The 72,089-nt window shown below is 42.4% G+C and overlaps 1 protein-coding gene and 1 pseudogene across 1 annotated transcript; both read left to right on the top strand.

The window, feature by feature from the left end:
- Positions 1-18,840: 18,840 nt before the first annotated feature.
- On the top strand, positions 18,841-19,539 carry LOC147447429 (uncharacterized; annotated as a pseudogene).
- Positions 19,540-36,988: 17,449 nt separating this feature from the next.
- CDC48C (cell division cycle 48C) lies at positions 36,989-67,309 on the top strand. Its single transcript, XM_086523230.1, has 10 exons — positions 36,989-38,290; positions 38,397-39,103; positions 39,320-39,472; positions 39,543-39,659; positions 65,121-65,225; positions 65,358-65,423; positions 65,497-65,561; positions 66,152-66,353; positions 66,420-66,566; positions 66,650-67,309. The coding sequence occupies exons 1-10, from the start codon at positions 37,018-37,020 to the stop codon at positions 66,731-66,733; spliced, it is 2,919 nt and encodes a 972-aa protein (XP_086379356.1). The 5' UTR covers positions 36,989-37,017; the 3' UTR covers positions 66,734-67,309.
- Positions 67,310-72,089: the final 4,780 nt, after the last annotated feature.

Below are 72,089 nucleotides of genomic sequence, written 5' to 3'. Positions count from 1 at the left end.
GTTGAGTCTTCTGTGAAAGGAGACTGTGTTGCTGATGTTGATGCAGAATGGGCTTTTAGCGCAGAGTGCACTTACAATCCTACTGTCCATGATGCATGCTTGTCAGTTGTTGCAAATTCACATGTGTGGTATTTTGACAATGGTGCTACAAAGCACATTACCTCACATCGTGAATTGTTTACCTCTCTCGAGTCTGTCCCTCATGGGAATTCAGTCACTTGTGCCAACAACGCCTCTCATCCAGTTCAAGGAGTTGGAAAGATTGTGCTCACTGCTGCTAATGGCAGTTCCTTCACACTTGTTGATGCACTTTATGTACCTAGGATAAAAAAGAATCTCTTGTCTGTATCCGCACTTGCTAGACTTGGACTTGTAGTCAAATTTGTGGATGACAGATATACAGTTCATGATTTCAGTTTTCGTGATGAAATTGTTGCATCTGGGCTTTTGTGTCGTGGGCTGTATAAGCTCACTTTGTATGACAAGTGTGGACAAAATTTTGCAAATGCTGCAGATTCAAGGTCTATTTCAGATGCAAAACTTTGGCATGCACGTTTTGGTCATCTTAATTTTGCAAGTTTGCTACGTTTGCAGAAATCTGATATGGTTGCTTCTTTGCCGCCTCTTGAAGCACCTGTCAAACATGTTTGTGAAGGCTGTATTTTGGGTAAGATGCAGCGTTCTAAGTTTCCAAAGGATGGTTCAGTTCGGGCCACATGCAGGTTGCAGCTTGTGCATAGTGATGTTTGTGGGCCCATGCAAACTCCGTCCTTGGGCAATTACCTGTACTTCGGGACTTTCATTGATGATTACTCCAGGCATGCATGGGTATTTCTACTTAAAGCGAAGTCCGAAGTTTTTATGTGCTTCAAACAATTTCTGGCTATGGTTGAAAATGTCTCGAAATGTACTATGGGCACCCTCCGTTCCGATCGAGAGGGGGAGTATATGTCTCATGAATTTAATGCATTTCTGGCTAGTAGTGGGATAAAACACCAATGTACAGTGCCTTATACACCTCAGCAAAATGGTGTTGCTAAGAGAAAAAACAAGTCACTAACGGAAATGGCACGATGTATGGTCAAAAGTCAAGCTTTGCCGCATTCTTTTTGGCTTGAGGCCATTATGTGTGCCACTTATGTACTTAACAGGTGTCCTACGAAAGCTTTGCAGTCTATTACTCCATATGAAGCATGGCATGATAGAAAACCTTCTATTGAGCACATGCGTGTTTTTGGCTGTTTGGCATATGCTTTGGTGCCACAAGTGCAGCGCAAAAAACTAGATGATAAGGCTGTCAAATGTATTTTTGTTGGTTATAGTTCTGAAAGCAAAGGTTACAGGTTGTATCATCCGCAAACAAAACGTATTCTGGTTTCTCGGGATGTAGTGTTTGTGGAAGATTCTGTTCAGCCCTTGTTGTCATGTACTAGAGACAGTAATGTAAGCTCACAGCACATTTATGACACTTTGTTGCCTCTTTTCAGTGGTGAAAATACGAATGTAAGTTCCAATGAGGCAAATGTACAGCCTATGGGGGTTTTTGAAAATGTTTTAGATCAGCCTATTACTGATGCAGATGTACATGATGTACTTGATGAGGAAAGGGCTGAAAATGAGCAGGCTAGAGGTATGCCAAAATGGCCGGTGCACACTTTGCGTGATAGTAAATTGGATGCACCTTTGTCTAGTGGTACTTGTTCAGGCTCTCGCCATGCATCTTATGCATCAGATTGTTATGATTTATCTAGCTTACATGATGTTGAGGAGCCTCTGACTTTTGATGAAGCACAAAATTCAGAAAATTGGATGGCTGCCATGCAATCAGAATATGATGCACTTATAGAAAATGACACGTGGACTTTATGTGATTTGCCTCCTGGCAAAAAGGCCATTGGTACGAAGTGGGTTTACAAGTTGAAACGCAAGACGGATGGTGAGATCGATCGCCATAAGGCTCGACTTGTTGCAAAGGGTTATGCACAGCAAAAAGGCATAGATTATGAAGAGACTTTTGCTCCCACTTGTCGTATGACTACTGTGCATTTTCTATGTGCATTGGTAGCTCATTTTGGTTGGGATGTACATCAATCAGACATTGTTACTGCTTTCTTGAATGGTGACATATTTGAGGAAGTTTATGTAACGCAGCCTCGCGGTTTTGTCATAAAAGGACAAGAGGACAAAGTGTGCAAATGTAACAAGGCTTTGTATGGGTTGAAGCAATCTCCTCGTGCTTGGTATGAGAAAGATGACACTCATTTGGTCAAACAAAGCCTTCGTAACAGTCCAACAGAAAGCACATTGTATGTAAAGCGTGAGGGTGATGTACTTCTCATTGTGGTTCTTTATGTTGATGATTTGCTGATCACTGGACCAAATGAGAGACATATTGCTGAATTTAAGGCTGATTTGAATGCTACTTTCAAGATGAAAGATTTGGGGCTATTGCATCATTACTTGGGTATACAGTTTAAGCAGTGTGATGGTGGTATTTCTTTGTGTCAGAAAAGTTACATAGAAACATTTCTATGTAAGTTTGGACTTGAGGATTGCAAACCTATTGCCACTCCCATGGAAATAGGTTTGAAGTTGAGTCTAGATGATGCTGGCAATCCTTCTGATGTCACTCTTTACCAAACTGTTGTTGGCTGCCTCATTTATGTATGCAACACGAGGCCAGATATTCAGTTTGCAGTCTCACAGGTCAGCAGATTTATGCATAGCCCAGGGTCTAAGAATTTGCAGGCTGTCAAGAGAATTTTTCGCTACCTCAGTGGCACTTTACATCTTGGCTTGTTTTATCCCAAGGGGGGATCATTGCCGCTAGACTTACATGCTTTTTCGGACTCAGATTGGGCTGGTTGTTTTGACACACGAGTGTCCACAAGTAGTTTTTGTTTCATGCTTGGCAGTTCATGTATATCATGGTTGAGCAAGAAGTAACCTACTGTGGCCACTTCGAGTTGTGGGGCGGAGTACAGGGCAGTCTTCACAGCTATGGTTGAGTGTGTATGGCTCAGACGCCTTATGGCTAATTTGGGTGTTGGACAGGACACTGCCAACACTATCTACACTGACAGTCAGAGCGCATTGGCAGTTGCGAGGAACACAGTTTTTCATGCTCGCACAAAGTACATTGAGGTGCATTACCACTATGTCAGGGAGAGACTCCCAGCAGGAGAGATCAGCTTGGCTTATGTGCCAACACAAGACAACCTTGCAGATCTTTTCACAAAGGCATTGTCTCGTGAGAAGCTTGAAGCTTTCCGCAAAGCTTTGGGCTTACTCCCCTTTGTGGACTGATCCTGTCCTCAGGGCATGGCACTTCCCTTTACTCATGTGCCAGCTCTCGTTCACCGCATCACTCCAGGGGGGATTTGTTACCATATACATGTGGTAGTGATGTGTGTGAACACACTAGGACCGTCGGGGCATTTTTTCCCTCTTTAGGAGGTTTTTTCCCCCGTGCATTGTATATACGCCCATCACTCTAGGGCTATCTATCTTTCCATTGCACACTAAATAACACACTCTCTATTGTGTGCCTTGAGCTTCCTTCGTCTTCTCCAAGCTGTGTGTGTTTCTCTGCAACCCTAATTCCAACATCTACATCCACCAGTGTGATCGTGTGCGTTGTAGAGTATGTTTGTAATCATGATTTTGCTTGTGACTCCTTTGATTAGCATCATTGTGGCTAGGATTTTTTCTATATTCTTTGTCGTTGTCATAGTCTCCTTGTCTTAGGTACCTTTTCATGGTGACCCAGATCTTTATTGTCAGCTCTTGCTAGATCCTAACAAATGTCATGTCGCGTGCACTCTTATTCTTACTAAATTGCAAGAAACTTATGACCTAGTAACCCTCTATCTCGCAAAAAATCATAAATTTCATGTAATTTTGGATTTGGTTCTTTAGCAATGAAAGTTTGAAATAACTCAACATCTTGGCTCATCCATTATTAGAAAGAGGCTAGGATTTAGGGGGGCCTCTTAATTTTTCCATGAGATCATGTAAGTGATTAACATTTTGACAAATAGGAGCATGCCATGTGTGCAAGAATGGTAGGGTGTGTAAGAGGGGTTAAAGAATGCAATTTTCTCCCCAAAAATAGTGGACAACTTTTTTATTTTTGGCCTTCCATTATTCCACGCAATTTTGATTTGAGAAGAGATTGTAGATCTGAACAATCTACACACCAATATCTTTCCACAAATATGTTACATAATATGGTTTTACCTGCTAGATTTTAAGCTACATTTTGAGGAGAATATTTGAATTCAAATAAACTAGCTATTTTGCCTATTCAAATTCAAAAGTTATCTTTTGATTGCTTTCTTAATATTAAAGATTTGACACCCTTATATTGCCAATAAAAAGGCCCTCCTAGATCCCATTCTTTTGCTTTTAATGACAATAATGAGATGTCAAAACTCTGATTGACGATATACCACTTACAGCCTACTTCACATGCTACACACTAGCTTTCAAATCCTTGGCATATCCTCGAAGCAATAATCTCAATGCGAATTCTTCCCCCATGACTTCAAAGTGCAAGCGTATGTGATGCTTTTGTGAGGGCACCACATTTAACATAGGTATCGACCAATACACTACCATGAATGACATCTTCCTCCAACAACCAACCCCTGACTAGAAATCACGTCGTGAATTCTCGCAATCAAGGCATTCCAAGTGATGATATTCCAGATAGAAAACCCATCAAGAACTTTATGTGCTTTCATAAACTCATCACATATGGCATTCATACCAACCCAAATACTGCCAAGCATAATTTTTGGGTTACACTTTGACCCAATCAATGCTAGGTATTAGCAAATCAAACCCCTATTAAGCTTGATCCAATTTCTTGACACACATCCTGAGGTGGTCCAAACACCAGCATAACCAGCCCCCGAAAATTATTGTATTGGCCATATATTCTATCATAAAATCTAATATCTAACCAACCCAAATGATTTTCTCATATTAATTGATCATTTAATATGGGAGAATAAACGTGAACAAGGGTTAGAATATAGACATGTGCTTATGGATCTATCTCAACACGGTGCCAAGGTTAAAAGGGGTCCAAATGAGAGATGGTATGTTAAAGAGCAATGCTACCTAATAGAACTTAAAGACCGTAGGGTTAGCTTCATTAAAGACCTCCAAAAGTTAGTGTTCAAAAGTCCTTTGATCTTAGGCAAGATAGGGCTGACCTTGAGGTGGGAATCCTACCCAAGCATGAGGTGCTTGTTAGCTTGCTAAGTGTTAGTGGGAACCTTACCCAAAAGCTTGAGGTGTTTCTCACATGCTTAAATGACTAAATTTCTTGAAGTATTTAATTCAAACATAACTCTCAAGAGGCATCAATGTTTCCATGATTGATTGACTAAGTCCTTGAAGTATTCTATTCAACCAAATGACTTAATAAGCATAAAAGACACATGTTCAAATGATCCTCCACATGTGGCCCTCATGTGTGTTTGAATGCTATTGGATAGGTTTTAAAGGGGTTCAATGAGAATTTAGATACATAAAAATAAATAATTAAGTTCTTTCTCTCAAAGAGGAAAAAGAGGACACATGTCCAAATGAAATAATAAAATATTATGAGAGAGAGAGAGAGAGGTGGACCAAGCATGAGAGGGGGTACACTCTCCCACACACACACACATTCTCTCATTGTGTGGAGTGTAAAATGCAAGAGCTCCATCTCCTTCTCCAAGCTTGTTGAGAAGTGGAGAGCCTACACCAACACTCATGGCCATGGAATGCAAATCCAACCAAGAGCCATGCTTCAATGCTTAAGCTTGTCATCTTCTTCATCTTCATTACTATGCTATTATGATATGCTAAGCAAGAAGAGTGATGATAAGTGAGAAACTATTTCTTTCTCCTATGGATGATTCTTCTTCCTCTTCCCTACCCTCATTCCTCGCTAGCTCTCTCCACCTTCGAAGGTGTTTGAGGCCTTGGGACTGAGGCTTGGGATAGTTAATGCTTTTTGCAAAGTTTATGTTAAGTTGTGATGCATGAAGGTTTCCATCTTCATAGCATCACCAAGGTCACAAGGAACACAAAGATTGTATTGTAACAAGTCTCTCTTGATGGGAGAATCTATAATACAAATGTCTTTTGGAGGGGGCTCCAAGTAAATCCGGTCCTCAACTATTGTTATGTTCTCTAATACTACCTCTCTCTTGCAAAAGTATTGTTCATGCCAAGTTAATTAAGTACTATGTTTATGTTGCTACCATCAATTAATTTCACCCTCCATATTCTCAAAGTAATCTCACAAAAATGCTCACTCTAATTCTCTTAATTCCTCTATTCTCAAAGTTCATAAGCCATTTCCATTACATTGGTATCAGATTATTTGGTTTCTCTTTTCTTGCTTAAGAAGAGAGGTCCTTAAGTAGCCTATTAATGGTTGATTTTGTTCATTATATTAGGGTAAGTGGGATTGGGATCTATTATCAATTTTGTTGAACCCACTATGTGGGATATGGTGCACACTTTGGAAGCTTTGGTCTTAATAATGGAGTCTTTTTAAACTTGCCTACGGCTTTACCATTATTGAGTCATAAGAAGTCTAAAAGGAGCTATCCCTCGACAATTCTGCTATGTTAGACCCATCCCACTACTCTCTACAATTAACCAATTCGAGCCGTGGGTGTAGATACTTAAGTGCTTATTTTCAAAGGCTAAGAGGAGTAGCAACTAAGTCTTTGAGTTGCCAAAGAATACACTAAGTAAACACGTAAGTATAATTAGCATGGCTGACAATAACCAAGAGAGTAGAATGAACATTGATAACTTTGATTTTGCCCATGAAGGTGCTAATGATGATGCCCCCATGTTTATCCATTATCTTGTTACTAAGTTGCATCAAGCTATGGGCAACCCTACTTTGAAAGCCGAAGTTACTCAGCAACTTCATACTTATGGGATTTCCCTTTCTCTCCAAGAGGAGAGAGAGCTTAGGAAGCCTCTTGATGAGACCCCCAAAAGAAGACTCTCTCCCATACGAGAGGAAGAATCCAAAGAACAAGAAAGTAATGAATCCCTAAGTTCCTCTGAAGATGTGGCTCCACAAAGACGGGGGTCTAGACGATCGCCAACTCCTCCCATGAGGAAACGGTCAACAAATAGTCCTTCTTCTCGTCACTCCAGAAGGGAAGAGAGGAAAGAAAAGGAAGAAAAGGTCAAGAAAGAGGTCACCCTCTTCTCCTTCTTCTTCACCTTCCTTCTCTCCCGACGAAAGCTATGGATATTCTCCTAGAGAATACAAGAGGGGAGGACATTGCAAATCATACCCTGCATGGCGAAGATCACAAAAGCTCAAGAAGTTCAAAGAGGGAGGAAAGAGTATCTCTTTTCTCACCTATGATGGCACCTTTGGTGCCACCGACAAATTATTGGCCTTCATCCAACAATTTGATGTGGCCTTTGGAGACAAGGGCTTCACGGAGTCCTCCAAGCTACACCATGTAGCTATGCACTTCCAAAAATTGCCTTCGTGGCAACGGTGAAGCCCCAAAGACATGGAAAACTCTACGAGTTTCCATCATGAAGCAATTCCTTGCAAGTGATGCAAAGGACAAAGTACTTACCGAATGGCGCAGTTTGAAGCTTCTCTCACATGAGTCTATTCACAAATATGTGGACAAGTTTTGGGATTTACATCTCAAGGCTATTGTCTTCCAAAATATAGACTTCGCCAAGCAAAAGCAACAATTTTGTGCGGGATTACCTGAAGAAATGGCCGAGTATGTCAACTCCCAACGGCCTGGTTCTATCATCGAAGTAATCCACCACACCATGGTTGCTTCCTGCATCAATTTCCAACAAGGGGCTAGACGGAATGTCAAACCCATGGAAAAAAAAAAGACAAAAATGATGCAAAGGGGAAAACCAATGCCCAAAATTCTTCCCAAGGCACTTCCTACAACAACAACAATAGGTCCAAGGAGAAGGGAGTTTACAAAGGTAAAAACAAACTCTCTCATGAAGAGCTTGAAGCTTTTCGCAAGGACCAAAAGTGTTTTAAGTTTGGGGAGCAAGGACATGGTTATCATTCTTGCCCCAAGAAAAATACTCGCAATGAGACTCCTAGGGCTTCCACCATCGAAGCTCCAAAAGAGGATGCTCATTGCAAAGGATCAGCTCTCTCCTATGCTTGGGGAAAGGTAAGGGAGCATGATGCCTTCATCTTTTTTGACCGTGGTTCCACTCACAACTTCATATCAACGGAGTTGGCCACCAAGTTGGGCATTCAAGCTTTCGAGAAGGGAGATATTGTAACGGCTGACACGGCTTTCAAGGGACAGCAAATCTCCGTTACTCCCTTGATTGGGAAGTTGAAGCTTCATGTCCAAAGCTATGTCGCAAAGAAAACTTTTTCATCTCTCCTCTCCAACATGAGGATGCTATCCTAGGGGCGCCATGGTTTGATCGCATGGCTGCCAACATGAAGTTCTCTGAAAGAAGAATCTACTTCACCTACAGGGGAAAGAAAATATATATAGATGCTAATGAGTCTGATCGTACTATACCACTTGTAAATTCACGAGGTTTTGATAAGTCAATGAAAAGCTCGATTTTTGCGTACATGATTTTTATCAAAGAATCCATTGATGACGTGAATGGTTTATCAAATGAAACTGGTAGGAATCAAGAAGAGTTAGACTTGTCTAACTTTCTAAAAGGATTCCAAGTTGTGTTCATCGATGATATCCCTATGGAGTTACCTCCAAAACGAGGGGATGATGACCATCGAATTGAGCTCCTATCAAGAAGCTCACTGCCTAACAAACCTCCTTATCGATTTTCCCAAGCTCAACAAGAGGAGATTATGAGGCAAGTACAAGAATTGGTAGACAAAGGGATGGTGAGGCCTAGCTCCTCTCCCTTTTGTTCTCCAATCCTTTTAGTGCAAAAGAAAGATGGTATATACCGCATGTGTGTGGACTATCGCGCACTGAACCATATCACTATCAAAAACAGATTTTCCATACCTCGGGTAGAAGATCTGTTTGATAAACTACAAGGCTCTACTTACTTCAGTAGGATTGACCTTAAAAGTGGCTATCATCAAATAAGGATATGGGAGGAAGATATCCTAAAGACTGCGTTTCGTTCAACGTTTGGTCTTTATGAATATCTAGTCATGCCTTTTGGCTTGACCAATGCACCTGCCACATTCAATTAATTGATGGAGAAAATATTTAGACCCTACTGCAAGTTCACTGGAGTGTTCTTTGATGATATCATCATCTACTCCAAGTCCTTGGAGGAACACAAGCAACATCTCCAAGTGATTTTTTAAACATTGAGGGAGAACAAGCTTTTTCTTAACCAAAAGGAAACCAAATTTTTCCTTCAAGAGATTCAATACTCAGGTCATATTATCTCTCAAGATGATATTCATATGGATCCATCAAATCTGGAGGTAATAAAAGCATGGCCTAATTGGTATGTGTGCATACTATAGATGCTTCATATAGCAAAATTTTCTCAAATAGTAGGACCATTACATGACTTAACAAAGAAAAACGTTAAGTATTCATGCACTACTAAGGAGCAAAAAGCTTTTGCCAAGCTCAAAGAGAAGCTTACCTCTCAACCAGTCCTCATGCTTCCGAACCTCTCAAAGCCATTTGAGGTCCAATGTGATGCTTGTGGTGATTGCCTTGGAGTAGTCTTGCTTCATGCAAGAAGGGCATGCCATAGCATATGAGAGTCGAAGGGTCAATACGGATGAACAAGTCTTGGGCATTTATGAGAAAGAGCTTTTAGCTGTTCTACATGCCCTAGACACATGGAAGCACTATCTCTTGGGGGCTCCATTCATCCTACGAGTGGATCACAAAGCCTCAAGAAATTCATGACACAAACCAAGCTCTCTGACAAACAAATGAGGTGGGCAAATTTTCTTTTTCAATACAAATTTCATATTGCTCACATTGATGGCAAGCACAATCAAGTGGTCGATGCACATTCACAAGGGTCAAGTGTAAATGTGGTGTCTATAGCAAATCAGAATGATCTATCTTTTATGCTAGATAAGTATTATACTGACCAAGACTTTAAGTAGGTAATTACAGCCTTTGCATTAGGGAAGAAAAAAAGAACCATTCACCTTGAAGGATGGTTATCTTCCAAACGGCAATAGGCTATGTGTTACTCACCAATACAATAAGAAAGTCATGTATGAATCCCCTGCTTCTCCTTATGTGGGGCAAAGAGGGATTCCATAATCTACCCCTCGAGGAGTAGAAATGTATTTCTGTTGGTCTACCATGAAAAGTAAACATACAAGAGTATGTTTCAAAATGCATGGTATACCAAAAATTGAAATTTGATCGAGGGAAGTAACTTGGATTGTTTTAGTCGACATGCTTAACAAGAAAACACACTCTATGCCTGTCAAAAAAACTATTAAGGCACATCAAACGGCAACCCTCTTTAGATCTCAAATTTTCAAGTATCACGGATTGCCAACATCCATAGTGTCAGACAAAGATCCTAGAATGACCAGTAATTTATAGAAGGGTCTCTTTGAGAATCTAGGAAGTAGGTTAAATTTTTCTTTCGGCCTATCATCCACAAACGGATGACCAAAGTGAAATAACTAAACTAACGATTCTTGAATCTACTAAAAGCTTATGTCATGGAAGTAGATCAACGTTCTCAATGAGAGAAGTACCTACCTCTTATAGAGTATGCGTACAATGATATTGTACATACTTCTATAGGGAAAGCACCTTTTGATGTTAAAGAGGGAAGATCCAAAAGTCCCTTACTACTTAAAAGTATATGGGAAGATGTTCGTTGCTAATGAATATGGCCGAGACTCACAAGAATCTTTTCTAAAGGTTAAAGAGGTTATATCAAAGCAAAGGCAAAAAGGGTTGCTGCTAATAAGCACAGAAGAGCCTTAGCCTTTAAGAAAAATGATTGGGTCTTGCTAAAGTTTCTCAAGGCTCACCTAAGGCATACTACAGGCTAGAATTCTATGAGCCACCAAGATTATTATGCTAAACTAGAAGAAAGATACTATGGTCCTTTCTTTCAAAATTATTAAGCCAATCAATGAGATGGCTTATTAGTTAAAGTTACCCAACCATTGGCTCGTTCACAATGCTAACCATGTGAGCCTACTCAAGCCTTACAAAGGAGAGCCACCAAAAGAACCAATAATGGAGGACCCGCCAAAGATCAAAGATCAAGAAGAGGTGTTGTAGCCCGAATCGATTCTTCGACACGAAGACAAGGTACTAAGAAACGGTAAGATTATCCAATGATATCTTTTTAAGTTTCACAATTATTCTTTAAAGATGCTAGATGGATGCAAGGAACCTAGCTAAAGGATAATATGAACCTTGTCAATGCTTACAATGCTAAACTAGAGTAAGCAAATGAAAATGCATTTTAAATGAACAATGTTTTTGTCTTATAAGACTCGTTCTCTTTCTTTTATTGTGCACAAAATTTAAAAAGTATGAATGCTTAGGATCATGTTTGTGGTGACATGTCTCCCAAACACCAAGTAGAACTTGTCACTCTACTTTGGAAGTATGATATGGACTAAAGAGCAGACATGCTTACGGTAGCTACGTCTCCCAAGCACCAAATGGACTAGTCATCCATTCTGGAATGATATCGTAGGGTGAAAAGGGACCTCTACCCGCTAAGAAACGTAGACTAATGACTAAGACTTTATCTCTTCTACCTCATAGTCGAGGGTGACTATGATTTTCAGAGAGAGGTAATGTCATAAAATCTAATATCTAACCAACCCAAATAATTTTCTCATATTAAACTAATCATTTAATGTGGGAGAATAAATGGGAACAAGGGTTAGAATATAGACATGTGTTTATGGATCTGTCTCAACACGAGGCCAAGGTTAAAGGGGGTCCAAATGAGAGATGGTATGTTAAAGAGCAATGCTACCTAATGGAGCTTAAAGACTGTAGGGTTAGCTTCATTAAAGACCTCCAAAAGTTAGTGTTAAAAAGCTCTTTTATCTTAGGCAAGCTAGGGTTGACCTTGAGGTGGGAATCCTACCCAAGCATGAGGTGCTTGTTGGCTTGCTAAGTGTTAGTGGGAACCTTTCCCAAAAGCTTGAGGTATTTCTCACATGCCTAAATGATAACGTTCTTGAAATATTCAATTCAAAGATAACTCTCAAAAGGCATCAATGTTTCCATGCTTGATTGACTAAGTCCTTAAAGTATCCAATTCAACCAAATGACTTAATAAGCATAAAAGACATGTTCAAATGATACTCCACATGTGGCCCTCATGTGTGTTTAAATGCTATTGGATAGGTTTTAAAGGGTCCAATGAGAATTTAGATACATAAAAATAAATAATTAAGTTCTTTCTCTCAAAGAGGAAAAAGAGGACACATGTCCAAATGAAATAATAAAATAATACGAGAGAGAGAGAGAGAGAGGTGTGGACCAAGCATGAGAGGGGGGGTATACTCTCCCACACACACACACACACACATTCTCTCATTGTGTGGAGTGCAAAATGCAAGAGCTCCATCTCCTTCTCCGAGCTTGTTGAGAAGTGGAGAGCCTACACCAACACTCCTGGCTATGGAATGCAAATCCAACCAAGAGCCATGCTTCAATGCTTAAGCTTGCCATCTTCTTCATCTTCATTACTATGCTATTATGATATGCTAAGCAAGAAGAGTGATGATAAGTAAGGAACAATTTCTTTCTCCTATAGATGATTCTTCTTCCTCTTCCCTACCCTCATTCCTCGCTAGCTCTCTCCACCTTCGAAGGTGTTTGAGGCCCTGGGACTGAGGCTTGGGATAGTTAATGCTTTTGGCAAAGTTTATGTTAAGCTCGTGATGCATGAAGCTTTCCATCTTCATAGCACACCAAGGTCACAATGAATACAAAGATTGTATTGTAACAAGTCTCTCTTGATGGGAGAATCTATAATACAAATGCCTTTTGGAGGGGGGACCGACTCCAAGTAAATCGGGTCCTCAAATATTGTCATGTTCTCTAATACTCTCTCTCTTGCAAAAGTATTGTTCGTGCCAAGTTAATTAAGTACTATGTTTATGTTGCTACCATCAATTAAGTTCACCCTCCATGTTCTCAAAGTAATCTCACAAAAATGCTCACTCTAATTCTCTTAATTCCGCTGTCCTCAAAGTTCATAGGCCATTTCCATTATATCTTCCTCATCCGAACTGCGATTGACGAGCCATAAACACAGGCATGGAGAGCATGTTGAGCACTAAAATTTTGGCCTATTAAATTATATTTTGGCAGCATCACTACATCTTGACTTGGAGTCAGTCCCAAAACCCTTAATTAGCATACATTCTAGTTATGTTGATGTCATAGCAGATTTTGGCTTAGATCATAAGGTTGTCAAAAGCTTGAAAATGTACACAGATCCTCCTCTTTCATCACATGCTCACAAAGAGGCATGACATCGCACCATCATAATTCTTTGGGCTCTCAAATGCACTTTCTCTCGAACTTTGGGATGCATATACACCATGAATTTCTCCAGTTTGAAGTACTCATCGTTGGCCAACTACATAGCAGCTGCAAACTCTACCCAACACTCTTCAAAATGATTAAGAAAAAGATCAAATTATCATTCAGCTCTTGCCTTAAAGCCTTCAACATTGCATCCAAATCCATAGGAAATACCTCCTTACAAAAATCCTACATAAAGCGAGCCCAAGAGGCCTGCCATATCAACTGAGGCTCTCCCTCCAAAGCATTAAACCATACCTTTGCTTTGTTCTGCATCAACAACTGAACTGTTTGCATCTTGCTACCTTCATTCGCCATATGCAACAACAACATGTACAACTCAAAATCAGCTATCCATTCCTTTGTATTCTCCTTGCCATTGAAGATTGGCCCATAGCTTCATGCTGCCATCACTTCTTTATTGACAAAACCACCTTTCTTGATCAAACCAATGAGCAATCAGATTCTCCATAGGGACATATGCCTTCCAATACACACCAACAAGCATATGTTGCACAATACTTGCACTACTTCAATCATACACACGATGCACTCCTCTCTCTCTCTCTCTTTCTCTCTCTCTCTCTCTCTCTCTCTCTCTCTCTCTCTCTCTCTCTCTCTCTCTCTCTCTCTCTCTCTCTCTCTCTCTCTCTCTCTCTCTCTCTCTCTCTCTCTCTCTCTCTCTCTCTCTCTGTGTGTGTGTGTGTGTGTGTGTGTGTGTGTGTGTGTGTGTGTGTGTGTGTGTGTGTGTGTGTGTGTGTGTGTGTGTGTGTGTGTGCGCGCACCAAAAAACACAAGCCAAAGAATGCACACACATACGCCAGCACCAACATCAAATTGCAGAAACAATGGACAAGATAAGGGGGTGGGGAGATTGACAGCAAGGAGGAATCGGTGCTTGATTTAAGAGCAAAGAATGTGTACAAAACTTTCTCTATTCTCCCTCCAACTCTAGGCAGCTGCTATCCCAAATTGGAAAAAGGGGAGGCCGCCTATTGGGGTAGATTTTCCTTTTTTAGCAAACTTGCCTACATCCAAACACTTGTTTGGGTTTTTCTTGCATGCTTGCACATGGGTTTGATTTTCTTGCGAGCTTCCTTTCGTGAGCTTTTTTGAGAAACAAATTTTTTTGCGAGCCTCTCCACGAGTGAGAAGATTTCACAAAAAGTATGGTTTGGTAGTAAGTTCTAGAATCCCCTCCCCCTACCAATAAAGACAAGCTAGTTGTATGAGTTATTTCATGAAGAATTTAATTTCCTGTTGTCAATATTTTGACAATCCGTTATCTCTTGAGATATCAGAGGCATTGCATGTTGTAGATATTCTTAAGAATCAGATATCTTCATATCAAACCATGCTAAAGAGGACAATTGAGACATAAAATGCAAAGTAAATAACTAACTCATGATTGGAATCATGTGATTATTAAATACATGTTTGAAGGAAAAATAAATCTATGAGATTCCAGCTTAGTGCATTTATGTGTGCTCCATCAACAAAAAACACAAAAAATGGGAGCATTACTACTGAACTACTCGAAGGGTTACATGTCCATACAAAAAAAAGCTATTTGAAAGAAGTCCTAAGCCACCGCCTCTCAAGAAAGCTTAAATATGTGCACAAGAAAGCTTAAATATGGGAACAAAATTCGACATGACAACATATTTGACACATCATCTTGTGACAGTATATGTTGATGTATGATCATATCCTCATTCTTATGTAAGCCTAATATCTGCAAGTAGACAAAATAGAGATGTTTGCATGCAACGTAAGGCTTCCCTTTAGCTTCTCTCTGCATGGAATTTGGACATGTACACCAAGGTTCTACCTTAATGGCATTCCTCTCCACTCTCACATGCCAATTGAAACATAGAGTGTGGTGGGGGATCCATTGCAATCTCATTAATGGGTGGGTGCAAGATCAGGTGTACCCAATTTTGGCAATTGGGTATTGAGTGTGGCATTGAGGTGACAGTTAACATATCCCAAACATTTGTTAATGTGGGGTCACTACAATATGTGCTTTGCATGGCCAGTTAGGATTGAGAGGTTAGACAAAACACTTAATTGACACAAAAATGTAAAAATCCTAGCTTTCACACATTCAAAACCCTTAGATCTACAAGATAGGTGAACTAAAGAAATGGAATTAATTGAAATGGGTGAAAGATTGACTTATGGTGCTTACTTTGAGTCAATTTTTTTTCTACGAGCAAACTTGCCACTAAAGGATCTATACAATTCATAAGAAGAATGTAGTGTAATTTTTATTATATTTTATTTCAAATTTATCTTTATTATTTTAACAAGCTAAGGTGTAGTTTTACAAAAGATCTACTAAAATTTAACTGTTGAATTGGATTTTTTGACATGAGCACATTCCTTATAAGTGTATTTGTCAAATCACTGTAGGATCTTGCGAAATGAGCTTTGCATCTACAGATATCTTGTGTAAAAAAATGGAAGTATAATCAACTAAGTATTTTAATTAGGATAATTCATAAAAATTACACACATGGCAAAGAAAACACCAATAATTCAAAATAAGCTCCTCAACATGTGTTTACCTAATGTGCACGATAACTTTTGCAATATATGAGCAATATTAGAATCACAATGCTTTGACAATGCATGGCATGCTAGACCAAGATGGTTTTTACACCAAAAAAAAACAAAAAAAACTCTTTTTGCAAAATGATTTGAAAACCAAGACTTTTCAATGTATGCTTGGCCATGTATATTGTGTGGGCACTGATTCTTGGCCCTCGTAAGAGAACACAACTGTGGTAGCATACCATATTATTTTGCATAAAATGCTTGTTTTCACGCAATCCAAATCTATAAAAACTGCCCAAAGTGGGTACACGTGACCATGCACTAGCATCATGGACTCAACACTACAAACCCTCTTCTCTGCCTCCTGGGAAATTCCATGATTCCACTTGGTTGACCTCCTTTTTTTGATGGCACTTGTTTTTTCCCTCTTGTCACTCTTCATTTGGTTCCTGGGAAATTCCATGATGCCACTTGGTTGACCTCCTTTTTTTTGTTGGCAAATATTTTTTCCCTCTTGTCACTCTTCATTTGCTTGCTTCTTTTCTAGAGGATTCCCCGACCCCTGCCACAAAAGGTGGATCATGCTTGACACCCGCCTTGAACCCAACCTTTAGCAATTTCTCTATCTCTTCAAAAGGTATGTTTGTGCCCATGTCCAGTTTCCTCACATTTGGGTACTTTGGTTTATGGATTATTTTTGGCTCTACATCTAGTAGAAATGGGAGCCCCAACATAACCGAGAACAAATCCAAGCCAAGCTAATCATACTGTAAATAATAAAAACTAAAATATAAGCGGTAAACTAAAGAGATTTTTGGCAAGGTAGCATGTTAATAGCTCCAACAGTTGGTTAGCAAGGGAGTTGTTTATCTCTAGAGGTTTTAAAAGGAAATTTCGGGCTTGCAATGGGGGGTCCTCTGCGTTAACACAGATGACCCTTGCCCAAACAATCTCGCCCAATCTTGGTCAAGCATGGTGAAATCACCTCAATTTTTTGCATTGTTCTAGCCCAAACAATTTAGCTCCTTCTTGGCCAATCCTGCCGCAAATTCACTAAGTTGGCAATGGGGGGTCCCTCTGCGTTAACGTAGATGATCCTTTCCTGAATCCATAGTGCCCAATCTTGAATGAGCACATAAAAGTACGCCCATTTTTCTAAGGAGTTTTGAAAATCTTAGGCACTAAGTTGGCAATGGGGGGTCCTCTACGTTAACGTGGATGACCCCTTTGCCAAATTCATTGCACAAACCCTTAGTCAATTGACGCCATTTTCTTCCCAAATTGCCCATTTTATGAGAGCTTTTGCATGCGCTACGGCATTGAATCCAATACACTCCCTTTTTTGTAGCTGCAAGCATTAAGGCATAGAGCTCGGATAAGTGCATCATCCGCGTTAACGCAGATGACCCCTTGCCAAAATAACCTCCCCAATACACTTTCATTTTTTGCAGTGTTATGCTGTGTTTTGAACAGAGTGGCTTGGACATTTTCATGGGTCTTTAGAGGTGCATACGCGCACACGCGCACATGCGTGCACACACACGCACAGTCTATACTTTGGATGACCTAGTAGGTCATCCGCGTTCCTTACTGTGCGAGTGTCCATTGGAGCGTTGATGGGAGTACTCTTTATTTTGGATACACTAGGAGTGATGGTGACATCAGGGTCTCGTCAGTTGGCAGAATTCGAGTTCTCTTAAAATAAATTTTTCTAGGACATGTAGGATAGTAACCTTCTTTTGGAGCTGTCATATCAAATCATCGTGTTTGTGTGTGTGTGTGTGTGTGTGTGTGTGTGTGTGTGTGTGTGTGTGTGTGTGTGTGTGTGTGTGTGTGTGTGTGTGTGTGTGTGTGTGTGTGTGTGTGTGTGTGTGTGTGTGTGTGTGTGTGTGTGTGTGTGTGTGTGTGTGTGTGTGTGTGTGTGTGTGTGTGTGTGTGTGTGTGTGTGTGTGTGAGAGAGAGAGAGAGAGAGGCATCACACAGATGAAATGTTATAGTAAACGTCTTCGAAAAGCCAAAACGACATATGAGATGATCAAACTAATAAAATCCTGGCGGATCTAATACAATGTCTGGGTACAAAACAAAGATGGTGTAAAGTGGAAAACTAAAAACATCATCATCATCCTCATCATCAAGAGGATGCCCGGCATCGGGCGTGGTCCGAAACTTTAATGCATCGGTTGGTGAAGAGCATCCTCAATGTCCACCTCTGCAAATAGTTGTACTAGACATCTCCATGTAGTGCTAGAATAGTCCTAATCTTCTAATGGAGCCTCCATTGATGTCACGAAGCACCCACGTAGATGTGGTGTCTAGCTCTCCCGAGCACAATGGCTTTGTCAACTAATATACCTCTGGTGAAGGTGTTTTGCATTCTATTGTGAGGCTTTCTCATTTGACTATCGAGCCCCTGCTCTAAAGAAGTTAGTGATCTCCCTGTGTGAATGTCTCCCACTGTTTGATCTCCTCAAGAGACTCCTTGTGTCTGTGTAGCTCTAGCTAAAACAACCCGAGGCATCTCTGATCGTGATATCTCATGACTCTAGCTAGCGGTCCAAAGCCCTCTCTGAATAGACTATGAAAACGGCCTCATATCTCAAAGTATATTAGACAATGAAAAATGTGATCTAACTCTGTCTCTAGCTCTATATGACACAGCTTGCAAATCGAGAAGAGAAAGCGAGATGCCATCCTACAACACAGCTATGGTTGATCCTAGCAACACTACCTCCTTCTCCGTTCACAGTGAATGACAAGTACCTTCATCAAATTTTTGATTAATTGCCGAGATGAGAGAAGAGAAAGAGAGATTCCGTTCTGCAACGCAGTTATGGGTGAGCCTAGCAACACTACCTCCTTTTGCACTCACTGTGAGCGACAAGTACCTTCGACAAAGCAAGACGCCGTCTTGCAACGTACCTATGGGTGAGCCTCGCAGCACTACCTTCTTCTCATTGTGAGTGACAAGTACCCTCATTGAATTTTGATTAATTGCATGCAGTGCATTGCAAGCATAATTTGGAATGTTGCAACTTATGTGGCACGATGGTGGCTAAAAGCCATACCAAAGAACACTACGATGAGGTTCATCCACCTATAATGTTCTTATTGTGTGAAGAAGCAATTGAATGTGAGATTCTTACATTGCATCAGAATGAAAAATTTTCACAACGAATGGTGGCATGTAGTTTATATTACTTCCCTGATTAATGTGAAAATTGAGTGCATGCCATGCAACAAACATGTCAAATTGCGAGAAAGAATAGCACATGATGTACGTTCTCATAGCGGAAATGAGGATAACATTGGAACTTCTTCGACAACCCATCCTCTAGTTCAACCTCGCGAGGAGCATAGTCACGAAATGGCCTCAAAGAGCAAGTTATTAGTTACTTTTGCCATAAGAGGAATTTCTATCATCATAGGTATTTTTGTGCTTCAAAGATGAATCTCTAATTAATTAGTGTCCATTATGAAATTAATTAGTCATGTGGTCTTATGATTGGTTCCTTTCAATTGGTTCCTCTACTGACTTTTGAGCAATACCTAATGAAAAAAAAAGTCCAAAAGTGATTACATGAAACAAGGGTAGTGGCTCATTGGGTTTACCAAGAACTTTCCCAGACTTTGATTGAATCAATGGGTGTAGTTGTCTCTATTGATAAAAAGTCTAAGAGAAAATTATGGTGAGCAATTAATCATATAATGATGTTCAATCTAGCATAGAGGAGAGATAAAGATTGGGGTTAATGTTCATGCCAACATGATGATGGCTCTAATACCAATTGAAAGGGTAATTAGGATAATCACACAATGAACTATTCATGTTGGAGATGAACATAGTTATTGCATCAGATTAACTTTGAGTGAAAATAGCCTTCTTATGTAGGCAACATAGGTAGTCTTTGCACATTTGTAAGGGACAACTAAATTTCCTCAAAAGGGCAAGATGCCAGCTTGGTCCTTGAACCTTCACATGGCCTAAAGAGCATCACATGGCACACATGGTATATCACATGGTGTCACATGGGTAATGCTTATATGGCTGACATATTGGATGGGGGGAGTTCTTGTTGTGCAAGAAAACCTGCACCTCAACAAAAGCATGCTTGTACAAATTTTATAAAGGTGGTGTGTACTGTATGATTCTATGCATGCATGCCAGTTGTGCAAGGTAGATAATTTCGCTATTTTTGTGCATAGAAGTGTCAAGACTTCAAAGTAAGTGCACTTATAATATGAAGAAAATTGAACTTTTAATTAGGGAGTTTCATTAGAGAATATGAAGTTCCATGTTTATGCAGCCTACGTGCATATAGGATGGTTATTGTTGTCTTTGGGCATTTGGAGTTTAGACAAAGGGTTGTGCTTGTTTGAGGAGAGTCCTTGATTATTTTTTATTTTTTATTATTTTCAATATAATTAGCTTGTCTTGGATTTGTTTTTAGTTAAGTTGGGGCTCCCATTTTCTCTAGATGCAAAGATTAATAGATAGGTTAAACAGAACTAGTTGATTTGCAATGAGAAATGTCCTTGTTCTAAATATCAATGTCTAATTTTAGCACTAGCACTCAAAGTGAAGCACCTAATGTTAGATTTCAGCTAGGTCACTCCTATGTAGAAGTGAGGGATGTCATATGCAAAGGATCAATCTTGGTGGACTAAGATATGATTGTGGTTAATTGTAATCAAAATATTTCATCATGTCTTTTGAGTGGAGGAAAGCTCGCAAAAATAAACCACTTGCCAATAAAAGCTCGTTAAAGTAAGCTCGAAAAAAATATCCCCCCTTGCACATGAAGCCTTCCTTTAACTCACACTTCTATCTTCATCTCTACTCAAAGCAAGGAAGCCCCTATATATAGGAGTGGTGCTCGATACTGTGGAGCCTACATAAGACCTTGTCTGTCTTTAATAAAAGGGGAGGGGCTCGTGGGCACCCTCGTATGTATGTGCTCCTATGGGGCTCACCTGCCACATCATCAATGCCACCAATTCCATACAGAGCAGCCCAACACACCACCAACAGCGACGAGCGATCGTCTCGCCGCTGCTAATAAAAGCACCAATAGGCCCGCGTGTGCAAGGGAGGGGAGGGAGCTCCATGAGCTCTCTCTCTCTCTCTCTCTCTCTCTCTCTCTCTCTCTCTCTCTCTCTCTCTCTCTCTCTCTCTCTCTCTCTCTCTCTCTCTCTCTCTCTCTCTCTATGCTAAGTGTATGTGCAAAAATCATGTCTACATCTCCTCTCTTACATGCTTTCACTATCTAGTCTATTCTATGTGTGTGTGTGTGTGTGTGTGTGTTGCTATTTTAGAACTTGTACTTATACACAACAAAACATAACAGCTCAAAAGACAGTTGACTTTAGACAAAGGACAATGATTAGCACAAAAACAACTCATTCCTTGATTCTTTTTTTGTACATCATAGTGAGAATGAGGTATCATTCTAGTGTTTTGAATATAAAATAGTCAAGGACAACTTATTATGAAGTGAAAGAGGCTAGGTTTGACAATGATGGACAGTAGCAAAGCCAAAAAGAGCCTAAATAAAGATAGAGAACTCACCTGCATCCATATAAACAAGACAACAGTTCATTAGCCTTGAATACGTATTACAGGTGTCAATGAACCTATCATTTGTTATCCATGTCCTACTTGAAACCTTTTTAACTTATACCTACCATCCATGTGGTGTTGTTGTTTTACTTTAATAAATATACACAAAAGAACATAAAAGTTCAAAAAAAGACAGCTGGCTTTAAACGAGTAACAAGGTTTAGCACAAAAACAACTCAGCCTTTGAATTGTTTTTGTACATAGCTATAAGAATGAGGTTTCATTCTAGTGTTTATACACACGGGGTAATCTATATAGATTTTTCCATAAAGTGGCAAGAGTCTAGTACAACAATGACGGACAACAGCCAAGCCAAAAAAAATCCAAGAAAGGATAGGGTCATCACTTGCATCCATGCAAACAAGAAAACAGATATGTTAGCCTTGAATGCATTTTACAGGTGTCAATGCACTTTATCAGTTGTTATCCTACAACTTTATCAACTTAAAAACTATTGGACAAACCAATATTGTATTTTTGCAAAGTAAAAGGTGTGTGTGTTTTTTTTGTTTCTTTTTAAGTTCATTTTATACTTGTAATCCAAAAGGTTATCACTCTTTTCAGATAGAAGTGAGAATTTTTTAAGGTTATAGATAAGGTTATTATATACCCCAATTTTTTAAATATTTTAAATAGATATTTAAATACATAAAGTTTTGATCAAAAGGCCACCACCCCTTCTGATCCAAATTTTGATCAAAAAGCCACCACCCCTTCTGATCCAAATGTTTTACTCCCAATTTTGCCCCCAAAAAATATTTAGTATCATCATATCCATCAATTTGTTAGGTATTTTGCATATTTTGGATGTATGGATCTTTGAATGAGTCCCATGGTACCGCAAAACTCAAAAAATATTTATGTACAATTCATTTCACAAGAGAGCACAGAACTTCAACTAGTCGACATAAATGGATCGACACCATGGCCTAGTGTAACCATTCACAGAGAGAAGGAAGATGTAAGCCGTGCAATCCTTATGTATATGCACCCAAATTCAAATCATATTGACATAGATATAACCATAACAAAAAAGGCCACTGTTTTGCCTGCAAAAATCATAGGACAAGCGAAGTATTAAATCCAACCTATTTATTAAAAAAACAGTGAAGCAACCTAAACTCCCGTAATAAAAAAATGGCAACAAGATAAAAGTCATGCAACTTCTTAGTATAACAAAATATTATTTATCTCTTATGGTCAACAGTTCTAAGCACCAAATACACAGTACTATACAACCCGATTGAAGCATCAAACAGATAGTATCAACATTTTCTAAGTCAAAAAAACCTAACGGAGCTTCAAGCTAAAAGCCCCAGGTGCCTTATACCCTAAGAATGGCAAAAGGGAAGTAAAAATAGTAGTACTACAAGCCCTTTGCATGATGTTAAACAAGTGCAATGTGGTAAAAACAAAAAAACAAAAGAACACCTTTTACAGTATGCAAAAAAACAAAAAACAGTTCTCTTTGCTGACTGCAAAGAGAGCCCTCCGGGCCGGGTAACCCATACACTTAAACGTGATGCCAAAAACACCCTCACAATCGAAAAAACTTTATTGTTTATGTTTTGTCAAATGTGGCACGTCATACCCAGAGTACACTGCAGTGCTAATGCACTATCTTAAATAAACAGGCCAGTGTAGAGTAACGATATTAGAGCATGTTGTAAATCTTGAAAATAGAGCTAGTTTGACAGGGTACAAACCTGAGAAGCACCATCATGCTCCACCAACTCCATAGCCACATAGTAAGCAGGCGACCAAAAAGCCCTCAAACCTCTCTTTCACATACACACACAATACGTAAAGACAAGGCTAAGTGAGGGGCACAAAGCAACCCTCACCTCATTATATAGTGATAAACCATCGGTGGATGCATTAAGCCAACAAGGAGAATCCATCCCGATCTTCTCTTCACCATGTTAGAATCTCAAGGCATATGAATATAAGTGGCACCCGCCATGGTAACTCTTGTAGAGGTAAAGGTAGGAGAGAGATGGAACCATTTAAGCAAAAGGCGCACAGGTGTAGCGGAGAGTGCAACATGGTAGAGGGGTAGAGAGGGAGGCAAAACGGGGTGTGAGGATTTAACTAAGCACGTACACCCACCACTAGGCCATAATGGACTTAAGTATGTGAATTGAGAGTGGGCAATTAGCTAGGCGCCCCTTTGGGTGATAGAGTCATACACAAATTTACCAAAAAAGGCCAAGCACCCCACGAAGGGTACCGTCCCATGCGTGGGTCTCAGTAAACAGAGGAAAAAGCTCCAAGTATAAAAGTGGTTAGGTAATATAAGAAATGCAGCTTGGTGCCATAGAAAGGCATGGGTCACCCCAGGGCTTTTTTTTATTATATTTTCACCACCTATTTTACTATGTGAACAAGAGGGTATAGAAGATAAGTTATGATTGTGCAATAGATGTCGTTGAAAGGCACAAGGTGCTTACTGTGTATCTATATGCCTGATCCTAATCATAGCTGGAGAAGAGGAACCGAAGTTTTGTAGAGGTTTTGGTTAGGAGAATTATGCGTGGATGGTAAAAACAATGCATGTGAGTGTGTGAGAGTGTGTAGGTGTGGTTACATATAGTTAAAAGTAGTACTTGTGTGTGTGTGTGTGTGTGTGTGTGTGTGTGTGTGTGTGTGTGTGTGTGTGTGTGTGTGTGTGTGTGTGTGTGTGTACCCACCCTATCCCAGGTGCCATACACAATGGGTCTACAATGGGCCCATTGTGTATGGGCCTACTGCCTAATTAAAGAAATGAGATTAGTGTGACTAAATCTTAAACCAGGCCAGTTATTTTGTGAAATAGTTTTAGTGATAGTATTAATGAGGTCGTTCTTTTTGAAGCCATTGAGAATGAATTTGTGAATGAGTTACTTGATGTATTCACATGCCACGAATCAGTTAGAAGAAGAGTATAGGATCATGTGAAGAAGACTAATACATGTGTTTAGTGCCACTTTATGTGGTCAGTTACTCATCTTCTTGACAAATTCTATGGAAGAGATTTTAAGAATGTCTCTTTTCCAGATAAAGCAATACTCAAGTTACCACTACAGAGGTTGTGTAGTAGAATTGAGAAGATGAGGAATTGAATAGAGGTGGAGAAAAACCATGAATATGTATTAAAACCATTTTCGAAGGTTGGCTCGATTTAAGGAAATCGGGGTAAATAAGTTAAATCTCGTTAAGGAAGGTCTTGTTATTGAGGCTGAGGACATCGTCCATGTATCTATAGGTATGATTAAACATGGAGAGTTTATGAATAGTATTTTTTTTTTTCATGGTCTCAAGAAACCATTTATATTCAAAAAAGGCTAGGTATAAGTTGCACATAAGGGAAGAGCAGGAAAAGTCCATTGGAATACCAAGGCATTGGTTATAGCATTGGCCACCAAAGTGGAATGAACAATTATTCAAAAGACATGTAATGACCTCATTAAGCTTATTCTCGTTGAAGTGGGCGGTATATGATGAGTTAGATTTTTTAATCCATCTAGTTTTATTGACAAGAGAGATGTGGGAAAGTCCTCTAAGACGAGCATAACTAAATGCAATCTTAGCCATTTCTTTCAGAATATTCTTCAACCCTGTATCACCATTAAGTGGAATATTTTTGTAACATTTAGTGATGTCAGCAAAAAAGAGATAGAAGATCCGAATGGGGAGGCTAAGAGTGACCTCAGTGAAGTTCTTAATAATCCAAAAGGGGTTATAATGTATTTTGAGAAATTCCAAACATATTTTCTGTTTCATCATGAAAATTGATTCAAACTCAGTAAGTATAAGGTCAAGGCATAAAGTAATATCTTTAGTAATGTTGGTAAAGATCCCATTCAAGGCATCAAATATCCAACGGAACTTGTGTTTATGAAGTTTATAGGTGGGAAATAATACAGGTAGTTTGACTGTCTTGAGAGAATATCTGAGATCATTAGAGTGAATTGCCATAATATCGGTGACCTCAATGGGAGATAAGTTAAGCAAAGTAAAGTCTCCTCCAGATAGACGTAAGTGAGTAACTTTCCAAGCGAGGTTTTTGCAAATAAGAGTAGGGCAATTGGTAGCTTTATCAAGACCAACAAAAAACCAACTTTGTGCGAGTTTTTAAAATTTCAAACTGAGGTTGGGTGTGATCCAAGTGCTATTAGTAGACAGCCATTTGTGTGGTAAAAGAGTTACTTTTTGAAAAAGACATTGCTATACCAATTTGGTTAAATCTAGTAGGATTGTCTTCTCTAGTCGGAGGGTACTGACTAGGTCAGTCAAGCAGCTAAGTAAAGCTGATAGGGCAAGGTAGGGTTTTTTTGGAAAAATTGGAATGTGATTCAGTCCTTTAACCAAGATTTTTTGGACTGCAGGATCATTACTTACTTTGAGATCACGAGTGCAGACATGCCTGCCTAAATCACCAAAATCTTTGCAAGAAGCGTCAAACTTATCACAAGCACAATCAGGGATAGTATTGTAACGTAGAAAGTCATTGTTGTAGACTAAACTTTTAAGAGGCCGATGATAGGTCCAGCCAATTGTGACTTTATCTAACATTTTATGGTTACCAAAAAGTAGATCAAAACACTCACAGAAGATTGACTTGGGATAAGACCAATCCAAAAGTTCATTCTAGTACAAATAGTGTTTATAGATAAGATCTAACGTAGAAGTCTTTTTTGAGAGATGCTTCCTTCCACAAGGGCCAAAAATCACCTGCAAGGTACAGAGGATTACAAGTCAAGGAGGTGACGGATGGGTGTATTTCTTCCTCTTCCTCTAGTAAAGCTTTGATACTTTCCTCTATTAAAACTAGAAGAAGTACTAGGTGCTAGAAAAGATGTGAAAGAGTTATTGGGGGTAGATAAAGAGTTAGGGTCTTTTCAATGAGGGGAAATCATCATCTTCAATGCAAGGCTTGAGTAATCCCGTAATTATTTTAACTCCTTTGTAATTGGCATAGGTGGTGAGATAAGTGCCCGATTCCTTTGATTTGAGCTCTTTAAGAATATCAAGCATTAGGCCGCAAAAGATGTTAAACGCAATTTGAGCGATAACTAGTGGCTTGGCTTATCCTCCCAACCAAGAGCAAATAAGGGATAAATGAAATTCCACAGGCTTCTCAGGGAAGAGTTGTTCTAAGTGATTGAGAATAAACCAAATTGTATGGTCAAACCACATATTATTGGAATCACATGAAGCCTTAGGTTCCAAAAATTTGCAAGCCCGTTTTAGGTATGGCCGAAAAATATTCCAAATAGACTCCATGTAGAAGTCTAGATTGCTCTTGGCGAACTCCATATTACCTTTCGTACGAATATATAGACCAACATTAGAAGAACACTTAGAGTGGTCAACAAAGTTGAGGCTAAAGGGAGCCTTGATGAGTTCCCCCAAGAACTGCCCTCCTTTTAGTACCTTGAGTATGTAGTCTTCTGGAGTGGAAGCAAGGAGGTTGGCTAGATATACCCATGTTTCACTAAGGATAGGTGCCAAATGATTCAACTTCTATTTGTCTGATTGGTAGAAAAGGGAAAACTTTGGAAACTTTGGGTCATTGAGGGAGCAAAGATTGTTTTGAAATTCTTTGACAGCTTCTAAAGTAGCACTGTCTCTGCAGAAGATTCCACCAATTTGTGGGATAGCAGGAGTAGTAGGGGTACTAACGAAAGTTGGATTGAGGCCGCATAATTCCTTCAGAAAGTTAGACCTTCTGGATTTATAAATAGGCTCACATGGGTTTACATCGAGGGACCCATCTGAGGGGAGTAGCCTTTGCCCTAATCTGGTGTTGATCTTGTCTTCGATCCCCCTCCATCTCTTGTGCATGTTAGCACTCCGTTCTAAGAGGTGTACGCGTACATACTCTCGTGCTCTTATGTCTCTCACTTGCACTCTCTCTCGCATCATGTGGTTGTCATTGAAGGCATTTATGTTTGGTTATATGATCATTGCATGCAATTTTCTTATATTTGGCAGGCTCGTTGTGTTCTCTAGTGGCTACATTTGATGAGTGACCGCCTTGAGGAGACACCTAAGTCATTGAAGGTATCTATGTTTGGTTCTATGCTTGTAGCATGCGATTTTCATGTATTTTGCAGACTCGTCTTGTTCTCTGTTGGTTGCATTTGAGGTAAAAAAGGCATGCGAAGTGCACTTAATGCCCACAACACATGGAATAGTTTGCTTTATCTCCAAATCATGTCCACGTATCTTATTTCCAATTTTAATGGCTTTTCAAAGCACTTCTAATGGAAATGTGTGTGCCAACCATTGTAGGGGTAGACCCAACTTGTGACCCATAACTCTTGCCTAACTATGTGGTGTCAGGAGTTTTTTGGAAGAAGTGATTGTGCATATGTAGATACACATGCGTGGTGCATTGAATAAAGGATTGCCCATTCTTCAGAGCTAGGTGGTTACGTGGGGCCCACATGTGTACAGGTAGGACGTACATAGTGCATCGATTTTCACTATCACCAGTACCAGTGTGTTTTTTCTATAATAATGAGGAGTTGGTAGCGCGTAAAACTTCTCGAGGAAGCTATCCGCGGGCCGACGACATGAGGTAAGCAGGTGCGTCAGATGGCATCTAGTGGCGTTAGGAGGTCGAATGGGGCCAATATTTGCACGTGGATAAGTACAGACACAACGTGGGTGTTTTCTTGTGATAATTATGCAAAAAGGTCATCATGAGAATTGTATTTGGGGGCCACTTCACGTGGTTACGAGATGCATTATTGGAAAAAGTTGAGTGCCAGGTGTGCGGATGGATGCAGCAGGGTGACAACTATGCACTGCGAGGCCACTTTTTGGCGTGTTCGGGGTCCGTTTGAGGTCAACTAAAAGGCCAAGGGTGCACAAGTAATAATGCTAAGTGTGGGAACTGAAAAACTTGAGAGAAGACTAGAAAAAACGTGGAGAGAAGAGGAGGAACAACTGTAACTGTGTTTTTGCTATTTTGGAGCATGTTTTAGCCATAAACTGCTCATCCGAGGTCAGATTTGAGCACTTTAACATTGTAGATAGGGGTTTTGGGCCGTTCCGAACGCGATGGCGCTGTCCATTTTGCCAAATTCCTCATTGTTTTTTTGTTGTTTTGGCTGTGTAAGTTTCTCCTATGAGAGCGAAGCTTCTGCTCTAATTTGTGATTGTATTTGGCATATTTTACTCATATTGTGTGAGCTATTTGCCCCATTGGTGTTGGCCCAAGCTCAATTGTATCTAAACATCAGAAATTCTCCTCTTTTGAGCTGAGTTTTTTTTTTTTGGGGGGGGGGGGGGGGTGTGTGTCTCTCTGTGTGGAGTGGGTAAATGGGTAGTCTCTCTCCTCTCACTCCATCAGTGCGTTCCCTGTCTCGGCCATGTGGGTTGTGTAAGCCGAGTGGTGCCCCATAGTGTGTGTGTGTGTGTGTGTGTGTGTGTGTATCATCCCAAGAGTGTGTGTCGGATCATTATAGAGGCGTTGTGTGTGTTTCCATCCCGCTCATATTCGAGCCGAGTGGTGCCCCATAGTGTGTGTGCGTGTATCATCCCAAGAGTGTGTGTCGGGTCATTATAGAGGCGTTGTGTGTGTTTCCATCCCGCTCACATTTGAATGTGAGCGGGATGGAAACACACACAACGCCTCTATAATGACCCGACACACACTCTTGGGATGATACATGCACACACACACACACACACACACACACACACACTATGGGGCACCACTCGGCTTACACAACCCACCTGGCCGAGACAGGGAACGCACTGATGGAGTGAGAGGAGAGAGACTACCCATTTACCCACTCCACACAGAGAGACACCCCCCCCCCCCCCCCCCCCCCCGCCAAAAAAAAACTCAGCTCAAAAGAGGAGAATTTCTGATGTTTAGATACAATTGAGCTTGGGCCAACACCAATGGGGCAAATAGCTCACACAATATGGGTAAAATATGCCAGATACAATCACAAATTGGAGCAGAAGCTTCGCTCTCATAGGAGAAACTTACACAGCCAAAACAACAAAAAAACAATGAGGAATTTGGCAAAATGGACAGCGCCATCGCGTTCGGAACGGCCCAAAACCCCAATCTACAATGTCAAAGTGCTCAAATCCGACTTCGGATGAGCAGTTTATGGCTAAAACATGCTCCAAAATAGCAAAAACACAGTTGTAGTTGTTCCTCCTCTTTTCTCCACGTTTTTTCTGGTCTTCTCTCAGGTTTTTCAGTTCCCACACTTAGATTTATTACTTGTGCACCCTTGGCCTTTTAGTTGACCTCAAACGGACCCCGAACACGCCAAAAAGTGGCCTCGCAGTGCATAGTTGTCACCCTGCTGCATCCATCCGCACACCTGGCACTCAACTTTTTCCAATAATGCATCTCGCAACCACGTGAAGTGGCCCCCAAATACAATTCTCATGATGACCTTTTTGCATAATTATCACAAGAAAACACCCACGTTGTGTCTGTACTTATCCACGTGCAAATATTGGCCCCATTCGACCTCCTGACGCCACTAGATGCCATCTGACGCACCTGCTTACCTCATGTCGTCGGCCCGCGGATAGCTTCCTCGAGAAGTTTTACGCGCTACCAACTCCTCATTATTATAGAAAAAACACACTGGTACTGGTGATAGTGAAAATCGATGCACTATGTACGTCCTACCTGTACACATGTGGGCCCCACGTAACCACCTAGCTCTGAAGAATGGGCAATCCTTTATTCAATGCACCACGCATGTGTATCTACATATGCACAATCACTTCTTCCAAAAAACTCCTGACATAATTTGCCCATCCCCTAGCCTGCTAGATCATTCATGATTAGCAGCAGCAAAAAGAGATATGAGACTCGCCGCATCACAGGTCTCCTCATCCCTCACATACATTACTTGTTCTGCAGACAGCTCATCTTGCTCCACCATCATTAACATGGAATTATATAATTTAAGACGCAATCCATTTACCCTTGACTTATGTAAAATCCCATCCAGGTTAGCCAACTGATACGTACCATTCGAAAAACACTCCACTACCTTGAAATGGCCTTCCCACTTAATTTTAAACTTCTTTTGGAAGGTGTTGTCCAGCTTACTGTTGTAGCGCAAAACCAAGTCATGCTTCTTGATACCCTTACTTTTGACCTTTTCATTTATCTTTGCCAAAGCCTTATCCTGCATCTGCCCATAATGTTCCAATGCACTCATCCTATCCAGCTGAACCTCTTGTAACTGTAAGAGCCTCTCTTTGAATGCATCACTAGGCTGCCCAAGCAACTTTTCTAACATCTTGACCGCATGCAAATCTACTTACACAGGCAATAGTGCTTCCTTTTCATATACCAAATGAAATGGAGTAAACCCTGTACCTGCTTTCACCGAAGTATGGTAAGCCCATAATGCACTAGGCAATTCCAAATCCCAATTCTTTCCTTGGTGCTTTGTCACTTTCGAAAGAATTTGTACCAACTCACCATTGAATCTTTCATTTAAGCCATTGCACTATGGGTAATAAGGAGTGGTATGTTGGTGCCTAATCTTCATCTTCGCACATAAAAATTCTAGCAGTTTAGCTCTAAATCCTGGTCCCTTATCCGAAAGTAGCTCCAGTGGCATCCCAAACTTGCAACATATTTCATCGTACACAAATTTTGCCACATCCTTTGCAGTGATTTGTTTTACTACTATAGCCTTTGCCCATCTAGAGAGATAGTCCACTGCAGTCAAAATATAGCTTTTGCCCCTGCTTGTGATAGGTAACGGGCTTATTGCATCAATTCCCCACTTTTCAAACACATCAAACGCCATAATGGTTTTTCGTAGCTCTGACTTCAACACTCTCTTCCGAAATGCTTGACACCTATTGCAAGACCTACACCAATGGTGAACATCCTTGTGCAAACTAGGCCATATATATCCTTCTTGCAAGATCTTATGCAAGGTGATCTTTAGAGCAAAATGGCCGCCACATGCGCCTTCATGATTCTCTTCCAACACTCTATAAAGCTCCTCCCGCCAAGGTACATGTCTCAACACAAGATTATCCCCTTTCATGTATAAGACATCACCAATCAATTTGTACCTGGATGCTCTATGCACAAAACCATACTTCTTAGACTTCTGAATGTCCTTTGGAATGATTCCTGTTAGCAAAAACTTCTCTTCTTGAGTCAAACTTTCCTAGCCATGATAAAGAGGTAAATTGGTCCTCAACACAAATAGCTCCCCAATCATGCTTTGAGCTGATTCATGTGCCTCTCCATTTAGAGCACGTTCAATGTGTCTGATGCTCCATGCTTCCAACTTTTTTAACAGGCCTTTAATTCTGAAACACATTTCCTTCAATGAGGTGTTCTTGCTCTTCCACACACCTAGCACTTGCTTCACAACTAACAAGGCATCACCTTTTATGCTCAACCTTCTAACCCCATGCTTCAAACAAATGTGTAATCCGGCTTCCAATGTAGCATATTCAGCCTCATTATTACTATGTGCATCCAATTTGAACCCTCTCTTGCATACTAGCTTCCCCTCTGGATCATAAAGTGCTATACCCCTTGAAGCTGCATCATGGCTCTTTCTGTATGAGCCATCAAAGAACAACACATGTGCATTGCTAATCTATGGCACTTCTTCAACTACCCTTCTCACCACCTCTTCCTTAACAAGAAGGGGATTCTCCTTGTAAGTCAACAAATCAGCTAGGGTAGCCCTTGTATTGTCTTCCACTAAAAAAGAGAACTCAAACTCTTGCACCTCAATTACCCATTTCTTGACCACATTTGACATGTTAGTGCCATTAATTAACTGTGGCAAAAAGGAGTAACTAGTCAAGAAAACAAAAGGTCGTGGTAGCAAGTAATGACGAAATCGTTCGACAAGCAAATATTACACTGGCCATCACTAGCGCTACTTCCGAGAATTTTCTCTCTGCTACCAGCTTCAATCGGCTTGCACAATATACTGGCCTCATATCATGGCTGCCATTCCCCTTTTGCAATAGCATGGCTCCAATGGCATCATCCCCTATTGATGGATTTACATAAAACACTTGCTCCCAATCAAGAGTCTGCATGGCTGACAACCCCCCTAACACCTCTTTCACCTCTTGAAACACTTCTTCACATTTGTCATCCCATTGCAATGGATCATGCTTTGCCACTTGTTGTAATGGATAAAGAAGTTGTGAAGACAATGGATAAACCGTGCCATGTACTTTACTTTGTGTATAAAGGTTGCCAATTGCTTTGTACTCGTAGGTGATAGAAGAAGAATAATAGACTTAACCTTGTCTGGATCAGCCTCAATGCCATTTTCTGACACCATATGGCCCAATAACTTCACCCTTGGCTGTGCTAGATGACATTTCTTTGGATTTAGTTATCCTCCACATTCATCATATCGAGCCAATACCATTTGCAGCTTCTCATGGTGTTTAGCCCTACTGCTGTAGGCACAGAAGTCATCCATAAAAGCTTTAACACAACTACCAATGAATGGTGCCAATACCCAATTTGCTCTCTCTTGATAAAAAGATGGTCCATGTGACAACCCAAATGGCAATACCGTGTAGCAATAGCAACCCCATGGCATAATGAAAGTTGTCTTTGTTCGGTCCTTAAGAGCAATCTTCAATTGAAAACAGCCTGAAAAACCATCACACACACTGTACCTCTCATAACCTGCCACTGAATCCAAGATCTGATCGATGAATGGAAGAGGATATGGGTTCTTCTTAGTGACTGCATTTAAGGGTTTAAAATCTACACAAATCCTCCATTTTCCATCCTTCTTCGGACTGACTACTACTGGACTCACCCACTCTGTGGTTTCCACTGGAACTATGAACCCTGCCATCAATAACTTGTCCGCCTCTTCCCGCAAGGCTTCCATCTGCTCTTGACCCATCCTTCTTAGCCTTTGTCGCACTGGCTTAGCACCTTCTTTCAGCTCTATATGCATCTCTTCTCCTTTGAACCCTCTAATCTCTTCATATGAAGTAATGAACAAATCAGGAAAACTAGCCAGCATGTGGAAATATATCTCCTTCTCCATAGCTGAGAGGTCTCCACTGATCATTTGTGTCATCAATTCCTCCTTCTTTGACGATTCAACCTTGGTTTGCATCAGCCCTTCAATCACTTCATAAGGCCCTTCACTTTCATCTTCAACCTCGTTTGCAAATGCAACTAAACCAGACTCCTGGATTTCTTTGTCCAACCATCAAAAGAAATGCAACATCAACATCCTCATCACTGCTGGTGGTACTATCACTGTCCTCATCAGTCTCACTGTGGAATAGTCTTCATCACTAGACTCATCCTCATCTTCATAATGCTCTTCTAATACTCTCCTTGTGTCCATATTATATAGCTCCTTGGCACCTGTCTTTCCATAGAGGCTAATTGTACCACGTCTCCAATCTTGAACAGCTCCCACTGCACGTAACCATGGTCTACCAAGTATAATAGGATATGCTCCCAACCCCGCTGGCATCACATGAAAATCAACCACTGCCTTTGCATCATACACCTCCACTTCAAAGCTCTTTACAACACCCAAACATTTTACTTTCTGATGGTTTGCCAATCTGATCCGAAAGCCTGACAAGCCAGTCACTGTAAGACCCATCTTCTCAACGCATGAGTGTGTTATGACACATATTTGGGCTCTGCCATCAACATAACCTTGTCCCATATTTTTTCTTTTGTGCCACACATCTACTATTGGGCAAATGTTTGGTAGCTCAACCATCGCCAACACCTTTACTGAAGCTCTCTCTGGCTCTTTCTCCATTGGGTTAACCATCCTCTTTCACTGTCGCTTTAGCTTAGGCACCATCTCTATAAGCTGCCTAAAAGTAGCATCTGCCTTCCTACTTGTCAGATCCTCCTTCAAGTCATAGCTTAATTGCCCTCCCCTAGTGGAAAATCTGAAACATGAAACTTGCGACGAGCCCTCCTTTTCCTCTTGGCCTTGACATCCTCGCCTTCATGGCTCTTTCCCTTCTTCTTACTAGGACCTGGGGCACTTCTTCCTTCTTTATCCTCTGTGGTCCTCTTCCCAATAGGCATCACTAATGTATCCTCCATCTTTGCTACTTTCTCCAAGGTGACCACAATTATCACTTTTGTCTTTCCCTTTTCCTCTTGGGTTAATCCATTGGTTCCTTCTTCTCCCTTAATTTCAATGCCATAATCATTTGACCTAGTTAGCACTTGTCTTGGCAATGGATACATGTCTCCCCCCATCCATGGTGGCTTATCACATTGCAGGCTCATGTGTCCCAACTCTCCACAATTATAACATATGGGCGTCTGCCTCATAAACCTACCATTGCTTTGTCCGACACCATTCCTAGGTCTTTCTTTACCTCCTGGCTGATTTGCAAACCTCCCTCGACCTCGATTATTTCCCACTTGACCTAGCATGTTTAGGCTGAGATTCTTCATTAAATCTACCACTTGCCTCATGTCTTGACTTAGCCCATTATCTTGCATTGCTGTAGTGACCACTGTTGGCATAACTTGAGGAGTAACAAAAACCACTGGTTCATGATGAACCCCTGGCATGCGACCTTGCAAAGAATCCATAGGCTGAAACTCAAACCTCATGGGCAAAGACTCTACTCCTAGCTGGCTCATTTTCCTCAGCTTCCACTCTTTGTTCTTTGCCACCTCCAATGCATCTTCATATGTTCTAAGCTTCTTTAGCTCCACTCTCCAACGTATATTCTCCCAAAGACCAGCCAAGAACCTGTCCTTCTTCATCATGTCAGGTGGGGGTACTTGTGGTGCCAAGGCCTTACACATCCGCTCCCATGCCAATGAAAACTTACGTATGTACGCATCTACTGGCTCACCTTCCTTTTGCACCAAACCTTGTACTTCTTGCCACACTTTGTAAGGATCTTCTGTCTTCACAAACTCCACTTCCAACCATGCCTTAGATTGTCCCAACTCAATCTTACAGGTGGATAAGCCACACGCAACTCCTCTTCAAATGCTTTGGACCAAACTCGTGCATCACTTTTCAAACAGATTTGGAGAAGACGTAACATTTGTGCAGGATCGTGAATCTGATTGCTAATGCAGGCAACCTCCATCTTTTCCAAAAAGTCTTCCAAATCTTCATCACTTCTTCCATGAAATTTCGGATAAGAGAAAGCCATGACTACCCAAGTTTTGATGCTTTGAGAACCCCTTCTAACACACGTGCAAGAACCCAAAACTTTTGGCTGACTAAATCCCTAGAAACTTCAATGGAGCTTGTCTTTAGATAAGGACAAACACATGCACATCAAATGAGTTTTTATAGTTAATCATCGGAATTACAACAGGCAAAGGGCATTCCAGTATCTCTCTTAATCTTCTTGGCCCAAACATAAAGACTAAGTGCTGTTGGAAAAAAATCTTCCTGGACACATGAACATTTATCTGGATTCTCTGAGTTAAATAAAAAGGAGTGAATTGAGGGCCATTTTGATCATACATTAAAGTCAACCATGCAGCTCCCAAGAAAGCACACCTATCTTATCCTCCGGTTTTGCCAAAATTTCAGCAGCATAACAACATAAATGGCTTAAAAGACCAAAAAACCAACCATCATAACTTGGAAAAATTTTGGCAGAGTTTCCCCAGATTTAGAGCAGTAAGAACCCAAAATATAGACTGTATATGTATGCATAAACTGCCAATAATAGAACTCGAGCATCAAGTAGGAATCACTAGTACATAGCTAGGAATCACTAGGAATCTTCCAAAAAACTCTTGAGAGTGGCTTGCATCAATTGCCTAGGTTGAAGGTCCGTAACCCCTCAAGGTTATAGGGTCTGGATGACTATGCCAATTTTTGGAAACCTTGCACATGTGCAAAAACAATAATATTATGGGTGACCTCCAAAAAAGGTGCTGTGCTGTCTTCATGCCATTTCAATTATCACATATAGGTAGTGACAACTCGTGTCAAACATTCCAAGTGGGATAACTGCTCTACCATGATGCACTTGGTTAATTCTTGTTTTAAAGAAAAATAAGCATTATCTAGAATGAGTACATCTAAGATCATGGCTCCACGCCAAGATATACATGACAACGATCGCTTTCAAAAATGTACTATGATAGATCAAAAGGCATACAAAGTGAGCTCAAAATTTCACAAACCCACAGCGACACTCTTGGTCCAAAGCGTTCGATACTATTCGAACTCATACACAAAATTTCACTTTCGATTTGCTTGTCCGGCCGGCCATGCGTGAAAGGGGCTTCAAAAACTGGGCAACACTTGCAATGGGGTTCTCTTTTGCTGCGAGGTAACGCGAGCCATGAAGTACGAAGGGAATCGCAGGAAGCGAAGTCCCAAGATCCTCAAGCCTCGCGACCGAAGCAGCTCTGAGCATTACATGCTAGACCCCCTCCTTGTACCCAGGCTCGAACAATTCTCCTACAACAACAGCATTTCTGATGTTGAGGCCTGCGTAGAGTACCTTCGCCACCATTACAAGGAGTATGCCCGCAAGCAGCAGGGCCCCTTCCGCAAGCTTGTCATCAAAGCTATCCACATTGTCCGACAGAAACAGAGGAGTTCACCCTTGCACAGAGAATTGAAGCTCCAAGTCCAAGAGGAAGATCATTCAAGTCGACGTCAAGGTGACTCTGCATCTGTGAGCTCTACTGATACTTCCAGCGATGAAGCCCAAGAAGAGAGTTTTATGTCTGGTTTGGGTGATCCTCCTGGAGAGAGTGGCGATGATGGTGATTTGAGGGCCCAAACTTCAGTCAGGAAGAAGAGGAAACGAGGGCATGGTAGTGATAAAACAGGGTTTAAAAGCGATACAGACGAAGATGAGGTTCTAAGGCCTAGTCCCTCCTTCAACTTGCTAAACTCATCTCTTCGTACCGCTTATCATGGGGCGCCTGCCAGCGGAAAGAAAGATGTAGATGACTCTGAGAAGATTCCTACTAAGAAAGGAAATATTTCGTTAAAGCAGGTCTCTGAAGATGGAGAGCCAACTATTGTTCAAGCTTTTGCACCCCCCGATGTTATTGCTGCTGCAGCGAGAGCAGCAGCTGCCAAAACTGGTAATAAAAATGTTAAACAGTTGGAGGAGAGCAACAGACGCTCAGATGTGGCGCCAAGCATCATCGACAAGGTGGCATCAACAGAATTGTTGGTTAAGCCTGACCCTTTATCTGGGGTCATTAATGCCTATGATATTGGCAAGACGCCCGAGAAAAGCATTGAACAGGTTATCAAGAAAGCTGCTGTAAGGATCGGGAGGACTGAGATACCAATTTTAAAAAAGAAGACAAGCATTTCTGAGCGCAAGGAAAAAGAGACATTGTCATCTCCTGCTGAAGCTGTGCAGTTTTCTGATCTTGGAGGCATAGACCGTGTTTTGGACTTAATTCAGGAGATAATGTTCCCACTGTATAACCCTGGAATATACTCATGGTTGGGCTTGCAGCCTATTGGCGGTGTCCTGCTTCATGGTCCTCCTGGCTGTGGAAAAACGAAGCTTGCTAATGCCATCGCACATGAGGCTGGCTTACCATTTCTTAAAATATCAGGCCCGGAGGTTGTTTCAGGCATGTCAGGTGGGTGCTTGTTTCGCTTGATTGTGAATTACCAAATTGATTGCTTATGAAATGATGCATGCAAGTCAATTACTTGCTATTGAAGACAGCTTTTTTGATACTGCAGGTGAATCTGAGGCAAAAGTTCGCAGTCTCTTTGCTGAAGCAGCTAGATTGGCTCCGAGCATCATCTTCATTGATGAAATTGATTCCATTACTTCTAAAAGAGAGAACGCACAACGGGAGATGGAGAGAAGAATAGTTACACAACTGATGACATGCATGGATGAGCTGAATGAGAAGCCATCAGATGAGAGCGACGAATCTGCTCTCAATGCAAAAAGCAAACGTCATGTCCTTGTTATTGGTGCAACAAATAGGCCAGAAGCGTTGGATCCTGCTCTGAGGAGGCCAGGGCGCTTTGATCGTGAGATCTTACTTGGTGTTCCAGATGAAAATGGAAGGGCACAGATTTTGTCAGTATTGGCAAAACACCTTCGGTTGGAAGGTTCATTTGATTTTAAGCGCATAGCAAGGTGTACACCAGGGTTTGTGGGTGCTGATTTAGCAGCACTCACTCGGGAAGCTGGCTCTGTTGCAATCAAAAGAATAATGACATGTAGGATTAGTGAAACATGCAAAGAGTCACCCTCCTTACCTAACAGATCAGTGGAAGGGGCAATGGCGAGTATTCACATCAGTAGTAGCCAACAAGGCAATGATTCAAAGAAGGTTCTCGAGTGCGACCCTTCACACTTGGATAGCTTTTGGTGGAAAAAAAAATGGACACCAAAGGATCTGTGTGCTCTTAACATTACCATGCAAGATTTCGAGGTATGCTTGCAAACCTTGCAGCAACTGTGACTTATCACGATTCTGAACACACAAAAGAGATCTCACTTGTACCTTTTTTTGGATGCTTATGGATCACCTGTATTCAAGGTCATCCTTCATAAGCGTATATTGTTTTTCTGCCTCAGTTCTTACCCGCCGAAGCTTTGATCAAGCAGCTTATTTATGTATGTTGACTATATGCAATCCAATGTGCAGGAAGCCGTGGGAGCGGTTCAACCCTCGACAAAACGTGAAGGATTTTCTGCTATACCAAACGTGAAATGGGAGGATGTGGGGGCTCTTGGATCTCTGCAAAAGTGCCTGGAATTCTTCATCTCAAGGCGTATCAAACATCCTGAGGATTATGAGGTTTTTCATTAGTCCTTTTTTGATACGGAGACAATTGAGGGACCATATTAACATCTTGTATATGAACCAGATGCTCGGTTTGGACATGGACACTGGGTTTCTTCTGTATGGACCTCCTGGTTGTGGAAAAACTCTCGTGGCAAAGGCTGTAGCTAATGATGCACAAGCCAATTTTATCTATGTTAAGGTATGTGTTTTGCTACATACATCCCCTCTAGGCTTGTTAGATGTAGATGTAAGCTAAGGCAGTTACATTCACTTGTTTTTGAGAAGATATTTTGATTGGGTTGAGGTTAACGCTCTAGATGCTTCGGCTTATGACTTTTATGGTGCTCTCTTTTCATTGCATGCACTGTCCTTTAGTCATGATTGACCACCCTTGCACTTGGAGTCCGGTGTTGCGTTGTGCACTTGTATAGTGCATAACGACCTTGTTGTTTTTACATAGTGTGCATATCATTGCAAATGTACTCTTCTTAACTTGAAGAACACTTGTACGATGGCTAGAAGCAAAGTGACTGTAGGTTTTCTGTGATCACTCACTGGCCTGTAATCACTTCCGGTGAGTGATCATACGGAAACAGACAGGCAACTAGAATTGGCAAAACTCTGCAACACTCTTATCACCTCAAAACAACTTGAATAACTGTATTGACACAGAGAGTGAAGGGGGAGGGAGAGAGAGGAGGTCGGAGCGAGGTGCCCCTATACACAGTTGGTGGCTCTGAACTTCCACTATCAGTGCCCCCGTTTGGGTATCACAGGAACTCTTCTCGTACAAGGATCAAAGGGCTGAGTTGGTGCTCATGCAATCACGTTGTGCTTCTATGAGGCGACCTTTGTGTGTGTAAGTGAAGGGGGGGGGGGGGGGGGGGTGCTTTTATAGCCCTAGAGGGGCAGCCAGAATAGAGCCTTCCAACAGAAAGCAAGGCGCCCCAAATCTGGCCTCTTTCCTCTTTTTAGGAATTGCCCCAGCAAAAGCAGAGTCTATCCCAGTTTTAGAGGGCGTTTTTTTTGGAAATAAAAATCAGTTTTAGGGAGAGAATTGTCTGATTCTAGAGAGAGACAATTGCAGGTTCTAGAGAGAAAACTTGCAGTAGAGAGAAAATCAGGATTTTGCGTTTAGAGAGAGAAAATCAGCTGATGCTAGAGAAAGAAAATCTGTGCACGGGCGTGGAGTATTCGGGCTCTGACAAAGAGATTGGCATGGACCACGGTCCACCTTTCTAGAGAGAGTGTGACTGGCCAAACAAATGCAATGATCAATTCCGTCTATGGCCTCGACGCAGAAACCCTAACCCTAAAACGGATCACATTTGCATCTTTAGAAGCAGGATAGTATAGGTATTGATGAGGCAATGAAGGTAGATGAAGGGGGGGTTGGCTATAATCAGGTTTCTTTTGGAGATTGTGTAGAGGGAGGAACTGTCAAAGGTGGCAACGGAAGATGCAATGAAGACAAGAACTGGCTAGTGATCCGGTGGGCACCTCGACTCCAATCTAGAACACTTGCAATGCCAAACACATGAACAAGGCACACCTGTGGAGAAGAGAGATCATTGAGGTAGAAGGACATGGGACATCTGAGAGAGAGAGAGAGAGAGAGAGAGAGAGAGAGAGAGAGAGAGAGAGAGAGAGAGAGAGAGAGAGAGAGAGAGAGAGAGAGAGAGAGAGAGAGAGAGAGAGAGAGAGAGAGAGAGAGAGAGAGAGAGAGAGAGAGAGAGAGAGAGAGAGAGAGAGGCTCTCCATGTTGATGACAATTTGCTCATACAAGTGACCAAGGGTGTTCCGACATAGAACTGACATGGCCAATGGATAGACTCGAGGTGCACAGAATTGTGATTGCTACTGACACTCCAATTGCTCTTGCACATGAGACCACAAGGTTGACCATCACACTACCCAGTACCCCAAGAAGCTCTGGGAACAAAGCAATTTGCATCTCCTCTTGGTTGGAAGGCAAATCTGAATGGAGGGAGAGAGACAGGTCTCAATCAAGGCATGGCTTCCCACTAGGAGATCTGGGATCTCCACTCCAAGCCCTCGTCGTACTGCCCGGAGAAAAGCACTGGGGATGCAAACAACTGCTGACCACCACAAGGCGCGCAATGGGTTGCCGTCGATGGAGATGTGCAACACCTCCTAGCCTGCCCAAAAACGCTGGAGAGTCTAGTGACAAAAACGCTGGTATGGCTGCTCTCCTTGTTGCACAATGGTCTCCTCTGCATGCCCTCAGGGGCATCCAAGAGAGGGCACCTCCCCTGGGAGCCAAAACCTTAGGCTAAGCATGGCTAAACACAACCCAACATGAGAAACCTACCTCGCACTGGCGGGCATAGCCACAAAACAGCTCTCACTCCCTAGCACGTCCCTGGGAGAAACTGGGACCAACTGGACGAACCAAGAGAGATGCCTGAACTCTAACACCCCCTCAGCTCCTGGAAAAAAAGTTGGACCAGTGAGCAATCTGTTACTATAAAGAGAGGGTTTTGTGGACGAGGATATCTGCTACAAAACTCCGAGGTGTAACAATACAAGGCGTCATAGTATCATCCAACCACTACCCCCTAAGACGTTCGGGAAGTACTATGCTGTCCGCTGAAAGTGAATCCATCTCTATCAAGAATCTCCTCAAGCCAACAGACTCACAAGTCGCACAACCAGAATTTGCAGAAGGTATTGCTGCTGATCGCTGCAAGAGAATGCATCAATATTGAGGTATCCGGATCATTTCCCAACTTCGAGCAAAGAGTCGGAAATTTGCACCTCCGGTCATATACCACACACCAGAATCTCCAAGTTGCTACGTGAAGTCCAAGGAATGGGACAACCGAGGCTACTAAGGAAGTCCGCATGGAAGAGGCTTTAGCGGCTCAGCCTTCTACTCCTGGTTGTCGTTGAGAGAGAGAGAGAGAGAGAGAGAGAGAGAGAGAGAGAGAGAGAGAGAGAGAGAGAGAGAGAGAGAGAGAGAGAGAGAGAGAGAGAGAGAGAGAGAGAGAGAGAGAGAGAGAGAGAGAGAGAGAGAGAGAGAGAGAGAGAGAGAGAGAGAGAGAGAGAGAGAGAGAGAGAGAGAGAGATGTGACATGTGTGCCATGCAGCCTCGTCGAACATTAGAAGAGCCTGTGTAATCGTCATACGAAGCAGAAATAGCAAGCAATGGCTATGTTCTAAGGAGGTTTGCAGATGTCAAAAGCAAACCTATGAAGGAAAGAGGGGGTCATCTGCGGTTGTCACCTTGAACGGTTGCTTCCTGCAATCTCAAAGCTATTTCTCCTACTTCATGCTGCTTGCTTTGGAGGCAAGTGATCAGGGCCCTTTTACTATTCTTCTCGACTCGTGTCTTTTGGAGCGTCGAGCGTGTCTTCGGCTGCCCGAATGGTACACTGGTGCAATTGGCGAGGCTTCAACTGTCGGATGTGAGCAGTGTGAGCAAGGCTGTTTTGCCGAAGCCAATGCTATCTGGTGTTTGTTGGTGAGTTACACCAACTGCTATTGGTGACCTCGTACTGAAGGGTGATGGTGGAATACTTCTTGAATTAAGGAGCATGTGGGTGTGAATGAAGTATTCGGCATTGAAGTACGTACTACAGGTGAGTGCAGGGGCCGGGGGTTCTGCACGTTTCTAGTGGGGAAGCCGCTGGGGGTGTTGTGTGGGAAAGGCAAGGCGGAGACAATGAGAAAGGTGTCTGGAGAAAAGACATTGGATGTGGGGGTAGGAACAGTGGGCGGTGACGTATAACCTCCTCGTGTGTGTGCAAGGAAGCACATGTGGACGAGAAGACGGAGGGTAACACGGTTAATCAAGAGCAGTACTAGCAAGCGCTTGATAAGAGAGCTGAAGAAACAGGGTCCCTCCAATCGAGGGGCTTCGACCGTTGCACGCTGAAGATGAAATGCTCCATATTGGATATTGGCTATTACTTAACGCCCGCAGCAGCTCGCTGTTCATTAATGCCTCGAGTGTTGAATTTTGTGAAGGATAGTACGCTGGACAGTGCCTCTGGTAGCAGGCGCACTGGCTCTCACTCCCTGAGACGTCCTTACTGTGGGTGTTGCGACATTGCCTTGGAGGCACCTGGAAGGCATCCACACTGACTCCTTGCGTTCTGACTATGGCTGGATGCAAGAGAGCATGACATGTGGCAGGGAGGGGGGCCCGGAATCCCTCCCCCCATTATAAATAGTATAGATGAAACCTCGTTTCGTATGTAAGTTTCATATTGACCTGGCAACACTCGCTTGCTTCGATGCTCGACTGAACCAGGATTGGGGAGCCCCTCCAAGTGGTGTACACCAAAGAGGGATGTAATTAAGTCAGACTTTGTAAATAATTAATTTATTTACGAGAAAAGAATTATCTAATTAGTTGTGTGCACACCAGAATAGACCTAGCAGTTCTAAGGCCTCAGGTGAGCCTAAATGCGAGCTAGAACACCTCAGAGGGACCTTAGCAGAAATTACCCTGAAGCCCTAGTGATTGGGAAATCAGGTCTTCAGAAAGGGGTAAGCAGTAGCCTCAGATTTTAGGCTCAGAAAAATACGCGCGTCAGTACAAGCACATGAATGAGATGGGGTCCTTAGAACAGTGACCCTAAGGCTAATAAAGCTAATAAAGCCTTAGGGTAAGTTTCGTGAAATTAAATTTAACGGTTCGTGCCCGGGCGGGCGGCCGGACAAGTGTGAACAAGTAAAGGCGGTGCAGTGCCGGTGGGGCATTGCGCCGACAGACCTTTGGTGTTCTCATAAAAGAATCATTGGTAGCAGTTGTTAGTTAGTTGCACATTTTTAATTAATGAGCTAGAAGTTTTTAAAGTCAAAAGTTGAATGGTTTTTAAGTTTTTAAAGTAAGTGTGCCAAGTGGCACACTTACCAATGCAAACTAACTCTCTCACTCTCACTCTCACCCTCTCTCTCTTCCTAGCGCCCCCTCTCCCTGATGGCTATTTAGGAGCCCCCCCTCCCCCATTTTCAGGGCTGGCAGTGCACCTACCCCCCCTAATGTGAGCGCGCTCTACGCGGTGGAGCCCTCCATTGAAGCTTGAGAGCAGCCCCTTGCGACATATGTGGTAGCCTTGTGCTCCCATTGTCAAGAACAAGGGATCTCACAGTCATAGACACCTTCTGGTGAAGTTTCATCGCGAGAAGCTGCCGTAGACGCTCTCTTAGCAGAGTGCGGCTGCTGAAATTCTCTGTTTTCAGCCCTTAATCACCTCGATTAGGGCTGTTTTAAGCAAATCAGCCATAGAAAGTCTCTTCTCTTTCCTTATCCTAAGTCTACACCAAGTTTGGCGCAATTCCATCACGAAGAAGACCTCTGTTTCGGCGCAGGGGTGTGCACAGGTAAGAATTTCAGGTTATGTACAGAAAATTACAGCAAGCATGTGCGTGTGCATTTTGCTTGTTTTTCTCTTTTGTGTTCGATGCATGAATGAATGAGCATGAAGGCAATACATAACGGAAGATGGACTCTCCTCTGTGAGAGCTTCCGATGAGTTGTTTAAGAAGATAGACTCTCTTTTCGAGAGCTTCCAACCAGTCTCGCACAAGATGGGAAATCCCCTAAGCAGAAAGAAAGTGGAAACACTTTCTCAGTCAGTAGTCAGAACAGAACAGAAGAAAGAATAGAGGACGGGCGTATGCCCCGTTCGTGTGCTTGTAAAGATTCTCCCTTAGTAATAAAGATATTCTCTTTATGGGGGGGGGACCAGCCCATCTTCTGGTCCCCAATGAAGTGTCAAGTTTTCTCGCTCCCTCTAATTCTCTTGAGTATTTGAAGTGCAATTAAACGTCAGTTTACGCTTCTGTATTTTTGTGACAGTGGTATCAGAGCAAGGTCCTCTCTCTCTTCCTGAAGGGATTGACGACTCTTGGCAGACTGCAGAAATGGGAGGACGCGAGATAGAGTTCTCTCTCCTTCAACAGCAGGTGGAAGAGTTGCAGAAAGCTCTCTCCCATCTAGAAGTCCAAAAGATTCTCCATACTCTTGAAAAAGGGAAGGAGAAAATGCCGATGGGGTCGGGAGAAATCCCGCAGAACCCAAAGGCGCCACAACCAAGAAAAGATCCTTTGATTGGAACTTCCCGCATGCACGAGAGGCAGAAGAAATCTCCAGAACGTCATGTGCGGTTTAATCCAAAAGTTCAAGAGCAGGATCCCCCTGATTCCCCTCAGTTCTCTTTCATGAAGGATCTGGAAGACATAGTTTCTCCGGAAGACATGTTTCTCGACGATCCGTCGCAGCAAGAAGTACATTCAAGGGAAAGGACTCCTGTCCCCAAGGAGTTTAAGCATCGAAAGGAGGAGCACCATAAGAAGAAGCACCACAGGCAGAAAACATTCAAGTCGGGAGATAAAGATGTGAAATTCGACACCTACAATGGACGGCGTGATAATGACAAAGCTTTGGCTTTCATCCGCCAATTTGAAGTTGCATTTGCAGAAGGGAATTTCAAGGAAAGATCCAAGCTTCGCCATGTCAGTTTGTACCTGAAAGGCACCGCCAGCAATTGGTGGTTAACCCTTATCTTGGAAGATCGCAAACCCCAAGATTGGACCGCTTTCAAGAAGGAGTTCTACGCACAGTTCCTTCCTCCAGATTATGAGGAAGAGGTAAAGAAAGAATGGGATCGACTTTCACAGTCAGAGAACGAAACTGTTCCACGCTATGTGGATAGGTTTTGGGACTTTCTCTTGAAAGTCACTCCTTTCAAGAAGATTGATGATTCGGAGAAGATGCGCAAGTTTGAAGCAGGTTTGCATGAAGCCTTGCAAAAGGCTATGAAGCTTTACCCTCGAGGTAACTTGCAGATACTTATGGAATCAGCCCGCATAGCTGATGGAATACATAACAAGGGTACTCCCAGGAAGATGGAGCAAAGCACTTACCATGCTAAGCAGAAGGCTCTCCATGAGCAGCCTACCTCTTCTACTTCTTCTCAAAAGAAGAAAAGAACCGCCTCCGAAGCAGAAGCAAAGCCAAATCAGCCCAAGAAAGGGAGATATCTCTCTCCTGCTGAGTTGCGAACCTACATTAGTGAAGGAAGATGCTTCAAGTGCGGACAAGTTGGTCATATGAAGGGTGACTGTCCAACCAAACCTCCACAACCACCCTCTTCCAATGCAATCCCAGATGTACAGGGAAATACAACCAAGGATGGAAAAGAAAGAGCTCTTCTCAAAGCATGGGGTAGTATCAACAACCAGCGGGCTCTTATTTTGTTTGACCCTGGTAGCACAGACAACTTCATCTCTACCAAGCTAGCTGACGACCTGAACTTGTAACCCAATCGTTTCGGAGTCTCTATTCAAGCGCAATCTGCTTTCAAAGGGCAGAACTCAAACTCTACTCCAATCATAGGGAAGTTGAATCTAAAGGTCGACGACTACAAGGATCAAGAGTCTTTCTTACTAGCTTCACTTGAAGGATGCGATGTTATCTTGGGAATGCCTTGGCACTACAAGATGCATCCCATTTCTGACTATGTTCAGAAAACCTTATCTTTTGCTCATAAAGGAAAGGAGTATCTTGTACTTGCAGATGCAGGTGATTGGCGTATTCCTATCGCCTACCACATTGCCATCAAGAAAGAAATGAAAAAGTGTGTTTCAACGTACTTGATTTTTGCAAGAGAGAGAGATGTGTCTGTTTCACAACTTTCTTCCTCTTTAGAGCAAAAAAGACTTAAGTTAATAGAAAGATATAAAGATTGTTTTGCAGATGAACTTCCAAATGAACTCCCACCTTCGCGACCTGAGGATCATACCATTGATTTGATTCCAGGAAGTTCTCCTCCAAGTCAGCCCCCTTATCGAGTTAGTCTAATGCAACAAGAGGAAATTCTCAAGCAGGTTAACGAACTTTTGGAGAAGGGCTTAATAAGGCCTAGTACTTCTCCATATTGTTCACCTGTCTTGCTAGTACAGAAAAAGGATGGCACATTCCGCATGTGCATAGACTATAGATCTCTAAACAAGATCACAATCAAGAATCGATTTCCAATCCCTCGGATTGACGACATTCTTGACAAGTTACAAGGAGCAAGTGTCTTTAGTCGTATCGACTTGAAGAGCGGTTATCATCAAATCCGCATAGCTCCTCAGGATGTGCATAAGACTTCATTTAGAACAACCTTCGGGTTGTATGAATTCTTAGTGATGCCTTTTGGACTCACTAATGCACCAGCTACATTCAACAGAATGATGGATAGAATCTTCCACTCATATAGAAGTTTTACAGGCGTTTTCTTTGATGACGTCTTAATCTTCTCAGAGACGGAAGACGAATACTATAAGCATCTCGCCTTAGTGTTTGAAGAATTACGCAAACACAAATTATTTGTGAATGCTAAGAAGAGTGAGTTCTTTTTAAAAGAAATCCACTATTTGGGCCATATAGTATCTCACAACCAGGTGAGAATGGACCCTGAAAAGATTCAAGCAGTTGTAGAATGGCCTACGCCAACTACAGTACATGATGTACGAAGTTTCCTTGGCCTCTGTTCTTATTATCGGTGTTTCATTCGAGCTTTTGCCGCGATAGCAGGTCCCCTCCATGACCTGACAAAGAAGCGGATTCCATTCCATTGGGGGTCTGGACAAAAACAAGCTTTCGAAAAGCTTAAGTATCTACTCAGTCACGGACCCATTCTTACCGTCCCTGATCTTCGCAAACCTTTCGAGGTATACTGCGATGCATCTGGAGATTGTGTAGGAGCAGTTTTGAACCAAGAGGGTCACGCGATAGCCTATGAAAGTCGGCGCCTTAAAGATGCAGAGTTGCATGCCTCCATATACGAAAAAGAGCTAATGGCAGTAATTCATGCTCTTTCCATTTGGAAACACTATCTATTAGGAGCTGATTTTATTATCAAGACAGATCATCAAAGTCTTCGCTACTTTCTCACACAGAGAAAGTTATCAGAAAAGCAGATGAGATGGGCCAACTTTCTTTCAATGTTTCATTTTCAGATTTTACACACTTCTGGAACAAAGAATGCAGTTGCAGATGCTCTCTCCAGGCGTCCAAAGATCAATGCACTAACAACAATTTATCATGAGGAACTAGAATCTCTCAGCGAGATGTATCCTCAAGATCCAGACTTCGCCACAATTTGGGCAGATCTTCAAGCTGGTCACTCAAAGCCACCTTATTCTATCAGGGATAATACACTCTATCGTCAACAAGCAATATGCATAGCTCAGTCTTTACGACAAAAGGTGATGGATGAAGCACATAATTCTCCTTATGCCGGGCATCGGGGAATTGCTTCCACCACTAGTGCCCTCGAAAGGTATTTCTTTTGGCCAACACTCCGTGCGGACATTGAAAAACATGTACATGAGTGTTTAGTATGCCAAAAAGTGAAATATGACAGACATAAAGTTTATGGCAAACTTCAGCCGCTCCCTGTGCCTAACACGCCATGGGAAAGTATTGCCATGGATTTTATTACGGATCTTCCTAGATCCAAGAATGGGAATGATGCAATCTGGACTATAGTAGACAGGTTCAGTAAGCAAGCACATTTTCTTCCAGTAAAAAAGACGATCAAAGCTGATCACATGGCTAGAATATTTCTAGCTCAGATTTTTAAACACCATGGATTGCCAAAGACTATTGTGAGCGACAGAGATCCCCGCATGACTAGTCTATTTTGGCAGGCATTGTTCGAAAACTTGGGAACTAAGCTTGATTTTTCATCAGCTTATCATCCTCAAACAGATGGTCAAAGCGAAATCGCTAATGCCACTGTTTTAGATCTCCTCAAGTGTTATGTTTCGGAACGACAATCCGAATGGGAACAGTACTTACCAATAGTTGAGTTTGCGTATAATAATACCATACATTCCTCAACTGGTAAAGCTCCCTTTGAAATTATTTACGGGAAGCCACTCTTACTTCCTATTATGGCGACCAAAGAAAACATCTTCGCCGCAGATGAATTTGTGCGCAATATTGATATTGCCCATCAACAAGTAAAGCAAGCAATTCTTCGTACTCAAGAGCAACAGAAGAGAAAAGCAGACAAGCACAGAAGGAATCTCAATCTTGAAAAAGGACAATATGTCCTGCTTCGGTTTGAGAAAGCTAGATTGAAAAAGTGGGTCGACAAAGGGAAAGTTGTCAAACTTTCCCATAGATTTTACGGCCCTTTCAAAATTACAGATAAAGTCAATGATGTGACTTTCAGATTGGATTTACCTTATAATTGGCGAATCCATAATGCTTTTCATGTCAGTCTCCTCCGACCCTATGTTGGACCTCCTCCAGTGGCGCCCGTACAAGAAGATCCTCCAGAAGTCGAAGAACAAGGGATCCTCTGTGAGAGCTTCCGATGAGCTGTTTTGGAAGATAGACTCTCTTTTCGAGAGCTTCCAACCAGTCTCGCAGAAGATGGGAAATCCCCTAAGCAGAAAGAAAGTGGAAACACTTTCTCAGTCAGTAGTCAGAACAGAACAGAAGAAAGAATAGAGGACGTGCGTATGCCCCGTTCCTGTGCTTGTAAAGATTCTCCCTTAGTAATAAAGATATTCTCTTTATGAGGGGGGACCAGCCCATCTTCTGGTCCCCAATGAAGTGTCAAGTTTTCTCGCTCCCTCTAATTCTCTTGAGTATTTGAAGTGCAATTAAACGTCAGTTTACGCTTCCGTATTTTTGTGACAGAGGTTGCCAACACAATCTAATGCTGTGTGCGTCCGAGCACCAACCAAGGTGGCAAAGGCAGCAACTAGCTGGATTTGAGACTTAGGACACTCGAACATGCTTGCGGGGCAAAAACCTTCTAAACTGGCCGAAAACTAGTAGGTAAACAGGGAGAAACATGGGAGTAGAATAGGGTTCGATGGTTCGCTGAAATTGTTGTAGGGTTTCAGTAGAACATATGTTGATGAAGAGCAACGTCAGCGTGTGAAATCTGCTATAGGGGTGCAAGGCAGGAGCTGGTGTCTGAGCGAGGTTCTTTGTCCACAGCAGCGTGGAGCAACAGTACAGGCTGTCATCAACATGTCGTCACAGAAGCGCGAAGGCATGGCAACAATAAACTTGTAGCGCGAGCAAGACAGTAGGGAGGCAGGGGCAGAAGGGGAATGGTGAGGCTACCTTCAGTAGCATGTAGCGCGTGAACAGCAAGGTAGCGAGCAGCGCGTGAATACTCCAGATTCCCGTGCAGGTTCAACACCACTTGCGGCAAGCAGCATGCGAGCAGTAAGCATCGAGCAGCACATGGCAAGTGCTACAGTTCGCCACTAGGGATAGGGTTTCACACGGCAGGTTGCGGCTAGGGTTAGGTTTTGTTACTTGCTTGTAGGCTCGTTGTATGGTGCAACAGAATTGAATGTTGAACTTTGCTCAAGATGAGTGCTTCGAACAGTGCTCAAGGGTTCCTTTTACTTACGGAAGGGAGAGCCTTCCGTTCCTTTAGTGAGAGAGTGCAAATGATCACAAACAAAGTGAATGACACTGTGAATGAAGGTGCTGAGACTGAGAGATAGAGAGAGAAGAATACGACACTAGAATGTTGTCAAACCCTCCTCCAAGGGCCCCACTCTCTATGGTGAGAGTGGTCTACTATTGATTGCACAAATCTCTACAATGGTCTGAATGCAATGATCTTGACGACGAGGAGACGGGCTGAAAACTGAAAACGCTAGGGGCTGAAATTTGCAAATGTTGTATCTGCTGAATTCTGACTCTATGTCTTTGACGACGGCGATGACGATGTGCTGAAGACGCAGATGCTGAAATCTGCGAATAATGGACTGAATTTGCAAACTCTGGCTGATTTGACCGTGCGGCGAGGATCTGCTACGGAAGGTGAGATCTGCGAGGTTTGGGGGTTGCGGTACGGATGCTAACTGCTGAAAATGCAAAATGCTGATGCACATGGATGTTCTGTTGCGGGAAATTTGCAAAACGCTAGGTGATCTGCAAGTTGCAAAAACGCTAGGGCTGCTATTGCAAAAAGGCTAGACAATCTGCTGTGAATCTGCAAAACGCTAGGCTGATCTGCAAGTTGCAAATACGCTAGGACTGTTGCTGCAAAAACGCTAGACAATCTGCTGTGAATCTGCAAAACGCTAGGCTTGCAGAGTAGGCTGATCTGCAAGTTGCAAAACACTGGGATTGATCTGCAAATGCTGAAAACGCTAGGCTGTTCTTGATGGCTGAAACGCTAGGTTGTTCCGTCGGGGGTCTTGCTGAGAAGGTGCACTGCCAGACACTTGGTACCTGCTGCCTCTTCTACCAGAAAGTACTAGCGCTAGTTTTTCTTATATACTGACTTGGCCAAATTGCCCTACCTAGTTTCCCAACAAAGTCACTTATTAATAATAAGTGAAAAATGGCTAAAACAGGGAAAATAGGTTCTGTGCACTGTAAAATACTCCTGATGGAATTTGATGGTAATGCTAATGATCATGCTGTGTGCAACCAGAGGATATGCATCTACTCTAAGTGCCTGGACATGCACCGCCTGAGAACAGACTCACAAAGGTCCCCGAACACTTCCTAAGCTAAGCTAACCGAACCCTTATCATGAAGTAGCTTGTCCACATGCACATAGGGTTAGATGTGCACGTGACACTCGTACAACTCTCTTCCCCCCCCCCCGCTCTCTATCTCTATCTCTATCATACAGATACCTTAGGCCAAGACTGAACTTAGATTTCCCTCCCTCTCTTTGGATCCCTTGCATTTTTGTGGATCCCTCTCCTTCTGTGCTCTCTCCACCCTAGGCGACACTCCAACTTCGGTGTTATTGCAGATCTAGGAGAGTAGCACGATGGGGTTGCTATTGGAGGTTCCACATTATTTGGAGGTTGCCGCTGTCCACCATGGGTAACAAGAGGTTGTGCACTTGTTGCTGCTGATCAGCCATATCTACCATCTTTGGCTGCCACTTCGGAGAGGATCATGCACCTGGTCTACTGTATATCGGATGGATAGGAGTCGAGTGAAGCTGGAACTGAAACTTCCATCTTTGGATGGAAAGAAAAATCAAAGTACATCCTCTAGCAAGAGCGGTGGAAAATATTTCCATGTGATCTGCCCGGTGACACTTTAAGAAACGTAGTGGTGCGCACCCACCACCTCAGGAATGTGTGCTGTGGAGGAGCCTACTGAGGTTGGGACTAAATGCAGGCTGATCTGGAATTCCAGCCTTGTCTTGTACACGCATATGTGAAGTTTCTGCCAATCCTTAGAGAGGGGTAGTAGGTTCATGACTTGGTTGCACCTTTGTTCCAGGTTGAGGATTTTGGTTGACAGAGGGGGATTACTTTTGTCCTATAGGACTCCGACATGCCACCCTGATGTAAAGTGCAGCGGAAGTGAATCTTGAACTTTGCTCAAGATGAGTGCTTCGAACTGTGCTCAAGGGTTTCTTTTACTTACGGAAGGGAGAGCCTTCGGTTCCTTTAGTGAGAGAGTGCGATGGACACAAACAAAGTGGTGAACACTATGAATGAAGGTACGTGAGACTGAGAGAGAGAGAGAGAGAAGAGAATACGACACCGGAAAATTGTCAAACCCTCCTCCAAGGGCCCCACTCTCTATGGCGAGAGCGGTCTACTTATGATTTCACAAATCTCTACAATGCTTGGACTTGCCGACGATGTCGACGACGATGACGACGGCGACGAGACGGGCTGAAAACTGAAAATGCCAAGGGCTGAAATCTGCAAATCTTTCTTTGCTGAATTCTGACTCTATGTTGGTGACGATGTCGATGATGACGATGCAACGACGACGTGTTGAAAACGCAGATGCTGAAATCTGCGTTTTCCGGGCTGAATCTGCAAACTTCGCGGGATCTGACTGTGCGACGAGGATCTATTGCGGGAAGGTGAGATCTGCGAGGTTCGGGAACTCTGCTGCAGTATTTGACTGCTGAAAGCTGAAAACGCTGGTCCTAGGGCTAAAATCTGTCGCGATGGAATTGCAAAACGCTGAGGCTGATCTGCAAACCAGAAACGCTAGGCTGAATTTTGCTTCCTGCGGTGGAAATCTGCTAACGTTGGGAATGTGCGGTCTTCTGGGGTCGCCGGGGCTGATCTGCTGTACAAAAATGCTGATTTTGTCACAAAATGATGACGTGGCGGACAACAGAAACCCTAAAATTCCTGCAAACCCTAATTTTTGCCAGAAACCCTAATTTTCGGAAATCGCAGAGGCGGATTATTAAATTTTTTTTTTTTGGAAAATGATGAGCGACGCAAATTTCGCTTTTTCTCTACTTAAATGAGAAAGAGAGAGAGAGAATTCTTTTGCTTTCATGTTTTGACTCTTTGTGAGAGAGAGAGAGAGCAATTGCTTTTGATTTGAAGCTTTTGGGGCTCTGCTTTTGGGCATCCCTTGTAACCTTTGAATTAGTGGTGAGGGCCTCACTTCTTAGAGCATCTGGACGCAGAGTCTGAGAGTGAAACCCTACCGCTCTCTTGTACTTTGATGATTGATTAATACAAAAAGAAATACCGAAAGGGGCGCCAGTCTTTGGGGCCAATATCTCTAGGCACGGAACTCCGCCGAGCCAGTGCAAATCTATTGTGATCTGTGAATTGTTTTGAAGTGGTTATTTGGTGCTGTCGCGGTTGATTCTTGACTTGGAGTGTCCAAGTCTGTTACAGTGGTATCAGAGCACGGCCGATTTCTCTTTTACGGGAAATCCGATCCCCGAATTTTTTTTCTGCGGCACCTATTGCTTCAGGCAATGATCAGTCGACTCCTTCTGCATCTGGAGATGCGGGCTGGGATCACAACGAAGATTCAGGCAGAGTATGGCCCGCCTTGGCCTACTTAGGCGGAGCGGCGAGAGATAGCAAAATATATGAACCAGACCTCTTTGGAAGAGGTACAGATGGAGTGGTAGAGAACCACAACACCACTCCCGAAACCCGCTCTCAAGAAACCTTCTGCCTCCAAGAAAATATACGGAGCAGGAACTGGAGAACGTTCAACGTGGTTGATGCACGGATTGCTCAGCTTTTTGACATGCAAAAGAAAGCCAAAAAGCACGGCAAAAAGCAGAAGAAAGGCACTGACTTCCCGGGATATTTGGGTCGTCGGTAGACATTTGACAAGGCAAAGAAATTGAAGAAGCGCGTCAAGTTTGAAGACCTACCCAGTTCTTCTTCTTCTTCTTCTGACAGTTCTTCTAGCTCCTCGGATTCGAGCGAAGAAGACAGAAAAGGTAAAAAGCGAAGCAAGAAGCAACGCTTTGGAAAGGGCAAGAAAAAGGCAAAGAAGGCTACATCTCGCCCAGAGACTAACAGTTCTACTGAGGACTCGTCTACAGACAGCTCAGATTCCGATGACGGAAAGTTTTATGTGAACAAGAAGAATTTTTACAAAGCCAACCAGTATGACTTTCTCGAAGATAAAAGCAAGAAAGTCAGAGAGTTTAAGGAAGGTGGCCACTCGATCAAGTTTGATACTTTTTCAGGATACTCTGATGCTTCGAAGGCTATGTCTTTTTTCAGCAGTTTGACATCGCTTTCGCGGGAGGACGCTATTCAAAGCACTCCAAGATTCAGAGAGCTGCCTCTTACTTTAAGGGGAATGCTCGTACTTGGTGGTCCACGCTTCTTTTAAACAAGACTGCGCTAGTTAAATGGCTGAAATTTAAGAAGCTTTTTATTTCTTCTTGGTTGACGCAAGAATATGAACGAGATGTACGAGAGCTGCTTGGAACCATCTTCGGATGACCAAGAAAGATACAATCAATGCTTATTGTGAAAGATTCTGGAACTCTTTTCTACCCGCCTCTTCATTCAAGAAGATCTCGTTCAAAGAACAGATTGAGCGGTTTACTTTGAGTCTACCTACGGAGATCCGAGATCACTGCTTGGAACAGAAGTCAGCTTCTATTCAGGAGTTGATGAGTCATGCGAAGCGGGGCTTTGCCATTCACTCTGGCAGTTTGACCTACCCCACAGATAAGGCCATGACACAACGAGCCGAACAGACTTCTGGGAATGAAAATAGAAAGAAAAATAGCAAGCCAGAGAAAAAGGATGCACAACCCAAGCTTACTCCTGAGGAGAGAGCTCGCTTCATCAGAGAGGGGAAGTGCTTTGGATGCGGGGAACATGGACATATTTCCGCAAAGTGCCCTGATAAGGCACAGAAAGAACAGAATGATAAAGACGACGACAGATCTGAGAATTCGAGAGCAGCTGAGGAATGTGGCAGAAAAGGCAGATAGAAAAGTAGAAGTGGTACCACATGGCGTGGGACCTGCACCGAATCTAATGAATGAAAGTACAAACTTTGCCGCTTTCAGGGCAAAGTGAAGGATCAGAAAGCTCTTTTGAAGGAGCCAAGGCCAACTTCTTTTCACTTGGAATTGGCGGCTCGATTTGGAACTACGCCCGACAGACTGACGCCACAGGCGGAGGTAGTTCGACTGGCACCCGGATGGGATGTTGCCATTACACCGAGCATTGGCAAACTTCGTTTGCAATGACAGGGGTGTTCAGGGCACGCGAGTGACATTCTACTCGGGATCCCTTGGTACCACAAGAACTACGCCGTGGTTGACTACCGTGCCGAGAAAGCGACTTTGATAAATGAAGGGCTTAGAGATTGTACTTGATGAACTTCAGTTTCTTACTCATTCTTTTGGGAGAACTGAACGATGGATAAAAGTTGAATATGTTTTGACCTGAAGAAAAGAACGCCAAGATTTTTTTTTTCTCCACGCTCATGCCGATTGCTTTTGAGAGGGCCTGAAGATCATACCATTGATCTGATATCTGGAAGCACGCCACCGAATCGGCCACCTTATCGTGTGAGCCGAGTACAGAATGAAAAGATTATAAACTCAGTGAAAGACCTCTTGGAAAAGGGTCTTGTCCAGCCTAGTACTTCACCGTATTGCTCTCCAGTGTTGTTGGTTTTGAAGAAAGACGGACCTTGGAGAATGTGCATCGATTATAGCACTCTCAACGAAATCACCATCAAGAACAGATTTCCGATTCCTAGGATCGATGATATACTCGACAGGTTACAGGGATCCTCGTGCTTTAGCAGGATTGACTTGAAGAGTGGATATCATCAGATCAGGATAGCGCCAGGAGATGTCTACAAGACAGCTTTTCGGATGACTTTTGGGTTATTTGAGTTTTTGGTGATGCCTTTTGGCTTAACCAATGCTCCTGCGACATTTAACCGGATGATGGATAGGATTTTTCGAGAGTACAGGCTATTTGTTGGCACTTTCTTTGACGACATCATTGTTTTCTCCAAGAATGAGGCAGAACACAGAGATCATCTGCTTCAAGTCTTTCAGGCATTACAAGATCACACATTAGTGATTAATGCTACGAAAAGTGAATTTTTCCTACCAGAGATACATTTTTTGGGACACATTGTGTCAACAGCAGGAGTGCAAATGAACCCGGCCAAGATAGAGACTATCCGTGATTGGCCCGATTTGAGGAATGTCCATGAAGTTAGAAGCTTCTTGGGACTGTGTTCGTACTACAGGCGGTTTATACAAAAGTTTGCAGAGGTTGCTTCCCCTTTGCATACCTTGACACAGAAAGGAGTACCTTTTTCGTGGGGACCCACAGAGGTGACTACCTTTCAGACATTGAAAGAGAAATTCACTACAGGACCAGATTTGACTTTGCCGGACTTGCAGAAGTCATTTGAAGTATTTTGTGATGCTTGTGGTCGTAGTCTGGGTACGGTCTTGATGCAAGAAGGCCATGTCATAGCTTACGAGAGCCGCTTGTTCTCTAGGTCGGAGATGACAGCACAGATCTATGGGAAAGAGCTTTTGGCGGTTATCCACGCTCTTACTCAGTGGCGGCATTACCTACTCGGAGCGGATTTTACTGTCTTTACAGACCATCAGAGTTTGCGCTACTTCTTGTCACAGAAGCAGCTTTCGGAAAAGCAGATGCGGTGGGTGAACATCTTGTCACAGTTCCACTTCCAGATTGTCCATGTGCAGGGACAGAAGAATGTGGTGGCAGATGCTTTGTCTCGAAAACCGTTGGTTCTGGCTATTTCCGCGATACATCATAGGAGCTTCGCTTGTGGTCGTAGTCTGGGTACGGTCTTGATGCAAGAAGGCCATGTCATAGCTTACGAGAGCCGCTTGTTCTCTAGGTCGGAGATGACAGCACAGATCTATGGGAAAGAGCTTTTGGCGGTTATCCACGCTCTTACTCAGTGGCGGCATTACCTACTCGGAGCGGATTTTACTGTCTTTACAGACCATCAGAGTTTGCGCTACTTCTTGTCACAGAAGCAGCTTTCGGAAAAGCAGATGCGGTGGGTGAACATCTTGTCACAGTTCCACTTCCAGATTGTCCATGTGCAGGGACAGAAGAATGTGGTGGCAGATGCTTTGTCTCGAAAACCGTTGGTTCTGGCTATTTCCGCGATACATCATAGGAGCTTCGAGGATATGGTCGATCAGTGTGCCACAGATACAGATTTTGCAGATATTTTCACACGGATACGGGATGGGGAGACAGTAACTGGATACTCCTTGCGGGAAGGCTACTTGATGAAAAAGACTATGTTGTGCGTTACACAGCCGTTGAGGGAAAAGGTTATGACTGATTGCCACTGTCCACCTTTTACGGGTCACCGCGGCATTGCTACCACCATGAAAGGGGTAGAGAGAGATTTGTTTTGGCGGAGACTGAAGAAGGATGTGGAAGAGTTTGTGCGCAGTTGCTTGGTATGCCAGAAGGTCAAGTTTGACAGGCATAAGGCACAGGGATTGTTACAGCCTTTACCCATACCCACCCGCCCCTGGGAAAATATTGAAATGGATTTCAACTTTTTGATCTCCTGAGAATACAGAATGATCACGATGATTTTCCGATTACATGGCACGCCTGAGACGATTGTCTCCGACAGAGACGCCAGATTTATGAGTTTGTTTTGGAAGGCAATTTGGGAGAACATTGGCACGCGGTTGCAGTTCTCGTCATCGTTCCACTTGCAGACTGACGGGCAATCTGAGATTGCCAATTCAGTGATTTTAGATTTATTGAAGTCTTGTATCTCGCATCAGAAGACTCAATGGGAAAAGAACTTACCTTTGGTGGAATTTGCCTACAATAACACGATACACTCTTCGACGCGGAAGACGCCATGTGAGATTGTTGAAATTGCTGCGAAGGTTCCATCCTTCCTGAGCACGAAAGATTAGAAATTTGAAGCGGATGAATATTCGTGAGACTTGGATACGGCTTTTGCCAAGGTTCGCGAGACTTTGCAGAAGTCTCAAGAACGACAGAAAAAGGCAGCGGATCGCCATCGTCGCGACTGGAAACTGAAGGAGGATGATTGGGTGCTCTTACTTTTGAGAAGGCACGCCTAAGAAAGAAAAAGGGAAAGGAGAGGCTTTTTCCAAAGCTTAGTATGTGATACTACGGACCTTTCCAGATTACTGACAAGATAAATGATGTCTCCTTCCGATTGAAACTGCCAGATACTTGGAGGATTCACAATGCATTGCATGTGAGTCTCTTGAAACCTGTTAAGGGTGATGTGCCTGATGATGGGGAGCCTGATGAGCAACCCAAAGTGGAAGAAAACGAGGAGATCCTTGTTCCTGAACAGATTTTGGCACATAATGATACGAAGAAAGGTAAAGTCCGAAGGCGGTTCTTGGTTAAGTTCAAGAACTTTCCTGCATTTGATGCGAAGTGGATGGAGGAGGAGGACCTAGCAGATACTCCTCGGATTGTGAAACTTTACCTCGATGTTTTGGTTTAGCATAGTCTACTCCAAACGGAACCCAGAATTCAGCTTGGCCGGAGATCTGGTGCAGTGGGATACACAAGAGGGGAGTCACTCCACTCCTTTGTCAACAGATGCCTCGATTTTGATACTAAAGTCACTGATGTCTCTTTGAGCTTCAGGGATACCGAGAGCTGACAGTATTCTGTTGGATGACTTTATGAAATGGAATTCCTGATTATGATACTGATTTGTTCTTGACTTCTTGTGAGTGCAGGAACTGATAGCCGAAATGACTGCAGCATTTTGGTCTAATTGATCTCGAATAGACATGGTTGCAATAGGGGTTAGTCAATCGAACATCGATGAGGTCCCGATTGGACCTAGATGTGATTGCTAGCTACATTGTCGATAAATCATGGTCTAAGATCCGAATGAATGTTGAATGTCATGTGATGTCCTGTGATGTGTGGTGATGTCCTGTGATGTCGTGTGATGTGACTGTCGATTTTGTACATGTGCTAGATGTGTGTTCCTAGTACGTAGATACTAACAGTCAGTGTCTGCTAAGACGGTTTATGGCTTTTGTCGGTTTTGCAGGCGTAATCGCGGTCGATTACAATGCTTTCAAGAGGGGGGTATGTCACAAAGTGATGACGTGGCGGACATCAGAAATCCTAATTTTTGCCAAAAACCCTAAAATTCCTGCAAACCCTAATTTTTGCCAGAAACCCTAATTTCCGAAAATCGCGGAGGCGGATTATTATTATTTTTTTTTGGAAAATGATGAGCGACGCAAATTTCGCTTTTTCTCTACTTAAATGAGAAAGAGAGAGAGAATGCTTTTGCTTTCATGTTTTGACTCTGTGTGAGAGAGAGAGAGCAATTGCTTTTGATTTGAAGCTTTTGGGACTCTACTTTTGGGCATCCCTTGTAACCTTTAAATTAGTGGTGAGGGCCTCACTTCTCAGAGCATCTGGACGCAGAGTCTGAGAGTGAAACCCTACCGCTCTCTTGTACTTTGATGATTGATTAATACAAAAAGAAATACCGAAAGGGGCGCCAGTCTTTGGGGCCAATATCTCTAGGCACGGAACTCCGCCGGGCCAGTGCAAATCTATTGTGATCTGTGAATTGTTTTGAAGTGGTTATTTGGTGCTGTCGCGGTTGATTCTTGACTTGGAGTGTCCAAGTCTGTTACAGATTTGCTACTAGGGAAAAAGCTGAACTGCTGGTTGGAAAAACGTTGAACTTGCAAGCTGAAATCGCTGGTTTTGCTGGCTTGGACAAGCGCTAACATGCTGGTCCTGAATCGCTAACTTGCCTGCTGAAAACGCCAATGTTCCAAGCTGAAAACGCTAGGGGTTCTGCGGTGAAAACGCCAGGCTGAAGGGTGTGTTGTTCTTGCTGAGAGTGGGAGAGAGAAGCCTGCTGCAATGAATTGCCTGATGCCCTTTCTCCTCCTCTGCCAAATAGTGCTAGCGCTAGGTTGCTTATATATTTCATTAGTCAAATTGCCCTACCCGGTTTCAAACAAAAGTCACTTTAAAATAATAAGTGAAAAATGTCAAAAATAGGGAAAATAGGTCTATGCATTGTGAAAATGCTCCTGATGGAAATCTGATGATCATGCTGTGTGCAACCCGAGGATATGCATCTACTCTATGTGTCTGGACATGCACGGTCTGCGAACAGACTCACAAAAGTGCCAGATCACTTTCTACTCTAGAGTGACTTGACAGAACTGAACCTTGGTCATGCTGTAGCTTGTCCACGGACACATTGGGTTGGATGTGTCACATGACATCCCCTCCTTTTCAAAGTGAGGTACTGGTACCTAACTGTATGGCGTCGAGGGAGATCGCCAACAGGGTTTGGAATTCTGTGAAGGACTCTTTGCCGGCCCACTCGGATGCGTGGGTCTTGCGATGCTTGAACTTCATAAAGGCCTACAACGCTTGCTTCTTTGGGCCGCCCCGAAAGCGACACAGGCTTTTGTGGCTCCTTCAATGCTTCAACTTCGTCTTAGTCATGCGTCTACCTTCTTCAAGAATCTTCGAGGCTGAAAATTCCTGAAACCACTTCCAACACAAAACCATGAACATATCCATTCCATGTAAAGTGACTGGAACAATACTATTCCTTCGAATAAACTGTGCATGCGATGGAAATGAACAAAGTGACGGAGTGCCAAACCGTTCATCAAATACACGGAAAACAATGGGGTCGAATGTTGACTTTTTGATCTAAATCAATCAACTGCGGCAAAACACAATGGAAATGCCTATGCTTGATGCTCAATCTTTCTTGTGCTCTTTCTATGATTGAGTCATGCCAAGGAAGAGACATTGAATGTGACTTCCTAGAATGCAAACATTTCATCTTTTCATGAGAAATCCGCATACATCCGTGCTCATCCATGAGTGAATCGTGCTCAACGTACAATATGTCATGCCTAGGAAAAGGGATCACATAAGGACGGTGACTAAAATATAGGAAACGATCACGAATGAAACACTCGAACAATGCGTGCTGAAGAATCACTCGAACAAAGAATACTTCCTATGGGGGTTCTCTCGACCTAGGCTCGAGAGCCAAGATCGATTCTTTCTGAGGGAGTTCTTTGTGAGGGGGTTCTTTGGACCTCGACTCGAGAGCCAAGATCGGTTCTTTGTGATTGAATGAATCTGCAATGAGGTTAGCTTTACTAGAAAAAGCATCAACTAACCCATCATCCTTGTGAACAATCACATCTTTTTCCTGCAAATCATCATACTCGTGCGAAATCACATCTTGATCATGCAAATCATCACGCTTGTGATTGTCATCCAAATCATCATGCTCATCATTATCATTCAAATCATCATGCAAATCCTGTGTGTCATGCTTTGGAGAAGAAGAGACTGAGAGAGTCTCCTTTTCCCGAATCTCTTGCATCTGTGCCTGCACTTGAGAAAAGAGTCGTAACAAGGTGGCTTTCCTTTCGTTGTGCTCACGCTCTATGGTTGCCATTCTTTCTTTGTTTTCACGGGCTATGGTTGCCATTCTTTCTTTGTGTTCGCGGGCTATTTCTGCATTTCTTTCTTGGTGTTCGCGCTCCATTTTGGCTCTTCTTTCTTTGTGCTCACGATCCATTTCTGCTTTTCTTTTTGTTCTGCTTTCTTCGCGTTCTAACATCCTGTCCATAAACAACTGCTTCAACTCCTCCATAGGAGTCGGTGCAATCCTTGGCGTTGATGCGGAAGGGGGAGGGTCGGAAAAACCTCCTGGTGGGGAAAATTCTTCTTCGCCTCTCTCATGCTCATCACCTCCATGCGAAGTATCCATTCCGCTTCGGGTGATGACCATCCATTGAAGTCGGGGATTCTTGTGGATTCTTGTGGTCTTGGGTTCTTAAGTCCACAAGGAACTTGGGGGTCTTGGTTCTTGGGGTTCTTGAGGGTCTTGAGGTTCTTGCGGGTCTTGAGGTTCTTGAGGTTCTTGGGTCCTTCTTTCGCTTGCAATCTGTGCTAGAGAAGGATCTTCTCTTCACCCGAGTTCTTCTCTTTTCCGCGGGCGCACCCCTTGGCGGCCTTGCGCTCACACTCAAGGTTGCTTTTTCCCACCTCACGTCGATTGGCCGGCCGCAAAGTGCATGGTCCGCTCTCAATGAGTGAAAAGAGAAAACAAGGGGAGGCTGGACAAGCCCTTCTTTCTTGGGTTTCCTGTCACTCTTCAAAAACACGATTAGGAATCGACACGCCCAAGAGAACTTGGGTTACATGCGACCGCAACAAGCAAAAAAAATTCTTGTGGTTCTTTCCTTGAGTGATACAGAACACTACCAAAGCTCTGATACCAATGTAAAGTGCAGCGGAAGTGAATGTTGAACTTTGCTCAAGATGAGTGCTCCGAACTGTGCTCAAGGGTTCCTTTTACTTACGGAAGGGAGAGCCTTCCGTTCCTTTAGTGAGAGAGTGCAATGGGCACAAACAAAGTGGTGAACATTGTGAATGAAGGTACATGAGACTGAGAGATAGAGAGAGAAGAGATTACGACATCGGAAAGTTGTCAAACCCTCCTCCAAGGGCCCCACTCTCTATGGCGAGAGCGGTCTACTTATGATTTCACAAATCTCTATAATGCTTGGACTTGCCAACGATGTCGACGACGATGAGGACGGCGACGAGATGGGCTGAAAACTGAAAATGCTAAGGGCTGAATCTGCAAATCTTTCTTTGCTGAATCTTGACTCTATGTCGGTGACGAGTTGACGACGTGCTGAAAACGTAGATGCTGAAATTTGCGTTTTCAGGGCTGAATCTGCAAACTTCACGGGATCTCACCGTGCGGTGAGGATCTGCTGCGGGAAGGTGAGATCTGCAAGGTTCGGGAACTCTACTGCGGTATCTGACTGCTGAAAACTGAAAACGCTGGTCCTAGGGCTGAAATCTGTCGCGATGGAATTGCAAAACATTGAGGTTGATCTGCAAACCAAAAACGTTAGGCTGAATTCTACTTCCTGCGGTGGAAATCTGCTAACATTGGGAATCTGCGGTCTTCTGGGGTTGCCGGGGCTGATTTGCTGTACAAAAACGCTGATTTGCTACTAGGGAAAACACTGGACTGCTGGTTGGAAAAACGCTGAACTTGTAGGCTGAAATCGCTGGTTTTGCTGGCTTGGACAAGCGCCAACTTGTTGGTCCTGAATCGCTAACTTGCCTGCTGAAAACGCCAATGTTTCAAGCTGAAAACGCCAGACTGAAGGGGGTGTTGTTCTTGCTGAGAGTGGGAGAGAGAAGCCTGCTGCAATGAATTGCCTGATGCCCTTTCTTCTCCTCTGCCAGAGAGTGCTAGCGCTAGGTTGCTTATATATTTCATTAGTCAAATTGCCCTACCCAGTTTCCAACAAAAGCCAGGGGTTCTTTGCTGAAAACGCCAGGCTGAAGGGGGTGTTGTTCTTGTTGAGAGTGGGAGAGAGAAGCCTGCTGCAATGAATTGCCTGATGCCCTTTCTCCTCCTCTGCCAGATAGTGCTAGCGCTAGGTTGCTTATATATTTTATTAGTCGAATTGCCCTACCCAGTTTCCAACAAAAGTCACTTAAAAATAATAAGTGAAAAATGTCAAAAATAGGGATAATAGGTCTATGCACTGTAAAAAGGCTCCTGATGGGTTTTGATGGAAATCTGATGATCATGCTGTGTGCAACCAGAGGATATGCATCTACTCTAAGTGTCTGGACATGCACGGTCTGCGAACAGACTCACAAAAGTGCCAGATCACTTCCTATTCTAGACTGACTTGATTGAACTGAACCCTGGTCATGCTGTAGCTTGTCCACGGACACATAGGATTGGATGTGTCATGTGACACCTGAGCTAGGAGTACTTGTACACATGTTTCTGATCTATACGGCTCTTTGAGGACAGGCTGACCCGAGCATCCTCAAGGACTCGCAGTACATGATAATACAATCGTCTCTCAAAACAAAAAAGAGCACCAGTGACCATACAAAAATGAAGGATAGAGAAAGCAGAGAGCAACAAATGATGGGCAAAGCTGTGAAGGAAAAGAAAAAGGGGGGATACCTGCGACCACCTGTTAACTTGGCAAGGAGCCGCTGGAGCACAGCAGCTGGCACGAGGCCCGTGTCTGCCGTTTAACGACTGCAGCGAGCCTTCTCGCGTTGGCAAACAGCACATACCACGGCAGCGAGAGTTCCATGGTCTACATCCTCACAGGCTCAATCTCCTTTCTCTTACCTCTTCTCAGATTTTTCTTACCCTATTTTTCTGCATTCTAGCATTGTTGACGTCTTGTGGCTTGAAGAAAAAAACGGGTGTTTTTATTTTTTAACCAATTATGTGATTTGTTTGAATTGTGGACTAACTACAATGCTTGCTTCATGAGCCCTCATTGTTTTACAATATTGTAAGCCTCATCGGGTTTTGCGCTGTGATCTGCAGGGTCCGGAGCTTCTGAACAAATATGTTGGGGAAAGCGAACATTCTGTTCGTGCCTTGTTTGCTCGCGCACGCTCCTGCTCACCATGCATTATTTTCTTTGATGAAGTGAGAGTTTTGTTTTTACTTATATTCAAGATTTTTGTAGGTTTTTTGAAGGAATATGTAAAGGATGCTTTCATAATTATATTGAGTTGGCTTGGTCAAATGAAAACCTACTTAACTCGATTACTTCTGCAGCTGGATGCTCTTGCTCCAAGACGTGGCACAGATGGAAATGCTGTTGCAGAAAGAGTGCTTAATCAGGTACATCAATTGTAACTCTCTCTCGGCTTTTCCAATATTTTCTTTGGGTAATCTGGAAATTACTTCATTCCAGCTGCTAAGTGAAATGGATGGATCTGACAAGCGCAAGGGTATTTTTTTAATAGGTGCAACAAACAGGTAAGCTTCCTATCAGATAACTGGAATACACGGTTTGCAGGGTCATCTGATCTGCTAAGTTGTTCAGATTAATACACTAAGATCAGATTCATGTAACGTGGGTCATCTGATCTGCTAAGTTGTTCAGATTAATACACTAAGATCAGATTCATGTAATGTGGGTCCATAGTTTTTTAATATGCCAATCATATGGCATACGTGTAGGGGTATGAAAGTATGATTCAGACCCCTTGAACATACCATCTGTTGGATTTTATATGCAAGCATACTGACATTTGCAAACGTTTGCATGGTAAAACATACGTGTTAAAAAAAATTGCGCCTGGGTCTATGCCAAGTTTCACATTATAAATGTTCTAGAGTGCCATTACCGAGCTTTTAAATGGAGCCCTTTTGGGCAGCATTATGTTAGGCTGTGCATAACCTTTTTGGCTAACTTAAGTAATGAGGAGGTGGAGAAAATTTTGGACGAGCAAATAGTTTCCTGCAGCATTTTCTAGACAGGGAACGAGTTATTATTTCATGGTTATTTAAGTTGTGCTGATGCTAGCTTATTGGCTCATAATTTGCTTTCTTTTTATGTGGGGCAGGCCAGACATGATAGACCCAGCAGTGCTTAGACCTGGCCGGCTAGGCAAATTGCTCTATATACCTCTACCTGACGGTGAAGGACGCCTCTCAATCTTGAAGACCCTGACAGCTCGAAAACCGATTTCTTCGGATGTTGATTTACTTTCCATCGCAGTCAATAAACTTTGTGAAGGGCTTAGTGGGGCAGATCTTGCTGCATTGGTGTGTTTCTTTTATTACAAATATTTCCTGTCTATTTTATATGGATACTAAAATCTCCTAATTCAGGTAAATGAAGCATGCATAGTGGGGTTGCAAGAAAAGTGCTTGACCAGCACTTCTAGTTCTACAGGGGAAGAGCTTCAGCCCTTGCTCATTCATAGTCGACACTTTGATATGGCACTTTCACAAATATCTCCTTCTGTATCTAAGCAGGTAATCCTTCTGCCACGACTTAAGGTAATGTGGTTTCTTCATTGTTAGCATTGTTCCTGATTGGGAGTGTTATTGTGGCTCAGGATATGGCGTACTATAATGGCCTTCCCAAAAAGTTTGGTCGGACATCAGGATTGAATGGAATAGCTGCTGAAACATTTGTTTGAGTCCATTTGGTAACATCAAAGCGTATTGAATTCGGCAGTAGGAGACCTTCAAGGGTTGCAAGGCTATTTGGCCCCTTCTCAAATGTGTTGATGATCTCTGCCATTGAAGCTTCTAAAATGAAGATGCTGTTGGAAGGAGTGGAGCGGGGTTTATGCCATCAAGACGTGATTTCCAAGTGCAGGAGATGAAATACCTGCTGCCCACTGCTTGATGTGAGCATACGATCTGCTTGCTTAGCTGCATTGTGCTCACAGGTCCTATATGCAGGAAACCCTGAGCTACAAGGATGCAATATTTGACGTCTAATCGCTACCATTACTGCTGAGTTTCTTTGGTGGCTACAAATCTAACAATTCTGTTGGCTTAGGATAAAGTATACCCCCGTAATAGCTTTGATGTATGAGGCTGAGCATCCCTTGGCACAATTGTCATGGGGTGACCGTTGCAGTAAAACCTGTAATTTGTGGCTCAATTGGAAATGTTGCGAGATGTGTAAGATTATGTTTTGGAGGAAATATTTGTACAGACAATTCTAATTCATTAAATAGAAGAACGAGTGAGAGTATTATAACAAAGTTTGATGTCAGTCCAGATAAAATCCTGTGATATGTCTTGTAAATGACATGAACGAATTGTTGCAGTGAAATAAACCTAATAGGGGGCATGTAACTTGAAGGATTCATTTGTGAAGAACTAATTGGAATGGAGTAAAGGTTTTATTGTTAAGCACAAGCAAATAATTGTTTATTTTGCCACTCTTTCCATCCGCATACCATGCCTACTTTATGATGTCATGTTCGTCCACTTTCGGAGCGTGGATGCAGAATGCGTGCTTGAGGCTGTAAATGATGGGCATCTTTCAATCTCTCGTAAGTGTGAAGGCATTATTGTGTGAGACCAATGTCCTTCCTGTCCTCATGTGCCAATCTGGATGAGGTACAGCTTTCATTCTTTTCTCTTGCATTTGTCGCCTTGTGTCCACTTCTTATTTATCTATATGTACATAAACACCCACTGCTAGAACCTTCACCACCACATGGTCTTATATAATAAGCCCCTTTACTTCTCCAAAGGCTCTTTGCAATAAGGGGATGTTGCTTCATGTATGTCCAAAGTGGGTAGTTGTCCCCATAGCATGCAAAAAACAGCATCGGTATCAGCCACGGCCGCTGACTGTACTTGATGTGAAAAATGCCAAAAATGCACAAAACCAACTTGTGCTATATAGTCCATGTGTAGAACAGAGGATGTGGCAAAAATTGATGTCATGACAATAGTATGTAACCTCTCACAGTTACGTGGAAATTTGTACAGCTGTGCCACATGATAGGACAAAAGTTACGGTGGAATCTTTGCTTTTCGCATCTCTGAGCTTTTCCAAGTTTTCCAATGTCTGCTTTTAGTTAAATTGCAAGAAGCCAACACTTATTTTTGTTGGATTTGGATTTAGTTTTAAGAGCAACTTTTGGAAGTTGCTTTTCAACCGGACTTACAAATAACAGGCTAGAGTGTTGGTTGTAAGCCAGATCTTGAAAGTCCACTCTTTGATGAAGTTGTACACTGACTCAATGTAATAGAACAAGAAGTTGTACACTGACTTGAATGTAATAGAACAAGAAATATCGCTCGGAGTGCCTAATTGGGGGGCCAACAATCTCTGACTCGAGTGTCTTTCTTTGCAAAGTGCTGTCCTCAGTTCAGTTGTGAATTCAAGTTTGTTTCACTAAGTTTCCACTTGGCATGTTGTGTTGACCAGCTGTAGTGGTATAGTTTACTTCTCCAACAAGAAAATTGATCCTCAATCCACTGAAGGCTCACAATGCGAAAGTGATCGTCATCTTGCAAATGAAGAAGTTGGTGAAGAGGCTGAAATATATGAAGAAGAATCCCTGTTTGATGTCAAAGAGGAAAATAATCAAGTGATTTCTACAAAGAATATTATATTTTTGATAATATATGGTAGCAGAGCATGTAAAAAGTGAGGAAAATGTCTAAATAAGCATTTGCAGGCATGGGGACTCATCTAAAAATCATTTCCATGGCTAAATGTGGTCGTTTTTCCTCTAAACAACAGAAAAAGTTTGCCTTTTCACGCTCATTTGTGTTTAAAGTATTCTAAAAATCTTTAAAATAGATGAGAAGGTGCATAAGTCAAAGGTGATCCTCTCAAATAAATTCGAATTTGACCACTTAAAAAATTAACATTGTTAGCAACAAATAAGAGTTTCTATAGAAAATCTCAGCATATTTATGATTGCTACTTCTCAATGCTCCCGGTTTTGACTTTTGATCAATTTTTTGTTGCTTTGACATCAATAAGGCTTATTTGGCCTTACATGAGGAAAGCAAGTCAAGTGAGAATTGCATTATGGTGTAGGGACACTCGGCACAAGAAGATTTAGAAAATTTCTCATGTAGGAAAATGGAGTTTTTCTCAGTGTTTTTCATACAATGCATAACATCATGAGCTTCTGCTCGAGAGGCACCGCATACCTAGCTAGGTATGTGGCCCCTCCCTCATAGAAGCTCCTAATGTTGAGGTAAGTCACAATGTGGGAAATATTGTGAGAATTTGTCCAAAACTTCTTGTGCGGCGTTGGGAGGCCCATTCTGCAAGTCAGGCGACTAGCGGCAGTTGGGAGCTTGCTGTAGAATGGGTCGACCAATGGCCATTCCCGGCTGTCATGGTTGTTGGGAGGCTGACAACTCAACACCCAGAATGAAAACCTTCTGCCTTGCTACATGTTAAGACACGAAAAAATAAGGATCACATTCCACCGGTTGTTGTGGGATGTAGCCAGTGGCTAGTTGAAGAATCAGTCGACTAGCGACCATGACGGATCAAGAAAGGTAGGGTAGGCATAGAAGTATCTAGAAGGGTATGAAAATGTTGGAGTGTATTTGCACTAGGATATGGAGATGGAGATCCGTCCTATGGATAAGTGGATATGTATCCATTTGGCATTTGGTTAAAAACTTATTCAAGGATTTGTTTGAATTCATTGCTTTGAGCTTTTGTGAGCTTCTTTGATCCTCATTGAACTCGTTTGGACCAACCTCTTGGATTTTGTTTGAGGGTCTCCCCAATCTTGGAATTTGGAAAAATAAGTCCTTTCAAAACATATCAAGTGCATAAAGTGAAGGGTGAGTTTAGGAAATGAAGAGTCTCATGAAAGTGGAAAGTCAAAAGACTTTCCATGTCCATATAAAGAGGTGGTTTAGTTTGTGTTGTATGCATTGATACATTTCCTTTAGCGTTTTGTTCTCTTTACAATTTCTTTGCACTATTTGCACTATTTGCACTATTTAGGTAGTAAATTTATTTGTTTTGAAGCCATTAGGAGAGAGATATTATGACATAATATATTATTTACACTAATCTTAATTGCGATGTTACCATTAAAGCTTAAACCTAATATACAAGGTAATCACTAAACTTTACACCTAAGTGCAAAGTTACCATTAAACCTTATCTTAAGAGTGCAAATCTACGAAAGAATGAGTGGAAAGTTGCAACTTTTGACTCATTCAAGAATTTTTCTTTAAATTGAATTCTTCAATCAAAGAATTTTATTTCAATTTGAATTCTTCTAAATTCCTATTGGACCCCAATTCTCTTTTCAATTCCTATTGGACTCCAATTCTCTTCTCAATTCTTATTGGACTTCAATTCTCTTCTCAAATTTTATTGGACCCCAATTTCTTCTCAAATCTTATTGGACCCCAATTCTCTTCTCAATTATTATTGGATCCCAATTTCTTCTCAAATATCTCTTAACTTTATCTTCCAATCAAGTTAGTCCCTTTTTCTGCCAGTTCTCGAGTTAGACCAGTTTCCACGCGACTTTTGACGAAGAAGTTCAAAAATAATAATCTTTTTGAAAAAATATAGGGATGACGTAATTTTTTATTAGAAATATCTTTGTCTTTTCATTCAGGAGTAAAGTCTCGTTGTCCGCATGACTTCTTTGTCGGTCTTGCTTTTTCTAAATAATTTTTTAAGCTGAAAAAGTTATGAATGGCTCTAGGGTTTAGGGAGGGACCTTACCAGAGAAATGTTTGGAAATCCACCTCGGAGTGTACTTACCCTACTCCTAGGTTCTACTGCAATGGGGTTGTGGAAAGTATCCACAAACACTCATTTTCTTGTTTTTTATGGTTTTCTGAGCCTTGATCTTAAGACTTGTTTTGTCCATCAATAATTCCCAAAATCGTAATCTAATTCTACAATCCTATAATCCTAAAGGCACTTAGCAAGTACGACTTACTTCCAAGCTACCTCTACACAGCAAAAGACGACAATCTTAAGCTATGCGGTTTTTTTAAAAAATAGAAGATCCTAAAGGAAGTTAAAGGATAACTTCACAAGACGCTCGTGTTTTTCTCTAGTTTAGGTCTCTTCGATCCCCGCAGCGGCGCCAAATGTGGGATGGGTGTCTAACCTCACTTTTATCTTATTACAGATATAGCGAGAACCACGAATAAATTGTCAATCCATGGGACGAAGCTGACTCGACTAGTGCATAGAGGCTACAAGAGGTTGTTAATCTCTTGGAAAACAACAAACAACTCGGCTAACTCAAGCTACACTCAAATGACTGAAATCACCAAAAGCTAATCACTCATTAACAAACAAATCACATCCGTTACAACATCAAATGACATCCAAATGTTACGAAACTTCTAGGACATGTTTATAAGACCTAAGCACACATGCTTATGGTCTCAAATCTCACTTTAGATCAAGTGCAAAAATCACGATTATTAACAGTAGTGAGTTTTTGACCTAGTTGTTTTTGACATAGAATGCATTGAAATGCTTAGCAATGATGCTCCAATACCCCGCCTATACTTAGTTTTTGATTTTGAAGTGTAAATTCTTACTTATGATGAAATTAGGCCGCGGATCGGTGACACCAAAAGCTACGAAATATTATGAAATGCTTATGTCAATGCGTAGAGCTCTTACCTCTGCGGTTGCAATGCAACAGACGCGACTACAATGTGACAACCAAAGAGGGAGTAGGAAGCACGAGAAGGAGAGAAGTAAGTACCGTTAGCTCATGAAAACTTTATAAACTTGGCTTTTATACCTTAGCCAAGGTTTTTGGTGGTCAAAACTAATAATCTGGGAGCTCTAACTAAAGACGGGTTGATACAATTTGGAAGCTTGTAGCCCCGGCTCATCAATTACAAAGTTTATCCGGAAAATAGGAGTTACAATATTCCCGATTCATCAAAATAATAAATGTTTTTACAATGAAAAATCCAAAAAATGGTATCCGAGTTAGCCTGCTCTGCTGCTAACACCCTTGTATGTAGAGGACTTTAACGAGTGCCAAATCCGCAACCCAC

Source organism: Adiantum capillus-veneris, chromosome 11, assembly GCF_014529385.1.
Source record: "Adiantum capillus-veneris isolate H3 chromosome 11, ASM1452938v2, whole genome shotgun sequence".
NCBI lineage: Eukaryota > Viridiplantae > Streptophyta > Polypodiopsida > Polypodiales > Pteridaceae > Adiantum > Adiantum capillus-veneris.
Note: the sequence above shows the minus strand (reverse complement) of the source record. Positions and strands in the feature narration are given on the sequence as shown.

Coding starts and splice junctions, on each gene's coding strand:
- CDC48C (XM_086523230.1), top strand. CDS start 37,018: ATGAAGTACGAAGGGAATCGCAGGAAGCGAAGTCCCAAGATCCTCAAG. Junction 38,291..38,396: donor GGTTGTTTCAGGCATGTCAG/GTGGGTGCTTGT, acceptor TTGATACTGCAG/GTGAATCTGAGGCAAAAGTT. Junction 39,104..39,319: donor TTACCATGCAAGATTTCGAG/GTATGCTTGCAA, acceptor TCCAATGTGCAG/GAAGCCGTGGGAGCGGTTCA.